Genomic DNA, 63,381 nt, shown 5'->3' on the forward strand with positions numbered 1-63,381 from the left:
TCCCACCCTCTCTCTCTTGCACTCTCCCATTCTCTGAATTTTGCATTGAGGTGTCCAGGAACTGCCCTGGCCCATCTCAACGGTCAGGGACAGAGAGTTTGACCAGCCAGGACAGAAGCTCCCTCGGGAAGCAGGAGGAGGAGAAGGACTAGCCAGCAACGCTCACCAGGCTGAGGAATTTCACTCTGGAAGAAACGAGAGGCCTCAGCACTGAAGGTGCCGACCTGGTACTGTCCCATCCCAGCCGCCAATTTAGAATGTGCTCAAGGAAATGGGGAAATGTAACCCAAAAGTCCACAGGTGAGGCACGATCAGACGATGTCATCAAAGCCCACGTTCCTGGCCCTAGCTGGTTTGCTCAGTAGATAGAGTGTTGGCCCAGCGTGCAAACATCCCGAGTTCAATCCCTGGTCAGGGCACACATGAGAAGTGACCATCTGCTTCTCTTCCTCTCTCTCTCCCCTTTCTCTCTCTCTTCCCCTCTCACAGCCAGTGGCTCGTTTGGTCCAAGCATCAACCCCAGACAGGGGTTGCTGGGTGGATCCCAGTTGGGGCGCATGTGGGAGTCTGTCCCTCTATCTACCCTCCTCTCACTTAAAAAAAACAAACCCACCTTTCTATCTCTCTGCTCTGTTCTCTTTCCAGACATTAGCTTCACCCACCCATCAACCCCTCTATGGTAGCAGGGTGGCCACCAGCAGCTTCTGGGGATTCCTGACTCCTTGGTCACAATCAGTGGTAAGCCAGCTCTGAGGGTGGGGAGACCCTGATTTGTAGCATTGCCAATTTATGTGGTATCAATACTCCCACTGTGGCCAATTCCAGCTTGAACACAGTTGGAAAGAGACTCACACGGTAGACTCTCACAAGTCAGGGCTAACCAGCTCCAGCACGCCACTGCGGGGAGAGAAGCATGCTTCTCTAGACCAAGGAAAATCCCCATGAACCAGAGGCTGGGTTATCACAGATTGGTAGACCAATCAGTGTCGAGCGCTAGAGCTGGGAGCAAAGTCAGCTCACCCAAATCGTTGATAGCTGTGCAGCAAAGGCAGGAGGAGGGAGGAGCAGACTTCGGGAGAGGCAGTCAGGAAGGACCCCTCTCACCTTCCCAGCATTCCCGGGTTCCCAACCTTCCTGTCCAGCCAGCATTCCCACGAGCAGGCCCTAGCTAGCGTGGGGGTGGCAGTGGCTAATTCCCGGTCTGGGGACAATGAACTCATGTGGCTGCCGGACAGAGGACCTCAGGGATAACCAAGAGCAGCAAAAGCTCACAGACCATAAAGGTCCCAGGAACCACCCCACGGCCTTCACCATTGCTGCGTGGCCAGCGGCCAGCCGCCTGCCGGCCAATAGCTGTAGCCGTGGCTGGGTACAACCGCAGCCTGGCAACATCAAAACAAAAGGAGGCAGCAGGGACCCCTCACCCCGAGTCTGCAGGCTCTGATGCTACCAAGGGTGGAAGAAAGCCGGCATCCCTGACCACCTCTGCCATGGTTCATGGTCATGTGGTCAGGTGGCTCACTTTTCCTACAAGCTACGGCCAGGGCTCTGAGAAGCCAGCCAGACAGCTTTGTCAGACGCTCACACCCTGGCCCTAACTCAGCCCCGAGGTGGGCGGTTCCGACACCGGCTCGGCTGAGACAGGGGACCTGCGAGCCCTCCTCTGCTCCTGCCCTCTGCCCGGTCCAGAGCCTGACCGGCTCCACGTGATGCTTCCCATGTCACCTGTGCACAAACCTGCTTCTCTTTGCTGCCAGCAGGTCCATTTGCTGCTGAGTTAATGGGCAATGTGTTGTAGGTGAAAAAGTGCAAGTTATAAAAGTGTATTTATAGTCTGACATTACCCATGAGTAAAGGAAGCATGTGTGTCTGAGTGGGGGGTGTCTGTGTGTGGTGTGTTGGAGGGGTGTCTCTCTGGACGAATGTAAATGACAGAGAGAACAAGAATAGAGCAAGGGCTCTCAGTGTGGGTGATCTTGCCCGCAGGGGACATTTGGCATTGTCTGGAGACATTTTTGGTTGCCATACTGTGGGGAGAGGAGCTACTGGTATGTGGCGAGTAGGGGCCAGGGGTGCTGCTAACATCCCTCAGTGTACAGGACAGCCCCCATGCAGAGGATTGTCTCTGTCAATAGTGCTGAGATGGAAGGGCCCTGATCTACAGCAGTGCCCTGGAGTGGGGTCCTCCCCCACCCGGGACCTCATTAGAAATGCACATTCGGCCCTAGCCGGTTGGCTCAGCGGTAGAGCGTCGGCCTAGCATGCAGGCGTCCCGGGTTTGATTCCCGACCAGGGCACACAGGAGAGGTGCCCATTTGCTTCTCCACCCCTCCCCCTCTCCTTCCTCTCTGTCTCTCTCTTCCCCTCCCGCAGCGAGGCTCCATTGGAGCAAAGATGGCCCAGGCGCTGGGGATGGCTCTGTGGCCTCCGCCTCAGGCGCTAGAATGGCTCTGGACGCAACAGAGCAACGCCCCAGAGGGGCAAAGCATCGCCCCCTGGTGGGCGTGCCGGGTGGATCCCGGTCGGGCGCATGCAGGAGTCTGTCTGACTGCCTCCCCGTTTCCAGCTTCGGAAAAATGAAAAAAAAAAAGAAAAGAAAAGAAATGCACGTTCTTGGCCCCACCTCGGACCTACAGAATCAAACCCTGTGGGAACGGGCCCAGGAAGTTCGTTCTTAACAAGCCTTCCAGGTGATGACACTGCACACTCCAGTGTGAGAACCTCCGTCTAAGAATACACCTGTTTTGTCCCTGGATGAGGGAATAGTGACTTTTTATGTTTTTCTTTTTCCCTGTATTTTCTAAAAACTTTCAGGGCCATGCTTCCCCCGGAAAGGAAAACCAGTGGGGTGGCAGCTTTCTGGGCACCAGAAGACATTTGTCTTCCATCTGTAATGGGGGAGAGGGAACCAACCAGTGTGGAAGCAGCAGAACCCACCAGGGAGCCCGCACGGGAGTCCCAGGGAAGACGGCCCTCGGCCGGCCCCGGACCCCACATGCACCGGGCCGGGCTGACCCTGCCGACTGTGAGCCGGGCCACGTAGGCAAGACCCGCCCCAAGCCACCCTGGAGCCCTGCCCTCCTGACCAGAGAGCTGGGACGGCCATCATTGGGGGGATGTCCTTCCCCCCGGACCACCAGGCCCTGGTTTGTTCAAGCAGCACCACGTATCTGTTCGTGTGTGTTCAGTCCGTTTTTCTGGTGATGTTGTGTTTGGGGCCGTTTTCTCCACGGATCCGTTGGACTGGAAGCTGTCAGATGCCATTCTAGAACAGAGGAAGTCTGTCCTGTACCGAGGAAGATGTCGGACCCGGGCCGGCCCCCCTGCCCCGCAGTGGCTGTGCTCAGCACTCACGTGGACATGGTTGCAGACTGGGTCCACACCAGCCGGAACTCAGCGCCCCCACCCCCAGCTGCCCCAAACCCACTGGCGTCTGTCCAGAGCCCCAGTCAGAACCCTGGGGTATGACACAAGTGGGCCCTTTATACATATTATGGGTCAACCAAAAAAAGTCAAATATACCAGTGAGAGGGGAATAATAAAATACAAGGCTATGCCCACCAGCAGACAGTCTCCCAGCAGAGGGGACCTTGGCAAGACAGACCGTCAGGGCCAATTCTACAGGTAGAGAGCAGGAGGCACTTTGGACGATCTCGGACAAGTGACCCAGCCTTGCTGGGCCTCCATTCCCACCTCTGGAAGGATGGGTGGGCGGAGACAGTGCCCGCCACTCATAGTAGCTCTGGAGAGCAGTTCAGAGATGATCTTTCGCGGCTCTAAGCCCTCTGTTGTTGTGTCTAGTGCTCGGTAGACGGTGGCTCTGGATGACCTCATGCAGATCTTGCACCTTGGCCACCTTAGATTGCTGTGTCCGCTCACTGGACACAGGGTCATTGCTCATTTTCCTTCTGGAAGATTCTGGGTTCAGGCCTCCCATCCCTCCACCCCAGGACCGGGGGAGGGTGCAGGGGCGTCAGACTTGAATCCCAACAGAGGAAGACCCAGGCGAGCTCTGAGCAAAGGCTCCCTAAACCACAGGGCTCTAGGGAAGACGCCTATGTATGTAGCCCTCACTCTAATATTCAACTCTCCTAGTTTCAGAGTCTCGAGGAGATTTGGGGTAAGGGGTGTGTCTCTGGGAAGAAGGGGTGCTAGTGAGAGGAAGTCAGTCAGGGCCCGGGGGACAGAGCAGCCCCCCCGCAGTCTCTCCAAGCCCACTGAGCCCTCCCCTCGGGACCCATTTGGGTGCCTGCTCAGGTGTCTGCCAGCTTAGAAGGTGACAGCATCTGGCTTTCATCAGGACAAAGAAACAATGAATGCAGAGGGCCTGCTGATTGCCTTGCGGTTTCCTTGGAAACTAAGTCCCCTGCTCACCTTGCTCAGGCTCCTTCACTCTCTCCTGCCTTGACCTGGGCCACAAACCCAAGAAGAGCCAAGTCACTGCAGCCAAAGGGAGACCGCCAGTGAAGAGGAAAGAACCCCAATGTCCCGGTCTTTAATGTAGAGCCCATACTGCAGGGTCACCAAAGAACCCCAGTTGCCAAGGGAAGGAATTCTGGAGAATAAATACGGGAGGAATAATAGAATTAGAAAAGCAGCGTTTTGTAACTTCTAATAAAATAATCGATTCAGGCCACGATCACCAATGGTTGATACATTTAGAGGAAAGGTTGGTGGGCATGCCAATTAATAACAAGCCGCCCCAACGCAGGGTAGCTAACAACAGCAGTATCATAATGATGTTTCATCGCCAGAGTTGACCAGGCTCAGCCGGCAGATCTCACTTGGGTCTCTCAGACTGCTGGGGTCAGATGGAGGCTGGGGCTAGAGTCATGTAATCGTCATCGCCCAGCCTCTTGTCTGATGTCTCAGCAAGATGACGGGAACAGTGGGGTCTGGTGGGGCATCTCTCTCTCTCTCTCTCTCTCTCTCTCTCTCTCTCTCTCTCTCTCATCACCTGTCCTGTCCACATGGCCAGCTTGGGCTTCCTCACAGCATGGAGGTCTCGGGGGAGTCAGACTTCTTGCATGGCGGCTGGCTTCCCCCAGTGAGAGCTCAAAGAGACCAAGGCAGGAGATATAAGGGCCCTCACGTCCTCGTCTCAGAAATCAGTGCCGCTCGCCTCACAAGCTAGCGTGGAGACAGCTCACAGGGCCACCAGGTTCCAGGGGCAGGGACCACATGAGGGTATGGATACTGGGAATCATGGTTTGTCAGGGGAACACCTGTGGTGACTAGCTACCAAATCAGGGAGCTCACCATGGAGGGGACAGGCTGTCACCGTGGGAACCCACAGATCATTTTTAGCATCACTACAAGAGGGACAAGCTGATTGTGTGTGCCTCCTGGGTGGGTGTGGTGCGCAGCCCCAGCGCCACCTGTGGAGTATTCTTATAAAAAGAGAAATTAAACCTACTTCTAATTGTGCCTTTAAGGCGAACATCCATTTGCGAGAAGTATAGGGAAAGAGGGAAGTAAGCAATACTATGAGGAAGCAGACGGCGGGCCCGGAACGTGGAACAGTCCTGGGATCTTGGGTGTCTACAATAGGTTGATGGCAGTAAAGTAAAAAGAGAAAGGAGGGACCAGCCCTACATTGGAAGGGCCTTAAGAGACCTAAAGACAAAAGCCGGCACACAGGCCTTTTCGGGGCCCAGATTCCAACAAACCCACCGTAGTATGGGAAGACACTTTTTGCCTGACCTGTGGGGGCACGATGGATAAAGCATGGACCTGGAACGCTGAGGTCGCCGGTTCAAAACCCCAGGCTTGTCCAGTCAGGACACATGTGAGAAGCAACTACTACAAGTTGATGCTTCTTGCTCCTCCCTCCACATCTTTCTCTCTCTCTCTCTCCTCTCACTAAAATCAATAAATAAATAAATAAATCTAAAAAAAAAAAAAAAGACATTTTTGAGGCAAACAGAGAAATCTGATTGTGGACTGGATATTAGATGATCTCAAGGTGTAATTATTTATTCTGTTAGGTGTAATCATGGCTTAGCGGCTGTCGGAAAAAATGAGAGAGAGAGAGAGAGAGAGAGAGAGAGAGAAGCAGATAGAGCAAGTGTGGCTAAGTCTTGCTAATTACCCGACCCCCATGTGGTCCCCACCCCTGGAATCTGGATGGCTTTCTGCATTGCATTCCACCCTAGAATGTGACGGGAGTGACACAGGTTTCTGAGGTGAGGACATACAAAGCCTTGTGGCTTCCGCCTTAGTCTCCTTGAACTCTCACTCTGGATGATGGGCACATGGGCTTATTGTTCTATTCGTCCACTTGGGTGTGTGTGTGTGTGTGTGTGTGTGTGTGTGTGTGTGTGTGTGTGTGTTGGCAATAGTTCATAATAAGAAATCATTTAAAGCAGTGGTTCTCCACCCCCGGGCCGTGGACCAGTACTGGTCCGTGGGCCATTTGGTACTGGTCCGCAGAGAAAGAATAAATAACTTATATTATTTCCATTTTATTTATATTTAAGTCTGAACAATGTTTTATTTTTTAAAAAATGACCAGATTCCCTCTGTTACATCCGTCTAAGACTCACTCTTGACACTTGTCTCGGTCACGTGATACATTTATCTGTCCCACCCTAAAGGCCAGTCTGTGAAAATATTTTCTGACATTAAACCGGTCCGTGGCCCAAAAAAGGTTGGAGACCACTGATTTAAAGGGGCACCATTGGGAAGCAGGCTTTTATCCCCCACCGCTCCTGACAACACGACCTCACACTGGAGTTATTTGTCACAGTAAACTCAGCTCCCAGACCTTGTCAAGAACAAACATGGCCTTTCAAAGTCACCTGTCGGGGGGCCAGAGGCCCAGTTTCTATGCCGCTGCCTTTACCCCCCTCCTATTGTTAAGTGGGCGCTCTGCTCAGTGAGACGGTAGGGTTAGCTCCTGAAGAACAGTGGTCCCCACCTCAGGATCACCTTCCTCAGTGTTCTGTCCCCTTAGGGGGGGGGGACATTGACATCAGATGGATTCTGTGGGCTACATGCTGCATCAGGGGAGGTCTGAAGCGGACAAAGGGAAGGTCAACTACATGGCACGTACAAGCCCACTTGTGTACCACATCCCCCCAAATGAGAAAGAGAAGAGAGAGGTGTGTGGTCCCCCCTCTGGTCCACCCACTCCCAAGAGCGGTCTCTTCCATAGGTTTGGAAATTCCCTGTGGATTTCAAGGTCACGGTCCTCAGGGCAGCATTGGAAAGCCCTGGGGCCTGAGTATATGTCCCACGGGGTCAGAAGGGCTGACTCAGACCTCCCGGGGCGGGGGGAGGAGCTCAGAGGGCAGATTGCTGGCCGGGGATGGGCCCCAAGTTCAGCCCCAGCTGAGCACCACAGGGAGGGGGACCACGTCTCTGGGCCTCAGCTGTAAGCCCAGGGCAGAGCTGAGACCCGTGCTGCTGATGGTCTGCAAACTGTAAACCGGCGGGGAGTGTAACTGAGCGCCTGGCCACCTGCTCACCCGGCCAGGGCTGATGATGGCTTCTTTGCCGCGCAGCTGTGCTCAGCAACTGTGAGTGAGTTTGATTTCTCACGGGCAAGTCTGAATCTGACATCCACTTCCTTCCCACAGAGAACCCAGGCCAGACCAGTGTCTCTCTCCCCTGGGAGATGTCATCTGAGCCCTGGGTCTCAGCTGAGCACAGGAGAGACGGAGCTTTACAAAGAAGGCACGTGGGTTCAAGGTGTGACGGCGCCGGAGGAAGGCCATATGCCCAACCCGGGAAGCCCCCGCCCGCAGGACAACTCTGCAGAACCACTATGTGATCCAAGAATTCAACCCAGACGAATATACCAAAATGAACCCGTTTTCTTCTTTCCCATAATTCATGAGGCTATAGAGTCTCCAGTGTTCCCATCCACCTTCCAGCTGGATGGTGGCATGGGAACACGTGGTGCACACACACTCAGGCACGCACAGAGTTTAATGGGAGGACATTAGGCCACCCAGAGTATCAGTTTTTGTAGGTCCCACCTGCAGACACTCCAGGTGCCCTGCCCCCCCTCACCTGATTCAGCCCGCCTTCTTATTTTTCTGAAGCTGGAAACGGGGAGAGACAGTCAGACAGACTCCCACAGGTGCCCGACCGGGATCCACCTGGCACGCCCACCAGGGGGTGATGCTCTGCCCACCAGGGGGCGATGCTCTGCCCCTCCGGGGCCTCGCTCTGTTGCAACCAGAGCCACTCTAGCGCCTGGGGCAGAGGCCAAGGAGCCATCCCCAGCGCCGGGGCCATCTTTGCTCCAATGGAGCCTCGCTGCAGGAGGGGAAGAGAGAGACAGAGAGGAAGGAAAGGGGGAGGGATGGAGAAGCAGATGGGCGCTTCTCCTGTGTGCCCTGGCCGGGAATCGAACCAGGACTTCTGCACGCCAGGCCGACGCTCTACCACTGAGCCAACCGGCCAGGGCTCAGCCCGCCTTCTAAGGATGTTTTGGTGGCTGTTTATTAGTCAGCACAACCCAGTCACTGCATCTGCCTCACAGGGGGCCCTTTGCTGAGCTCTCACCTCTAGCCTTGTCCCTCGGCGGTAGGAATGCGTCCTGGCTCATTGCTGTTCCTCAAAACACGGCCCCCGGGGCTCCGCACAACAGAGTCTGAGCAGCCCAGGGCACAGCGGCCTGTCCCTTCCCAGATCTGGGTGTCACATAATCCCTCCACAGCTTCCTGAGACTTGGGAATCTGTGCTCTCTGGCAACCTCGCTGTCTGGAACACAGAGACCTCCCACATAGCTAGAGAAGAATGTCTCTGGGGGCCAAGAAGACGTCATGAGTCCACACTCTGAGGCTTGGGAACCTGACCCCTTAGCACACCCTGCTAACCTCCTCAGAGCCTAGTTAAACTTCTTCACCTACCCTCTACTGAGCCTGGCCATTCGGTTGCCAAGTGCTCAGCAGATCCAAAGGCGCAGACCAGAGCCGTATCAACCTGCAAGGCGGAATCGAGGAAAGAAAGAATGAATGGCCAAATGCTAATCGGCGGCGGGCAGGCAGGACTCAACTCACAACCACTCTGCAGGACTGGTGTTAACACCGGCCCGTTTCACAGGACAAGAAACTGAGGCTCGTGTAGGTTAGTTAGTAATTTACCAAAAGTCACAAGCTTGTCAGAAAGGATCCCAATGGGCTTAGGGCATATAATAGGTACTCTATACAGTAGCTCCTGGTGCTGATTTTTTTTTTTTATTCGTTTTAGAAAGGAGAGAGAGAGAGAAGGGGGGAGGAGCAGGAAGCATCAACTCCCATACGTGCCCTGACCAGGCAAGCCCAGGGTTTCGAACCGGCGACCTCAGCATTTCCAGGTCGGTCGACGCTTTATCCACTGCGCCACCACAGGTCAGGCCAGTGGTGCTGATTTTGACCTTAGTGCTGTTGCGGGTAAAGCAAAAAATAATAATGATGATAAATAAAAAAGCAGCGGGAAGGAAGAGAAAAGAGGGTAGCAGGTAATTTTCAGGGGGATGAGGTCCCAGGTGGAGAGGGAATCATCTGAAGAACAGGGCAAAGGTGGGGGGAGGCAGCTGAGAGCCGCGGGAAGCCAGGAAAACCGTCTCGCCTCAGCGAGGACTGAGGACCATCTTTGAACAGACTGTCCCCACCCTGAGACCCACGCCCCTCCTGGCCCGCATGATGGACCACAGCAGCGCCTCACCAGAGCTCAGACAGGCCTGGGGCTCTCTCAGGACTGCTCACTGAGATAAACGGGCCTGGGCTGACTCGGCCATGTGGACAGAACCAGCACAGATACCCAGTGCTGGATTTAGAGCTGGGCAAGCCAGACCAGATCATCCTCATCCCCCTGAAGTGAGTTTGCCAGTCAAGGCCCAGGCGGAAGTCCTGGACAACTGCTGGCCCCCAGGGAGCGTCCCCAACCCAGCGTGTCCCTTGGATTTCTTTTTAAATAATAGGCATCCTGTGAATGTGAAGGGTTATCTCGTTGTGGTTTTTGATTTGAAGTTTTCTAATGATTAGCAATATTGAGCACCTTTTTGTGTGTGTGTGTGTGGGGGGGGTGTATTTTCTTCAGAAAAATGTCTGTTCAAGTCCTTTGCCTATTTTTTGATTGGGTTATTTGTCTTTTTGTTGTTGAGTTGCAGATTTTTTTAATTTTTTTTTTTTTTCCTGAAGTGAGACACGGGGAGGCAGAGAGACAGACTCCTGCATGTGCCTAACTGAGATCCATCCAACATGCCCACTAGGGGGCTATGCTCTGCCCATCTGGGGCGTTGTTCTGTTGCAGCCAGAGCCATTCTAACACCTGAGGCGAAGGCCATGGAGCCATCCTCAGTGCCCAGGCCAACTTTGTTCCAATGGAGCCTTGGCTGTGGGAGGGGAAGAGAGAGACAGAGAGAAAGTAGAGGAGGAAGGGTGGAAAAGCAAATGGGCGCTTCTCCTGTGTGCCCTGGCCAGGAATCAAACCCAGGACTTCCACATGCCAGGCCAACACTCTACCACCGAACCCCTTGCCAGCTATATGGTCTGCAAATATTTTCTCCTATCCTATGAGGTGGCTTTTTGCTCTATTGAGTGTTTTTTGATGCACAAATATTTTTAATTTTGATGCAGCCAATTCACCTATATTGTTTTTTCTTTTCTTTTTTTTTTGTTTTTGTTTTTGTTTTTGTTTTTTTTTTTTGTATTTTTCTGAAGCTGGAAACGGGGAGAGACAGTCAGACAGACTCCCACATGCGCCCGACCGGGATCCACCCAGCACGCCCACCAGGGGCGACGCTCTGCCCACCAGGGGGCGATGCTCTGCCCCTCCGGGGCATCGCTCTGTTGCGACCAGAGCCATTCCAGAGCCTGGGGCAGAGGCCAAGGAGCCATCTCCAGCGCCCGGGCCATCTTTGCTCCAATGGAGCCTTGCTGCGGGAGGGGAAGAGAGAGACAGAGAGGAAGGAGAGGGGGAGGGGTGGAGAAGCAGATGGGCGCTTCTCCTGTGTGCACTGGCCGGGAATCGAACCCGGGACTCTTGCATGACAGGCTGACGCTCTACCACTGAGCTAACCGGCCAGGGCCTCACCTATATTTTTTAAAGATTTTGTTCATTGATTTTACAGAAAAAGGAGGTGAGGGGAGTGAGAAGTACCAACTCATAGTTGCTTCACTTTGGTTGTTCATTGATTGCTTGTCGTATGTGCCTTGACCAGGCAAGCCCACAGTTTCAAACAGCTGACCTCAGCATTCCAGGTCAACACTCCATCCACTGCGCCACCACAGGCCAGACAATTCACCTATTTTTTTCCTTTGTTGTCTGTGTTTTTGGTGTCACAGCCAAAAAGTCCTTGCCAGATCCAGTGGCACCAAGCTCAGCCCTTATGTTGCCTTCTAAGGACTTTATAGTTTTAGCTCTTTGGTTTACGCCTCTGATCCATTTTGAGTTGATTTTTGTATGAGGTGCAAGATAAAGGTCCAACTCTATCTGTTTGCACGTGGCTTTCCAGTTCTCCCAGCACCATTTGTTGAACAAATTATTTTTCACGTGGACAAATATGAATGCTACATTGATAGTTCTTGCAGAACTATAAGCCAAAGTGAATATACAAATTAAACACAAAACAAATGACCAGTAAAATTCAAACTGTACTAAATTAAGGTAAAGAATGATGTCATTTTGCTCAACTCAATCGCCCGATGCTCAGCGGAGCAGTACAGCAGTTTCCATCGGCTGTCCCCCTGTGGTTCTCCGTTGGAACCGCCGCCTGACATCTGTCCCTTGTCAGCCTGCCTCTGTTCTGTTCCCATGAGCTGAGACATTCAGTACTCCCGTGGATGAGACCACGTGGCAGTGTGCCTTCACACGTGGTCACCCACATGGGCCAGAATCAGTGTTTAGTTATGGTTGACACAAAACCCCCACTTAAGAACTCTTGCAAAGAGCTTTTGAATCTTGAAAATACATTTGAGGACCCCAGGGAGTCCACGGATCCCAGGTTAGAGACTCTGGTTCAGGCAGATGTAGCCCAAAGTCCTTCTAGGATGGGAAAGTGTACAGCAGCTTTTCTAAGGAGGTAAAGGGTTTAGTTTACAGATGTAAACAATTGACTGTCCAGTGGCAGACTTCGTCTCTGAGGATTACATTGAGGACACACGTATCTTTTCTAAATCTGGACTCCTGGGGTAGCCTCAGGTGGCTGTGAGCGCTGCCCAGCAGGTGGGTCTCCCTCCCCTGGCAGGGCGCCCTCCACCCCGTCTCCACTGCCTCACACCCAGCCTGCCTCCTCCACCTGCCACCCAGCCTGCGTCCTTGCTTCCTGTACGCCGAGAACGTCCACAGCCCCCATCCGCACCCCTCCTGGGCCCTCTCTGCTGGTCCTCAGAGGAGCTGTCCTCACTGCCGCCCAAGCCGTCCCTCCCCTCGGCCACCAGAGCCCTTCTCCTCTCCCTTGGGCTCAGGGGCATCCTCCTGGTAAACTTCCCAACCCTGGTATCGTCCTGCTTTTCCCATCAGCTCTTCATGCTTCTACCTTCAAGTTTAAAAACTCACTCCCCCTTTAACTGCCATCTTAGTCCCCTCTTCCCTTTGTGGCGGAGACAGTATCAACCTGGAATGCTGAGGTCGTAGGTTCGAACCCCCTCTGAAGGGTGGTCCCAGCCCTCTGTCCACTTCTGCTCCTGTTCTTTCATAAACTCACTCCAGGCAACCTTGTAAGCAACACACGGCTCTTGTCAAGGTCACCCGGACACCGCATTAGCGAGTCCACTGTCAGCCCTGTGCACGTCGCCTCCAGCAACATCCAACACTGATGTCCACTCTCCTTCGCTGAGACGGTCCCTCCACCGGGCAGTCACCGCTCGTCTGCTTTTCCTCCTCCTTCCTTCCTCATGACCCAGCCTCTGCCGTCAGTGTGCCCGGCACTCCTGGCACCTCGTGGGTTTAAATGTCACCATATCCTGATGACATCTAAGTTTATACTTCAGCCAGGACCTCCCTCTGCACTCCTGACTCACAGCCAACCGCCAGCCCCACGTCTCCACTCACAGCCAACCGCCAGCCCCACGTCTCCACTCACAGCCAACCGCCAGTCCCACGTCTCCACTCACAGCCAACCGCCAGTCCCACGTCTCCACTCACAGCCAACCGCCAGCCCCACGTCTCCACTCACAGCCAACCGCCAGCCCCACGTCTCCACTCACAGCCAACCGCCAGCCCCACGTCTCCACTCACAGCCAACCGCCAGCCCCACATCTCCACTCACAGCCAACCGCCAGTTCCACGTCTCCACTCACAGCCAACCGCCAGTCCCACGTCTCCACTCACAGCCAACCGCCAGCCCCACGTCTCCACTCACAGCCAACCGCCAGTCCCACGTCTCCACTCACAGCCAACCGCCAGTCCCACGTCTCCACTCACAGCCAACCGCCAGCCCCACATCTCCACTCACAGCCAACCGCCAGTTCCACATCTCCACCAGGGGGTCAGGCAGACACATCACACTGAGCGTGTCAGACTGAGTCCCTCTCCCCCATCTTCCCCTCTCATTTATTGACAACTTCATCCTCCGGTTGCTCAGGCCAAACATCTCGGCTCCTCAAACGGCCTACAAGCGCATGCATAGATGCTTTCATATAATTATTCATTAGGGAAATGCAAATAAAAACCGCAATGAAATACCTCTTCATACCCACTAGGATGGCTATCATCAAAGTGTTGGTGAGACGATGGAGAAATTAGACACTGCTGGTGGGAATGGCATAGTCTCCTGCTGTAGAAAAACAGTTCGACAGCTCTTTAAACAATTAAACATGCCTGACCTGTGGTGGCGCAGTGGATAAAGTATCAACCTGGAATGCTGGGGCTGCCAGTTTGAAACCCCAGGCTTACCCGGTCAAGGCACATACGAGAAGCAACTACTATGACTTGATGCTTCCCACTCCTCTCCTCCCCCTTCCATCTCTCTTTTCTCTCTCTAAAATCAATAAATAAGCCTGACCAGGCGGTGGCGCAGTGGATAGAGCATCGGACTGGGATGCGGAGGACCCAGGTTCGAGACCCCGAGGTTGCCAGCTTGAGCACGGGCTCTTCTGGTTTGGGCAAAAAGCTCACCAGCTTGGACCCAAGGTCGCTGGTTCTAGCAACAGGTCACTCAGTCTGCTGTAGCCCCCCCACACCCCTAACCCCAGTCAAGGCACATATAAGAAAGCAATCAATGAACAACTAAGGTGTTGCAAGGAAAAACTGATGATTGATGCTTCTCATCTCTCCGTTCCGTCTGTCTGTCCCTATCTATCCCTCTCTCTGACTCTTTCTCTGTCCCTGTAAAAAAATAATAATAATAAAATCAATAAATAAAATCTTCAATAAATAAGTAAATAAAATACTTAAGCAGAGAATCATAGTATAACCCAGCCATTCCACTCATAGGTTTATCCTAAGAGAACTGAAAGCACACAGAACTTGTACAAGAGTGTTCACAATGGCATTATTTCAACCAGTGGGAACAACCAAAAATGTTCATCGACTAATGAATAGATAAACGAAATGTGGTGGGTCCATAAAACGGTATATTATTTATCCGTAAAGCAGAAGGGAGTACTGATATCTGCTACAACCTAGATAAACCTTGAAAACATCATGACAAGTGAAACCACTTCACTGTACACTTCAGAAGTGATTATATCTCATTAAAAAAAAAAACTGCCCTGGCCAGGTAGCTCAGTTGATTAGAGCATTATCCTGATACACCATGGTTATGAGTTCTATCCCCTCTCAGGCCACATACAAGAATCAACCAATAAATGCATAAGTAAGTGGAACAATAAAACAATGTTTCTCTCTCTCTCTTTCTCAAATCAATAAATAATAATAATAATATTTATGAAGAGAAAAGCTGAGCCACCACCATTAGCCTCAGGAAACTCCACAAAGCAACGGAGGCAGCTACAAAGCTTCTTTTTGGTCTTAAGGTAAGCACTCCAAATGAGACTTACCAGGAGGCCCTGTTCTCTGAGAATTATTTGAATAAAACTCTAATCCCCATCTGGTGCTTCCTATATGGTCTCCACTGGCCGGAAGCTGGAAGGGAGTAAGAAAGAATAAGAAATAAATGTGGGAGTGACAGCAGATGGGTCTGTCAAGGAAAAGAGGAAGATGGTGGAGTTGGCTCACTCGACCCTCCTTTTCTCCAACTTCCTCTACTAGAGAGCCTACAAAGCTAAATATCGCGCTTCCCAGACTCCCTTGCAGCTAGGGTGGCCATGTGGCCCAACGAGATCATGAATCATGGAGCCACAGGGGATTTCTCAGAAAACCTTTGCTTTCTTTGTCCAAGAGCCACCCAGGGGTAATATACAAAGTCCAGCTACTTACCAATCACTTGAGGGCAGAGTCCTTGAGGTCCAGCTGGGCCCAGCATTAACCCTACCTTTGCTGGACAGTAGGGAAATGGGTGGGTGGCCGCAGGGAGGACAGGAGGAAAAAAGGAGCATGGGGCAGTAGCTCTTTACCAACTGATCAGAGGGATGTTGATATCCTAATACGGGGGGGGGGGGGTCAGGGAGGGGGCATACAGGAGGTGTTTGCTGAATTTCAGCCCTGGCACTGCTTCTTCCAAAGTTCACCCTTCCCTCTTCTTCTTGCCCTAAACATGAACACAGGGCTAGAGCTGCGGCCACATCTTGGTGTGACCTTTAAAAGGTGGGAGGTGGGGATGATTCTTGCCTTTCTGCCTGAACAACTCAGAGCAGGTCAGTGCCATTCCTGAAATCAGGGATGGGGACCGGTGGAGGTGCCGATTCTGTTTTAGACGGGATGAGGTCATGATGCCTGTGGCACACCTGGGAGAGGTATCCAGTAGGAAGGTAGACACTCGGGTTCGTAGGGACGGGGCTGGAGCTGCAGACTGAGATGGCATCAGTGTCAAGGTGACATCGAATTCAGGAGGATGCATGGGGCTCCATCATCAGGCTGCAAGAGAATGCAGCTGGCCGGATTCCTCCTTGCTCGACAGGTGTCTCCTAGGACGCAGTTCTGCTGAGTCACTCTGGGAGCAGCGCGCTGACACTGGCCCTTTAAACAACCCCTTTTCCTCTCTGGGGCATCGCTCACCATAAAGGCTCATTAAGGAGGCAGAGACCTCCACCCTCGCTAGAAGCAGAGAACCGGCCTCCCACTTTCCCAGCTTCCTTTGCTGCACAAAAGCAGACACATGACCAAGCCTTGACCAGTGCACATACCCTCCCCAGACTGAACCAACAGTCAGGGACAATGGAGAGTTCATTCTGGTCACAGTGTCCAACTGCAGGGACGGTAGGGACTCTAGGGTCAGGGCAGCACCTGGGGCACAGAGGCTGCAGCAGGGCCAGATGTGGTGCCCGGTGCCCAGTGGTGGCAGCAGCAGCTGGGTTCTGTGCATGATTTTGAGTACTGGGGGCTGCACCCCCATTTCTGCTCATTTCTGAGCCTGCTTCTCCAGCCTCCCTGGTACTCACGCCCAGAAGAGTCCCTTTAGCCCATGGACAAGGCCAGGTGACAGTCTCTCGGGGCTCACTAGTGTCACCTCTTTCCCTGCCTTCTCAGCTGACATCTTTGTGGCCCCGGCAGAGTAGCAGCCCCTGAGGCAGGGGCCATGTCCGTCTGTTCCTTCTCTACCCAAGCCCCCAGCTCAAGCCTGAGATGTAGAAAGGCTTCTGTTGTTGAATGAACGTCTGATTTTAGAAACAGAAACCATCTGCGAGGAGTGGGGACCCAAAGGCCCCGCCCTGCAGGGAGACTCAAGAACTAAGGTGCAGAATTTGAGAACGCCCAGACCCAGTGGTGCCCAGCACTTGGAGGCTTGGCTCGGGAAACAGCCGCCAAAAGGAATTCAGGAACCAAGTCAGGATGGACTTTCCAGGACCATCCTGAGATTCAGGATATCTCCTCCCCATCGTTCCACAGCCGGCAAGAAGTACACGGAGCGAGAGTTCTGGGTCAACAGTCTCTCTCCTAAAAAGAAATCTAAGAAGCGGGATTGTGGCAACGGCTTTAAGGGGAAAAGCTGGTCTCCTGGGCTTGTGGACGGAGCCCAGGTTGGTGGTGCACACAGGCCCTGGGCTCCGACCGGCCTGGCTCAGCCCCGTCCCTGCCCACACTGCGAGAGACCCCGCCTCCCTCTCCTCCCTGCTCACACTGCGAGAGACCCCGCCTCCCTCTCCTCCCTGCTCACACTGCGAGACCCCGCCTCCCTCTCCTCCCTGCCCACACTGCGAGACCCCGCCTCCCTCTCCTCCCTGCCCACACTGCGAGAGACCCCGCCTCCCTCTCCTCCCTGCCCACACTGCGAGACCCCGCCTCCCTCTCCTCCCTGCCCACACTGCGAGAGACCCCGCCTCCCTCTCCTCCCTGCCCACACTGCGAGAGACCCCGCCTCCCTCTCCTCCCTGCCCACACTGCGAGAGACCCCGCCTCCCTCTCCTCCCTGCCCACACTGCGAGAGACCCCGCCTCCCTCTCCTCCCTGCTCACACTGCGAGAGACCCCGCCTCCCTCTCCTCCCTGCCCACACTGCGAGAGACCCCGCCTCCCTCTCCTCCCTGCCCACACTGCGAGAGACCCCGCCTCCCTCTCCTCCCTGCCCACACTGCGAGAGACCCCGCCTCCCTCTCCTCCCTGCTCACACTGCGAGACCCCGCCTCCCTCTCCTCCCTGCCCACACTGCGAGAGACCCCGCCTCCCTCTCCTCCGTCTTCTCCTCTGTTAACGGGGCTCCTGAGAATTCTACCACAGCTAGCAGGAGAGGACACCGTTAGGGGCTCCACACAGTCGGTGTGCTTGCTGCTCTTCGCCAGCTGGGTCACCATGAGGTTCCTGGATGGTGCCGCACGCAGAAAGATAAGTAGGCAGAGTAGGAAGAGACTCGGCTATGAAGAGTCTGTTTAGCCACGACCTAGCTGGGGAGAGAGTGATTTTATCAAGAATACCAACCCTCTTTGTCCTCCTCAGACTCCCCCGTCAACTTCTGAGCCTCCACCTCCAGTTCCCCGCCCGCAGAACTGGCTTCCCTGCAAACGAATGCATTGGCCCTCTGAATCGTAAATCACCTCCCGTGACAAGCCCAGCCAGTTTCCACGAGCAGGTCCAGCGGCGGAGTGGGTCACGTCCAGTGCTGTTTCCCGGACGCAGCCCAGGGAGCCCTGGTTCCCGTGGCTCCTCCCGGCCGGTGACGGGACACCCAGGCAGTTGGGCATTGTGAGGCAGCACTTCTGAGCCTCTACTGGACGAACGGGCTTCACGACTTTCCAAAAGGTGACAAAGTGGACAGCTGGTTACAAAATCTGTTTACAGAGCATCTATAACATCTCACAAACACCTCGGGTGCCAAGGAACACAGTGCTCACTCCGGGAGGCTCCCTGCTGCTTTCCGGCTGAGGCTTCTGAGGCTCCACCACGGGAGGGGTGGGGGGCAGCTGGTTCGCCCCACGCTGGGGTTCTCCACACGTGGAATTTCTAAGGCCTCTGAGCCAAAATGCAGAACTAGGGTGTGAAGTGACGCTCTGCCCCCTCCTCCCTGGGTGTCCCTCCCCTTGGCACACGCAGCTCCAGGTAGGCGAGTCACAGAGCCCCAGGCTCCATGGCCAAACATGGAAGGTCCCCTCTTCCCTGCCAAGTCCACGCCCCACCATCGCCCCGAGCCCTGCGAGACACAGGAAGACCCTCAGCAGTAGCACTGAGCCTGGTGAATGGAGAAGGATGTCAGCCTCTCAGAAGCCTCAGCGCCTTCCCCAGACCACCTCATGGCACCTCGAGGAAGGGCACAGCCTCGCCCCAGCCCATCAGCTATCTGCGCGTCCCCTCCGCCAGAGCTCCAGCCCATCTGCCATCTGCCCACCAGTGCCTACATCCATCCCACAGCGGGGCGGCAAGCCCTGCGGTCAGGGAGCCCACGCCCTCTGCCAGCGACATGCATCTGCTCGGCCCAGAGAAGACTTTGTGTTCATTGACATAAGGTTGTCCTGAGCTGATAGACAGATGACTTGGGGGGGGAGGTGCTTCCTTGTCTATAACTGGTAGAAACAAGGGAGTGTGCATTCCCACACGTTCCAGTGACTGGCCAAAGTATGACCTAAATGTGCTTGGGTCGGGGAGGGACGCTGTGGGCACCTGCAAGAAAATCAGGAGTTTTGAAGAAGGTGTAAGTAAGTGGGAGGGACGGATGGTGACTGAACAGAATCACGTCCTGAAGGCACTCGGCACTGGTCCAGGCTCGGAGCTGTCGGTCATGTACTTTAGCTAGCACTTTATCCCACTCAAACAAATATTTTGGCTAATAATGAGCCCCTCTTCCGTTGGTGCTCGCAGTTTGAACGCAGTGGAACAACCTCTTTGATAAGCCCTGGATGCTCCACTGACCACAGCAATACAAGGCAGACCCTTTCTCCGGTTCCCTGTCTGGGAAATAAGGGTGAAACCTGCCTCCTCCTAACTCAGAGGAGACCGGGCTGTGCAAACAGCAGAGGTGTTGGCTGCCGCCCTCCTGCTCCTGGCTGCGTGTTTTGCATCTTTATCAGGAGTATCAGCGGCAAAGGGATGTGTCTGGGAACGAAGTCCTTTGGCAAATGGACTGAGCTGCTTAGACTGAGATAGAAGATTTTGCTTTAAAAAATAATAATAAAAATTGCATATGCCTTTAAATCCATTTAGCTGACTTGCTGACTCAATAAGCGAATATTAAACAGACTGAGAATATTTGGTGTGAGCTCCAAGACAGCAGCCCGGGCTATGAACTTTCAGGATGTTTGTGGAGCGGTTGCTGAAACCAGCTTTGCCAGGGAGGAAGTCTCTCCGTGTAATAAGAAAGCTACAGCGTAGGCAGCTGAGCACAGTTTATGATGTTAATTAAGTTCATCAGCTTCCCACTCCCTGTATCACCTGCTCAGCTACCTGCGGCTGCAGGAGAGGTGTTGTCCACAGCCACGTCTAAACTGTCCAGCTTCCTGGCACCCCGCTGCACACCACAAGCCATGGCCCACCTCGGCGCACTCTGGGGGGTTTCACGCTTGCTCAGACAAGCTCAAATCTGTCTTCTTCTCTGGCCTCATCCTATCTGCGTTCCCCGCTTCTATTGACCTGCACTCTAAGAAAGCAGGCCCCCTACACGCCCCCCATCATCCCTCACCCTCATCGGCCATCCGGTCTGCCCCTGGTGTCCCCAGGCCATCAGTCCTAGAGAGTCAGGGTCAGGCTAGGGTTGGGGCAGAAATTCAAGCTCTGTGCCCACCCCATAGCTATGCTGTCCTCTGCCACCCAGGTCTGGAAGGGACATTGCCTGAGCCCAGAGGCTGAGCACTCCTCCCAGAAACAGCTTATCCCCAAACCCTCTCTCTCCCCTCCCCCGTGCCTGCCTCCCCTTCCTCTCCCTGGGCACTTCTGCACCAAACACTGTTATTCTTCTCTTCCAGTCCTCAGAGATGAACCCACATGTTTGTCCATTCCTGTAACCAGGCCAACACAAAGCCCCAGGCCTACATGAGGCTCTGATTTGCAGTAGGGCCACCTCAGGGACACCCTGCTAAATCAAACTCTTCTTTATCCATTAATAGAGGCGGGAAACATTGTGCTCAAAACCTTTGACATCGGGCCCTGGCCGGTTGGCTCAGCGGTAGAGCGTCGGCCTGGTGTGCGGGGGACCCGGGTTCGATTCCCGGCCAGGGCACACAGGAGAAGCGCCCATTTGCTTCTCCACCCCCCCCCCCTTCCTCTCTGTCTCTCTCTTCCCCTCCCGCAGCCAAGGCTCCATTGGAGCAAAGATGGCCCGGGCGCTGGGGATGGCTCCTTGGCCTCTGCCCCAGGCGCTAGAGTGGCTCTGGTCTCAGCAGAGCGACGCCCCGAAGGGGCAGAGCATCGCCCCCTGGTGGGCAGAGCGTTGCCCCTGGTGGGCGTGCCGGGTGGATCCCGGTCGGGCGCATGCGGGAGTCTGTCTGACTGTCTCTCCCCGTTTCCAGCTTCAGAAAAATACAAAAAAAAAAAAAAAAAAACTTTGACATCACCTGACCAGGAGGTGGCGCAGTGGATAGAGCGTCGGACTGGGATGCGGAGGACCCAGGTTCGAGACCCCAAGGTCGCCAGCTTGAGCGCAAGCTCATCTGGTTTGAGCAAAGCTCATCAGCTTGGACCCAAGGTCGCTGGCTTGAGCAAGGGGTCACTTGGTCTGCTGTGGCCCCCCCCCCCCCCCATCAAGGCACATATGAGAAATCAATCAATGAACAACTAAGAAACCGCAACAAAGAATTGATGTTTCTCATCTCTCTCCCTTCCTGGCTGTCCCTATCTGTCCCTCTCTGTCTCTCCCACAAGAAAAGAAAAAAAAACAAAAAACCTTTGACATCAATAAAGAATTGCACCTGGCTACAAGTAACAGAGAACCAAAATAACAGTGGCTAGAATGAGATAGAGGTTAAATTTTTGTCTCATATTAAAAGAAGTCTAGAGGCTGCCAGTCCAAAGTTTAATAGAGCAGCTCCATACCATAGTCATAGTGACCCAGGTTCTCCTCGCCTGCCTTCTACTATCATTAACAGGAAGGTCCCATGCTTGAAGTCACCTCATGATTCCAAAATAGTTACTGAAGCTCCAGACATCACATCCACATTCCAGGCAGTAGAAAGTAGAATGGGGCAAGAGCAAAAGGACATGTCTCCCAGCTGAGTCAGTCTCCTTCCAAGAGCTTTCCCAGAAACCCCAACCAATAAATTTTGTTTACATTTTATTGGCCCCTTTTTGAAAAGCTAAGAAATGTGGTATTTTAAGAAGCCCATTGACACACCCAACAGACAGGATATTGGTTAAGCAAATAGCAGTCTCAGACATACTTCTTAAGAGCTAGACAGAATTGGGAAATAGAGCTTCGGATTAATTTCTCACCTGGTTTCTCGTGAAGGGTCACAAGATGAGAATGATACAAGTCCAGAAATAGTGATTCTGGCATCATAAAAAACAATCTACTATCATATTCCACTGCTAAGTAATGATTTAAAATAGTAGTTGCCTAACTAAAGCTCAGCTGGTGGTCTACTGAGACCTCACGGTCTTTTTCTCCTGAGTTTTCACGGAGTTTGGTCCTCATCCATCTTTTGTTTGTGTTTTTGCTTTTCTCCTTGAAACACTTTAAATCCCATTTCTAGCATTTCTGGACCACAGTCCTCGCATTGTGGTCCCAAGTTGTTGATCAGAATGGAAAGCCAAGCTCAGAGGAAGAATACCGCAATGGCACTTAAAGATTGGCATGATTTATTTCAAGAAAGACTACTGACATGTCTTCCCTTTTGAGCTGGCACATCTGTCTCCAATAAAGAAAGCTCAGAGCCTGACCTGTGGTGGCGCAGTGGATACTGTGTCGACCTAGAACACTGAGGTCGCCGGTTCAAATCCCCGGGCTTGCCTGGTCAAGGCACATACAGGGAGCAACTACTACAAGTTGACGCTTCCTGTTTCTCCCCCCCCCCCCGCTCTTTCCTTCTCTCTATCTCTCTCCCCCTTCTCTCTAAAAATTAATAAATAAAGAAAAATTTAAAAGTCCAGAGCTGGCATGCATGCTGCTTCAGGCTCTACCAGTTGAGGTGAGAACCAGGTCCTAGATGCAACAAAAGCTGAAACTTAGAGCAGAGGAAAGCAAATAGCCACCCATCTGGCAGGCAGAAATGGCTTAAAAGAAATGGCTTAAAGGTAAGAGGTAACTCTGAGAGGCAGAATAACATTGTAATTAAGAGCTTAGGGCCCTGGCCAGTTTGCTCAGTGGTAGAGCGTCGGCCTGGCGTGCGGAAGTCCCGGGTTCGATTCCCGGCCAGGGCACACAGGAGAGGCGCCTATCTGCTTCTCCACCCCTCCCCCTCTCCTTCCTCTCTGTCTCTCTCTTCCCCTCCCGCAGCCGAGGCTCCATTGGAGAAAAAGATGGCCCGGGCGCTGGGGATGGCTCCATGGCCTCTGCCCCAGGCGCTAGAGTGGCTCTGGTCACAACAGAGCAATGCCCCGGATGGGCAGAGCATTGCCCCCTGGTGGGCATGCCGGGTGGATCCCAGTCGAGCGCATGCAGGAGTCTGTCTGACTGCCTCCCCGTTTCCAGCTTCAGAAAAGTACAAAAAAAAAAAAAAAAAAGAGCTTAGGGTCTGCAGTAGAGAGACCTGGGCTCTAGCGCTGACGTTCCTGGGTGCTGTGTGTGGCCTTGGACAACTGACCTCTCTGAACTCATTTTCCTCATCCATAAAATGGAACAACGACCCATAATAATAATGTGGAACCTATTCATGAAATGAAATCGTCTGTGGACAACACTTGGCCCCGTGCCTGGCTCCTGGCACAGGGCAAGTACCCAATAACATTAGCAATTACTATTAGTTGTCTAAGAACAATAGTCATAATAATGGTATTGACTTGTAGCTGGATGGCACAGAGGAGTTTAGCACACAAGGGCCTGGCACATAACAAAGACTTGATAAATGGGTTCAACATCATTATTTTCCTTGTTGCTGGTGAAGAAAATATCCTGAAAGTGTTTCCTTTTTCCACAGGCAACTAAAGACACTTCCTCTGAGTGCGGGTCCCTGGCCTTCTGCTGTGAGCCTCCAAGCCTCTGGCAGGGAGGAAGCAGAGGAGAAGCCCCCCCCCACACACACACACACAGGCAGCTTGAAGAGCACTGAGCGCAGGGCCTGCACCGGTCTGTGACCCCTTCGGAGCAGAAATGCCCCCTCCCCCGCTGACCCGCCAGTGCGGAGGGCTCAGAGGCAGCTTCTCCCAGCTCCCTCTGTGCCCAGTGTCCTCCCAGAAGCCCACCCTGTGACAGGTCTGTGGGTTATCTGTCAGTGAGCGGGCCCTGCCAGGCACCTGTCGGCCCCCACAGGACAGGAAAATCGCACACGTGGGGGGAAGGGCATGGCAGACACCCCTAACTCCACAGCACACCCTCCTTCCAACCGCATGGCCAGAGCCTGAATTTCTGGCAGGGGTACTGTTTTCTGAGAGTTCCTACCATAAAATTGGATCTGTGGCCTGACCAGGCGGTGGCACAGAGGATAAAGCGTCAAACTGGGATGCCAAGGACCCAGGTTCGAGACCCCGAGGTTGCCAGCTTGAGCGCGGGCTCATCTGGTTTGAGCAAAAGCTCACCAGCTTGGACCCAAGGTCACTGGCTTGAGCAAGGGGTTACTCGGTCTGCTGAAGGCCCGCAGTCAAAGCACATAGAGAAAGCAATCAATGAACAACTAAGGAGTCGCAATGCACAACGAAAAACTAATGATTGATGCTTCTCATCGTTCCTGTCTGTCTGTTCCTGTCTATCCCTCTCTCTGACTCTCTCTCTCTCTGTCTGTAAAAAAAAAAAAAAAAAAAAAATTGGATCTGTGACCCTGTGGAAAATTCCACACGGCAGAAAGCATGGCCTGGGGGGCAGGAGAGCATGCAGGGGGCATCAGGAGGCCTGGCTCTGCGTCCTGCAGCACTGGACAGTGGGTGAGCCCCTCCCCTCTGTGAGTCTTGATATCCCCATCAGGAAAGTTCAGGGGCTTGGTGAGTTGGACAGCTCTAAACCATACATTAGGGAAGCTTGTTACAAAGGCGGATTGCCAACCCCACCCCCAGAAGTCGGATTCAGCTGGACACAAAGGGCCCTGGAACCCACCGCGCCCCTTCCCATGGGCACACCCCCCTGGCTGTCACTGAGCCGGCGGTTTCAGGTGTCCCAGTCTTTACCAACTCCCTGGTCCCAGGGAATCAAAGAGGATTGGGAGGACCACGAGGGAAGTAGTGGGAGACGGGGCCCCCGAGGCTCTGGCCTGGGGGCCGCTGTGTGCACTCCACCCACGGCAACCCACCACCCCAACAGCCCAGCTGGGTGCTGCCCACCCACCTCCTGTGGCCACGGCAGGGCAGCTGCCCAACGTGGGGGCTGCTGAGAGATGCCCCTTTAAGAACTGGTCTCCTTGCTTTTCCCGCTGAGAAGCCCTTACCTTGTTTCCAGAAATCCCAAAGGAATGACAGTCGCAGCTGAGAACTGGGGGGGCCGGTTTTTGCATCGGGCGGGGCTCCAGAGGCTGAGCTCTGATGCCTGTTTCCACTCACCTGTGCAGCCTTGGGGCGGTGCGATTGGTCCAGTCAGGTCCGGTCTGGTCCGTTCTGAGTCCCACATCCATGCGGGCAGTAAAGCCCAGCTGGAATCTGGTCCTGGAGGGCTGGGATAAACCAAAGAACAGGGTGTTTGCTGCAAAGCTTCTACCTGACTCTGTGCCTCTGTGCCTGGAGTGCTGGTGAGGGCACGCTCACACACTCACGCACACTCCTGTGCACACTCGTGTACACACACATATACTTAAACACACACACAGCACACACACTTTGCTCATATGCACACTCATCCACACACACTCTCACACCCACACAGGCTCACACTTACACACCCATGTGCTCACATACACAAGGGTGCGCTCCCACCACCACCCACTTCCAGGCGGCTTGTTTATTCCCAAGCTGCTGACACCACGTCAGGCCAGGAAGCTGAAAGACAGACTCACTGAATGGTGAGCGCAGCAGGGCAGGGGCGCCCATCTGGTCCTCACACCCCAGGGGCCTGGACGCAGGTGGAGGCGGAAGGAGGGACCTGCGGGCTGCGGGGGTGGGGGAGGCCCCCTCTCTCTGGGACAGACACTGGTCGCTGTCAACAGCAGACCTGCACCAATCCTGATGTCCCCAGTTCTCTTAGTATTTTCAAAAATTGAAGCTGTGGTTTGTGGAGGGTTTCCAGTGTGCAGGACGCCTTGCCAGGGGCCTGCTGCCCACTCGAGCTCTCCGAGGCAGGCACTGTTCTATCCCCACTTCACTCGAGGCAGAGGAGACCCAGGCCCCAGTGGCTCTGTCCCTACTACCCATCTGGAAGGGGCAGTGCCAAGATTTGGACCCACTAGGCTCAGGTGTTCCTGACCACGCCCCACCTCCCCTCACTGTGCCCCTCTCCCTCGGAAAGAGAACTCCATGGCTTCACCCTCTGCCTCCTCCACACAGATGCCCCACCCTGCCCTGCAGAGAGGGGACAGAGAGAGGGTCTTCCCTGCCACCCCTCTGATGGGCCTAGCCAGACTGCAGGCTGGGGGGAGGAGGCGGGAGGCCCTCTGGAGACCACCGGGAGCTCTGGCAAGAAACGGGCGGGCAGGCAGGGAAGCAAGGACACGCTCAGCGGGAGAGCCGCGTCATTTTATCTTCAAGGAAACAGCATGTCGTGGATCTTGCCCGTGCTGCTGCGAGTCATATAAAAAGATAGGATCAGTCTGAGGGGCAGTCTGATCATATCTATCAAAGCCTTTAAAATGTGCCCTCATGGGCATATCCTGTAGCCCAGTGGTAGTCAACCTGGTCCCTACTGCCCACTAGTGGGCACTCCATTCATGGTGGGCGGTAGCAGAGCAACCAAAGTATAAATAAAAAGATAGACTTAACTACATATAGTAAGTTGTTTTATAAAAATTTATTCTGCCAAACTGAGCGAAAGTCCGACATAAAGTACTTGGTAAGTAATTATTATTATATGCTTTAACTTTCTATAACTCTGTTTTATAAATTTTATAAAGTAAAGTTACTTCCCTACTTTATAAATCACCATTACTGTGGAAGCGGTGGGCGGTTAGAAAATGTTACTACTAACAGAGATAGATACAAAAGTGGGCGGTAGGTATAAAAAGGTTGACTACCCCTGCTGTAGCCCATTCATTCCACTTCTAGCAAATGTATCCTAAGGAAATATTTGGACAGGTGAGCAAAGATGTAGGCACCAGATGTTCATGGCCGTGATGTTTAAAATAGCAAGAAATTAAAAACAGCCCAAGCAGCCAAAAACAATCTAAATATATCCCTAATATGTCCACACAATAAAATATTATGCCACCACAAAAGAAAATGTAATATCATCATTGACATACATATCCATTTCTGAGTTTGAGACAAGCCGCAAGCTGATGCCATTGCCATTAGACATCTCCATCAGTGAACACAAATCTAGAAGTGAAGACATCAAAATGGGACCTAACACGGCTTATCTACAGAGAGTAAAGCCACGGATGACTTCTCTTTTTTCGTTGTTGTTTTTTGTTTTTTGACTTTTTTTCTAAAGTTAACATTCACTGAAGGTGGATTCTTTGACTATATTTTTTATTATCTTGGTTTGACTGCACATAAAATATGCCTGAAAGACCACACGAGAACAGGGGATATCGGTGCCTCTGGTAACAGAAAGGGGGGTGGAGAAGGGCCGGGCTTCAGAGATTTTTCACTATGTATTCTTTTGTATCCCTTGAATTTTAAATCATATAAGTTTATATCTTTTCACAAATCTAAATGGAATTTGCCTGACCAGGTGGTGGCGCAGTGGATAGAGCGTCGGACTGGGATGCGGAAGACCCAGGTTCGAGACCCCGAGGTCGCCAGCTTGAGCGCAGGCTCACCAGCTTGAACCCAAGGTCGCTGGCTCCAGCAATGGGTTACTCGGTCTGCTGAAGGCCCGTGGTCAAGGCACATATGAGAAAGCAATCAATGAACAACTAAGGTGTTGCAATGCGCAATGAAAAACTAGTGATTGATGCGTCTCATCTCTCTCCGTTCCTGTCTGTCTGTCCCTGTCTATCCCTCTCTCTGACTCACTCTCTGTCTCTGTAAAAAATAAATAAATAAACTTAAAAAAATTTAAAAAAAAAATCTAAACGGAGTTTAAAATTTTTAACTAAAAAAGAAGACTTAAGGAGCATCTTTGATATATTTTATAAACTGCACTTTTGCGCAGCAGTAAACGTGGAAGGAAACTGTTGACATCAGAATTGCAAACTCAAATCCTAGAGGGGCCAGGGAGGTAAATGCAACAAAGCCGGTGTGAGCGGCGGGGCGGGGCAGGGCGGCTAGAAAGCAGAGGTCCGTCTCTGTGGCTGCAGGACTCTGCTCCAGCTGATTAGGCCTTGCAGGAAGCCTGCCCCAGGGCTGCCAGCCCTTGCAGTGTATCAATAAAAGTCAAACATCCAGACTTTCATATGCTCTTCTCATGTGTTGTCACCTGACCTGTGGTGGCACGGAGGATAAAGTGTTGACCTGGAACGCTGAGGTCGCTAGAAACCCTGGGCTTGCCCAGTCAAGGCACATACAAGAAGCAGCTACTACAAGTTGATGCTTCCCGCTCCTACCCCACCTTTCTCTCTCTCTCTCTCTCTAAAATCAAATCTTTCTTAAAAATGTGTTGTCAGTCCCCTTCCCCCCAAAAAAAAGTCTCTGTAGGCCAGGCATGGGCAGCTAGTTTGCCATCCCTTTTGCATTACTGTGGAATATTTCAGGGAGAGTCCCAGGGAACAATGTGCTCCATGTCAAATGGTGGTTGCGCTGAGGACAGGTTGAAAACTGGCACCCTGCCTTCAGCTCCACCAGAAGTCAGTTACCTGGGAAGCAAATGTTTCCAGAGTTGTCAAGCCCTCTCAGGGGCATCAGCATTTTTTTTTATTATTATTATTCATTTTAGAGAGAGGAGAGAAAGAGAGAGAAGGGGGGGGAGCAGGAAGCATCAACTCCCATATGTGCCTTGACCAGGCAAGCCCAGGGCTTTGAACCGGCGACCTCAGCATTCCAGGTGGACGTTTTATCCACTGCGCCACCGCAGGTCTGCATCAGCATTTTAACAGAGCCAGGAGCCCGAGCCTGCTCTCCAAGGTAGCCTGCTCTCTGAGAGTAGAATTAGAAGGGAAAAGAAAGAGAGAGTAGAATTGGAGATCCTACGCAGCTACCCTGAAACAGCCTCCGTGTAAAGCTGGGCAGGGAGACACAGAAGCAGGCTGCCAGTGCCCACCACTCCCTCCAGCACCCCCCCACCCCACCCCCCGCCCTGCCTCTGGCCTCCCAGCACCCCCCCCCCCCGCCCCCGCCCTGCCTCTGGCCTCCCAGCACCCCCCCCCCCGGCCCCGCCCTGCCTCTGGCCTCCCAGCACCCTTTGCTGGTTCACACCTTGTGTAGCCTTCAGCCCAGGTCACAGTTGTCTCCCTGCAGGCTCCCTGACCACACAGAGCAGAGGTGAGGGTTCACCCAGAGCTGGCTCATCCTTCCGAGCCCAGGCACTACAACCCAACAGACTCCCTATCCCTGAGCCCCCAGTCAAATGAGGCCAAGAACACCTTTCTTCGGGTGGCTGTGATTTACATAGAATGAAGGATAAGGAAATTGAAGACAAGAGGCCATTTCTTATCCATCGAATTAACAAAGGTTTTAAAATGATAATACTCAGTGCTTGTGACCATATGATGAAATGGGACATGGCCATATCCTGCTTCTGAGACTGTACGTCAGCACAGTATTTGCTAAGGATAATTTGAAAGTATATTTCAAAGTGTATATCGAAGCCTGTAGGCAAATCTATAGAGACAGGACTTAGATGAGAGGCTGCCCAGGACAGGGGTGTTGAGGGGAAAATGGGGAGTGACTGTCGGTGACTAGTTTCTTTTGGGGGTGAAAAATTGTTCTACAATTAGATTGCAGTGATAGTCGCACAACTCTGAATATCCTAAAAATCAATGAATTGTACTCTTAAATGGGTGAATATGGTATATGAATTATATCTGAATAAAGTTATATTTTAGCCTGGCCTGTGGATGAAGTGTCAACCTGGAATGCTGGGGCTGTTGGTTTGAAACCCTGGGCTTTTCCAGTCAAGGTACATACAAGACAACAACTAAAATGAACCAACTATGAGCTGATACTTCTCACTCTCCCCTCCTCTCTCTGTAAAATAAATAAATAAAATCTTTTTTCTGTTATATTTTAATGCACAGATCAATGTGTAAACTGGTTTCTTAGCATCATTAATGATAGAATCAAAGTTTTAAACAATCCATCCCACTAGCTCTGGAGCAAAAAAAGAGAGTCTTCCAGATTGCAACACCATCAAGAAAACAGAATAAAAAGCTGACTGGGGAACTAAGTCCTGATCATGTTTGCACCTGGATCAGACCTTGCCTGAAGCCAACCCTGGACTGTTTAATTACAAGACCCTGAAATTCCTGCTCTGCTGAAGCAAGTTTAGGTTGAGTTTTTTCTATTCCCCATAACCAAGAGAACTGTAAATGATACATGGCAGAGCTATCTAGATAAAGACCCAACGTGATTGACGCCCTACTGCTCACATCAAGAGTCAAGGACTGCCTTGGCTGGGTAACTCGGTTGGTTAGAGCATTCTTCTGATACACCAGGTTGTAGGTTTGATCCCCAGTCAGGGCACATACAAAAAAAAAATCAACTAATATTGGGTCAGCAGTAGAGCATTTGCCTGGCTTGTGGAAGTCCTAGGTTCGATTCCCAGCCAGGGCACACAGGAGAAGCGATCATCTGCTTTTCCCCCCCTTCCCTACCTCTTCCCCTTCTGCAGCCATGCGTCAAATGGTTTGAGCAAAGTTGGCCCGGGGCACTGAGGATGGCTCCATAGTCTCTCCTCAGGCATTAAAATAGCTTGGTTGCTGAGCAATGGAGCAGCAGCCCAGCCAGGCAGAGCATCTCCTGGTTGGAGCACATGGGGCACATGCAGGAGTCTGTCTCTGCCTCCCTACCTCTCACTTAATGATTTTTTTAAAATCAGCCAATGAATGCATAAATAAGTGGAACAAATCAGTGTTTTTCTCTCTCCCCCGCCCCTTCTTCTCTCTGTAAATCAGTCAGTTAAAAAAAAAAAAAAGCCAAGGACAAAAAGGGTACCCTCTTGGTCCTGGCCAGTTAGCTCAGTCAGTTAAGAGAGTTGTCCAAAATGACAAGGTTGCAGGTTCCATCCGCAGTCAGGGCACATACAAGAAGCAACCATTAAGAATGCACAACTGAGCAGAACAAATGAATGCTTCCCTCCCCTCTCCCCTCTTTCTCCCTTCCTCTTTGTCTCTCTAGAAATCAATAGAAATTAAGCCCTGGCCAGATAGTTCAGTTGGTTGGAGTGTAATGCCAGCACACAAAGATTGCTGGTTCAATTCCTCAGACAGGGCACATACAGGAGCAGCTCAATGTTCCTGTCTCTCTCTCTCAAAAAAAAGAGGGTACCCTCTTACCATGAAGAGTCTGTCCCAAGTCCCACTGGCTGTCAGTTTGCCTGCCCCAAGACCTCTGCCTCCCAGCCCCACATATATACACAGACAGCACTGGCTGGATTTTTATTTTAATGTCAAAGGCACAGCCTGCCAGATGAGCTGAGGCAGTGACTATGAATGCGCAGCCCAGACCCTCAAGGCTCCCACCCCTGCCAAGGCAGCTGTGCCAAAGGGGAGGGGTAGGTAAGAAGGGGGCTTCCCCTTTTAGAGGGTCACCTTCCTCTTTCCTTAGCCCCAATAGGGGAGAAGCAGGTAACATAAAGTGAGATAACAATGCTTCAAGGATCCCCCAGGGCCTCTCTCTGTACCCCCCAACACGGGTCTTTGGTGGACGTAATTGCACAGACAATCCTTAAAGTGACAGCTTGAGGGGTGCCCCCTCCCAAGAGGGAGGACAGGAGGAGAGGTCCAGGTTTCTCTCCGTGGCAACTCAGTGCTTAGAAACAGGGAGGAGCCCTTCCCTGCTGGAGTAGCCACCTGGGGAGAAGCTCCTTCAGCCTGCAGTCTCAGCAAAGGGCCCCCCACACCCACTCCCCAGCAGGCCCCTCCCTCCCTGCATCTCTAACTCTATCTGGTAAGACATAAAAAATTCTCTGCTTATAAAAATACTTCTGCTCTGTCTGGAAGTTGGGGAAGGGGAGGAGAGGGCACTCCCTCGGGATGGGGCAGAGCACACAACGCTGGAGGCCCAGTCAGCCCCTGTGGGGGCAGGGGTCACAGTGGCAGGGGCTAGGAGGAGGGCAGGGGCCCGTTGGCTCTGCGCGGGGCCCCCTTGGTGGCTGGGGCCCGGCCAGGGGCAGCCGGTGCAGGGGACACGCGGCGGGAGGTGGCGGCGCTCCGCAGTTTCTGTTTCCGCCGCTTGGCCAGGGGTGCATTCTCCACGCTCTTCAAGAAGAAGCCCTCGCGCTTGCCCCGGTTGAACGCCTGAGAAGCTAAAGCATGAGTCCTCCACACACACCAGCTGGCCTCCACTCCTAGATCCTGGCTTTGGCTCCCATCCTGGGCCCTCCCTCCCATGCCACTAGGGCCAGGCTAACACAGCCTCCAAAATCCTGCAAGGTCGGTTCCCCAACCGGCCATAGACCAGGACTGATCGCCTCCCCTTCCAGGGCTTTGAGGACTTCGCCCCCAGAGACCCTCTCCAGGCTCTGCTCACACCACACACCCATCCACAGCCCGTCACTCACCATGAAGGTGGCGTTGACCCCAGAGCGCACAGCCGGCCCAGAGGACTCCAGCACATCCGGTGTCCGGAGCGGGGGCGAGGAGCGTGCGCTGCCGTCCTGCAGCCAGGAGCTGTCCCGCAGGCCCTGGAGCTTGAGCCGCTTGGCGGGGTCCACGGTCAGGAGCCCTGGAGGGGGGTGGGGAAGCATCGGGGCAGACCATGTGTGCAGGCTGCCCAAGAGAGACCCTAACAAGCCCTCTCTCCTCCCAGACCGGTCCCCCGGAACCCAGGACACTGGACCCGGACCCAATGAGGATCCAACATGACCTGTGGCCTCCCCGCACCCCCACCCCCAAGCAGGACCTGTGACTCTGGCTCCGCACCTCGGACCAGCTCCTTGGCTTCCTCAGACACGCTCTGCCAGGCTTCCCCGTCAAGGGAGAAACGCCCCTCGCGGATCTTGCGCATGATCTCGGCCGCCTGGCTGTGCCCGCCCTGGCCTGAGGCCCCCTGGAAGGGGACCTGCCCCGACAGCATCATGTACTGGGGGTGGGGGGGAAACGTGAGACTGGCCCAGTCTGGGGTCCCAGGGAGGCCAGGAGACTGACTTCTCAGCCCACTCCCAGGACCTGTCACCCTCTGCGCCACGGTGAGTCCTGAGGCCCACTGGCATGACCCTGACCTCCAACTGGGATACTCCCGGGCCCCAAGCCAGCACCGGGGCGATCCTGCCTCTGTAGTAGGACGACCTCTGACTCCAGCCTCATACCAAACGCTGCCCCCCTCACCGAGATGACCCCTGCTCCTGGCACCCCCGTTGTCCCTCAGGCGACCCTGAAACCTCCTTGGGGACCCCGTCCCATACCAGAATGACTCCGAGGCTCCAGAGGTCGCAGGACTCGTCGTAGCCCTGCTGAGCCAGCAGCTCGGGGGCTGCATACTGCAACGTGAAGCAGGGCGTCTGCATGGGCCCCGCGGGGCTCTGTGGGCGCAGCCGCGCGAACCCGAAGTCGATGATCTTCACCGGGGCTCCGGGAGTGTCGTCGGCATACAGGATGTTCTGTGAGGACGTCAGGCGGCTGTCAGAGACCGGCCCTCCGCGCTGCAGCACGGCCCCGCCGCCACCACCGAGGGCCCGAGGCCCTGCGCCCACCTCGGGCTTGAGGTCCCGGTGCACCACGCCGGCCTCCTCGTGCATGAAGCTCACGGCCGACACAAGGCTCCGCAGGATCTGGCTGGCCTCGGACTCGCTGAAGTGCCGCTTCTTGCGGATGTGCTCCAGCAACTCCCCGCCCCGCAAAAGCTCCAGGACCAGGTAGGTGTGCAGCTGCGGGCAGCAGGCAGCAGGGTCACCCGGGGTGACCCCACCGCAAGCCAGGCCCCGCCTCCACAAGCAACAAGCACCGCCCCAGCCTCAGGTCTCAGACAAGTTGGAGCCCCGCCTTCTAGGCAACCCACAAGAATCACCCCTACAGTACTTACTCCAAAGAAAAGAAGAACCACCCCTACAGTCTTTCAGGCCCAAGCCCCTTTGGGCCCTTAAATCCTACGCCCCTCCCCGCCCTCCTCGGCCATCCTGTTCGCCTTCCAATCCTCCAGCACTCCTCCCTTCAAATCCCGCCCGCGGCCCCTCCCACACTCCCTCCGACCCCGCCTCCTGTCCTCCCCGCCCTCCTCGGCCATCCTGTTCGCCTTCCAATCCTCCAGCACTCCTCCCTTCAAATCCCGCCCGCGGCCCCTCCCACACTCCCTCCGACCCCGCCTCCTGTCCTCCCCGCCCTCCTCGGCCATCCTGTTCGCCTTCCAATCCTCCAGCACTCCTCCCTTCAAATCCCGCCCGCGGCCCCTCCCACAGCTCCCTCAGACCCCGCCTCCTGTCCTCCCCGCCCTCCACCTGCAGTTATCGCAAACCAGTGGTCCACCCCAGCCCAGGAAGGCATCACCTGGTCTTGATGAACCTCATGCAGCTTCACCACGTTGGGGTGCAACTGGCACAGCCGCAGGGCGGCCACTTCGCGCTGAGTGTTCGCCTCCAGCCTGGGGGTGAGGCAGACAAGGTCAGGATGGACGACCTCCCGCCCCACCCTCCCGGATTCCACTCCTCCGGCCCACCCACCCCAGGCCGACCTACCTGCGGCTGAGGATCTTGACCGCGAACTCCTGCCCACCCTGGCGCTGGCGGCAAAGGCGACACACAGAGAAGCTGCCCTGGCCCAGCGCAGGCTCCCGCAAATCCAGCTCGTACTGCTGGAAGAAGGGTGACTCCTGGGGGTAAGGGGGACGTGTCAGAGATCCCACCTGGGAGTCTTAGGGCCACAGCACACCCCATCTCCCAGGGGTTCCGATTTCACCGAAGTCACACGGAGGGCACCTGGTAGAGCCAGGTCTGGAATGCCAGGGCCCAGCACTCCCAAGACACGACCCTGGCACGACCCACCTGCATCATGGCGCTCCTGGCCACCGCTGCCCGGCCTGGCCGGTCTCCAGCACCAGGTGCTTCTAGCACATCAGTCATCACAGCGTTATTGTGGTCAAACAGGATGGACGGCGCCACAAAGGAGTATCCCTGGTTAGGGAGAGAGGTGGGTCAAGGGCCGGTGGGCATCCAGGCTGGAGGTGCAGGCTGAGTCCCTGGAAGGGCCAGACCTGGTGAGGAGGAGGGCAGGCAGAGGAAGACCCCAGACCAGGGGTCCCTGGGAGATGTTGCTTTTGCATCCCGGTACACACAGATGTGGACATTTTATTCCAATTTGTTCTATGATCACTGGGGGTCGTGTCTGTCCACTACCAGTCTATGACTGCACCTTTCTCATCCCAATAACCCCACCCCAGTGCCAAGGGCATTGCCTGGCAAAATATAGTGGCGCAAAAAGTGACAGGCAAATGCTTGAAAGGACTGTGACCTGCACTCACAGCCACTTAGCTTATGAGGATTCAACTGTGACCCCTGAGGACAAAAACATCTTAATTCCTTTCAAATCAAACATTGGCCTCCTCTGCAAGGGGGGCTACTGAGGAAATGTAAAGAAAAAATAAAGTTAACATTCTGTCTTTCCTAAGGATCCATGTCACGGCAATTCAAGGGATTCTCTTTTATTAATTTTTTTTTTTTTTTAGAGAGGAGAGAGAATGAGAGAGAGAGAGAGAGAAGGGGGAGGGAGGAGCAGGAAGCATCAACTCCCATATGTGCCTTGACCAGGCAAGCCCAGGGTTTCGAACCGGCGACCTCAGCATTCCAGGTCGATGCTTTTCCCACTGCGCCACCACAGGTCAGGCTCAAGGGATTCTCAAGGGTAATTTTAACAATGTGTTTTCTCCTAAAAAGGCAACTCCCCCACTCCCGTGCTCTAGCTTGAAAGCTCCACGCAGGCGGGACTTTTGTCTGTTAAGTTCATCAATGCCCCCAGTGCCCAGATCTGTGCCTGGCCCATGGTAGGTACTCAACACATATTTCTGAGTCATGAAACGAATGAAGGAATGACAGTAACCATTCATTCACATGAACCCTCTTAGAAATGTGAGACGACTGATCAAAAGACGTGTTTGAACATTCAGTACAGAGCAGCCACTGGTGAAAGCTTCACAGATGGGACTGATCCATCCAAATTTGATACTGACCTATTTTTTTTTAAGATTTTATTTATTGATTTTAGAGAGAGTGAAAGGCTAGGGGAGGAGCAGGAAGCATCAACTCAGTAGTAGTAGAAGTTGCTTCTCATATGTACCACAGGCAAGCCTGTGGTTTTGAACTGGCGACCTCAGCATTTAAGGTCAACACTTTATCCACTGCGCCACCACAGGTCAGGCTATATTGACCTCTTTTTATAGACCATGTCCTATAAGCCAGGCCACCAGACACCAAAATTAAAACACACATTTCCTGCCCCCTGGGAGCTTCAGATCAGCTTCACTTGGGCTGTCTGGACACCTGACAAACTGCTCAGAAGAAAGTGCTGTCTGCAGAGGGCAGGTGTGCAGGGAAGGGCAGCTCAGGGCACAGGAGTGGAGAAGACTTCAGAGGGGCAGCCCCAGACAACAAGGCTAGAAAGATAAGATCCGTGGGAGGTCGCTAGATGACCAAGAGTGGGGAGGACTTGCCACATAGAGGGAACTGCATGGGCAAAGGTACAGTGGTGTGATGTGGAATCTCTGAGCTAAAGCACCAGTGGGACAATGGGCAGCGCTGAGGTTAGGACTCAGAACAATGACCACACCACGTGGGCCTTATATGCCGACCAAAGGAGGTTAGCCTTGTCTAGCAGGCCGGAGCTCCTCAAAGTGGGTGGATGTGATATGGTGGGCCTATGGGCATGCAAAGCCACAGGATGAACATGGCACCTCTTCCTGGGTGTCTACTTAAGCAAATGAATAATTTAAAACAATATTTTCACATAATAATAATGAGAAGGAAAATTAATGTAAATTTTTTTTTTTTTTTACAGAGACAGAGTCAGAGAGAGGGATAGATAGCGACAGACAGGAACAGAGAGAGATGAGAAGCATCAATCATCAGTTTTTCGTTGTGGCACTTTAGTTGTTCATTGATTGCTTTCTCATATGTGCCTTAACCAGGGGGCTACAGCAAACCGAGTAACCCCTTGCTCAAGCCAGTGACCTTGGGTCCAAGCTGGTGAGCTTTGCTCAAACCAGATGAGCCCGCACTCAAGCTGGTGACCTCGGGGTCTCGAACCTGGGTCCTCTGTATCCCAGTCCGACGCTCTATCCACTGCACCACCGCCTGGTCAGGCAAAATTAATGTGAAATTTGAAGATAAATCATAAAGTTCAAAGATGTGTCCTGCCTGACCAAGGTCGCTGGCTTGAGCAAGGGGTTACTCAGTTTGCTGTAGCTCCCCGGTCAAGGCACATATGAGAAAGCAATCAATGAACAACTAAGGTGTTGCAACACGCAAGGAAAAACTAATGATTGATGCTTCTCATCTCTCCATTCCTGTCTGTCTGTCCCTGTCTATCCCTCTCTGACTCTCTCTCTTGTCTCTGTAAATAAATAAATAAATAAATAAGAAAGAAAGAAAACAATCTTTAAAAAAAAAAAAAAAAGATGTGTCCTGCCATAGTGGTCTCTATGACTGACAACTCTGGTACCCCACAAGTGGAGAGGTCTGGGGGGGAGATACGGAGTCCCGATCAGGACACAGGGCCTACAGAGTCCGCATGAGTCCGCCAGGGCCGAGGCTGGCTCCCCGATAGCTGGGGTTCCCTGAGCTCTCACTCACCTGGAAGATGCGAGAGTCCCCAGATGGGGGGCTGCCTGCGGGTGAGTAGACAGGCTCCAGCCGAGTAAACTCTTCTGCAAAGTTGCTCACGTCCAGCTCTGAGCGGATCTGGGGTCGGAAGGGAGCTGGAATCTTCCTGGCAGCCAAAGCAGCCCAGTCGAGACCCTGGAAAAAAGCAATGAGAGCCTGACCTGTGGTGGCGCAGTGGATAAAGCGTTGACCTGGAAATGCTGAGGTCGCCGGTTCGAAACCCTGGGCTTGCCTGGTCAAGGCACATATGGGAGTTGATGCTTCCAGCTCCTCCCCCCTTCTCTCTCTCCTCTCTTTCCCTTTCTGTCTCTCTCTCTCTCTCTCTCCTCTCTAAAAATGAATAAATAAAATAAAAAATAAAAAAAATAAAAAAATTAAAAAAAAAAAAAAGCAATGAGAGACTCGGGGTCCAAGGGCAGGAAGTAGAAACCCCTCTCCACTGAGGCCACTCTCGCCAGGCAGCTCCTCAGTGAGATAAGGTAATTCACATTTGGGGGGGAAGGTGTTCTTCTTGCCTCCCCAGCTTCTCTTTCCCTCCCTCTGATAACCCAGTCACTATTTCCCTTGGAGAAGCACCCTCCGCCACACTCGGTCAATTCTGGGACTTATAATAGACTTGGCTTGCAAAACAAACAAAATATTTTCCCCCTATGATACGTAAATCTTAAAGGATGTGGGCCTGGAATTGCTGGGCACAACTTCACAGTCTAACGATGAGGTCCCCGGACAGAAAAGCGGAACCGGGATACAGAGAGATTCCTAGTGATGTAGGTTCCGCACGTGGATTCAGCCTCGCCCGAACTCAGCCCGCTTTTCCTTCGACTAAGCTAAAATATGCCTGTTTCTGTTTGAGCTGGTGTGGCAAAGTCTGTTCCTTGCCTGCCCAACATTCATTTTCCCCCTCTTCCTTAGTCCCACAGCCTCCATTTCACTCCAGGAAGCAATGTGCAAACTAAGACAATATTTTATAAACTTCCTCGTAGTTATGGGTGACCAATAACTTTCAAGCAAATATTGTGAGGTGGGAATCAAGAGAAAGATCCTCGGGAGGAAGGTGACAGTTCGCAAGTGCCCTTTTTCCCCTCCTTCTTCCCCCTGCCTCCTGTGGGGACATTGGTCTAGATAGCAGGTGCTCCAGCAGTCATCCTGGACCATGAGGCAACCCTGCAGGTGGAGTCTTCGTGGTAAAAATGGAGGAGCATTTAAAAAAAAAAAAAAAAGAGCTTGGATTCATGAAGACAACACAGCAGCCCTGGCCTGCAAATCTCTAGATTTCTTTTATGTAAGAAAACAAACAAATAAATAAATAATAACCCTCTATCCTGTTTAGACCACTGTTCTGTTAGCAGCCAAATTCTATTCGATGGATATCACTATTTTGAGTTAGACTTTTTGTCACTTGAAGCCAAGAAGCCTGACCTAGACCTGAAGGCCCAGTTCTGCTCTCAGGGACCTCAGCATTGCTATCACCAAAGAGGCTGTCCTGAGAGAAGGGGGAATGAGGGAACATCCCTTCTGAGCATCAAGCCCTGAAGACCCTGGGCCTCTCTGCTGCGACTCCTGGTCAGCCCACTCCCAGAGCCCAGGGCCCTGCATGCGCTCAGGGCAGGCTGAGCAATTCACCTAAGGAAACACACTGCTCACCCACTTCCCCCACAAAGCAACATCGTCACCGGGAGATTTAGATTCCCGTCTGAGAAAGCATCGCCAAAGGCCCTTCTAGGCAGGTACCTGCAGGGAAGACTCAGAGAGATGACACTCGTAACAGGGTAACTGAGTGCCTGGCCCACAGTAAAGGCCCATAAGTGAGTGCTTTTGTTACAATGTCAGATGAGTGGCAAATCTGATGCCCAAGTGTAAACAGAACATAGCAATGAAGTGCATGGGCCTTCATCACCCAGACAGACGTTTGAATCTATGCTGTACTACTTCCAGGCTGAGTGCTCTTGAGCAAATTACTTAACCTCTCTGAACCAGTTTCCTCATCTGTAAAGATGGAGATAAGGAGGATAGTTATGAGAGTTACGTGAAATAATGCAGGCAAAGGGCCAACACATAGTAGGTGTTCAGTTACAGGATCCTGCTAGGTAATGACACTGGCCATGCACAGCAGAGGTTTCACAAGGAAACAGAATTCACTCTGCACTGCATTCTAACCTGTGTACCTTCTTAGCAAGTAAACAAAACCCACGTGGCTAACTGACCATCCACCTGAATTCCAGGCACACAGACTGTACAGGACAAGGAACAAACTGCCTGGGTGGATGCTGAGAACGTAAGTGTGGCTCTTAGTCCTGATTCGGGCTCACAGGAGACCTGGGATCTGTGTCCAGCTCTACACATTTACTGTACGGTCTTGGGCGGGTCACCTCCCTTCTCTAAATCTGTCCAATGAAAGGACTGGTGAATCCCTTCTCAAGCCCCTGGCACTCCTGACAGTCAATGACCCTAGAACTCCTTCCCCCAGGAACACATCTTCCGAGTTTCCCTAGCAATGGATGAGAAAATAAGCCTGCTTTCCTGACCCAGGGATTCTTCTGAATCAAGTGAAGTCGGCCGTCTCAGACCGTCCATCCAGTGACCCCCAGCCCAGAGCAGCAGCCCAGCGCATGGACACATGCGCAAAGAGGAGCGGAGGCGGCTCAGGAGCCTCACCTGGAAGAAGGGGTGGTTCTTCACTTCCTGTGCCCCCTGGGGCCCCGCACCCAGCCGCTTCTTGGGGTCCTTGCAAAGTAGCCGCTGCAGCAGGTCCTGCGCCACAGGCCCAATCCGAGGGGGGAAGGGAGGGGAGCACTTCAGGATCCGTCTGAGAGGATTTGGGGGGCGTCAGGGGTAGCGAGCCCCCTCCCATAGCCCTGACCAGCCACCTCAGCTGCCCTCCACATCCAGCCCTACTCACCGGGACACCTCTGCCTGAGTGTTTCGTGAGCCCTCTAGCGTGAAGGGCGAGGCCCCCGTCAGCAGCTCAAAGATCAGGATGCCCAGGCTCCACCAGTCCACAGCCTGCGGGGGCCGAGCCAAGTGAGGGCCCGCCGCCGGCCAGCCTCACCCCGCCCCCGCCCCCACCCCCTGCCAACCCACCTTGCCATGCCCCGACTTGCTGCGGATGATTTCAGGGGCCATGTACTCAATAGTGCCACAGAAGGAGAAGGTCCGCTCTTTCTAGAAGGACAAGAGGACCCATGTTGGACACCCAGCCGCTGCCAAAGCTCAGAGGAGGATTCCCTGGACTTGTGAGGGTTGGAGCAGTGGGAACTTCCTGAACACAGGGCCTGGGGCTATTTATCTCTGCACACACACACACCCCCCCAAACGAAGGACCAGGCGTGGAGCAGGAGGAGACAGGAAGAAGGTGGCTCGTGGGGGAGGGGGCCCAGTATGTGGAGCTTGCCTCCACTCACCTCCTCTGTCAGGAACTCCTTGCTAAGCCCGAAGTCCGTGAGGACAATGTGGCCCTCGCAGTCGAGCAGCACGTTCTCCAGCTTCAGGTCGCGATAGATGATGCCCAGCTGGCGGGAGCAAGAGGGGCACTGAGGACCCTTCCGCAACCCCCCAGCTCGCCAGGTCGCTGCTCGGGAGAAGGGGGTCTCCAGGGCAGGACTAAGCCGTGGGATAGGAAAGCCCACTTAAGAGGCAAAAGCAAGGAAGCAGGCTTCCTTCCTTCCACTGGGGGCTGTTGGGGGAGCAGACCCCAAGGTCCCAGCGAGAGGAAACCTACAATCAAGAGCACCGTTTCAAAAAGGCCTCGGAAGCCGAGGCGCAAGGTCTCCTTTTGAGGAAGTTCTATGAACATGCCCCAGGAGGCAGCCCCAAGGACCCCAAGAGGAAAGCCCCTTGGAGGAGGCACCCGGGGAGGGCCCTCCGCCAGGCCCTGCTGAGGCTCTCCTTCCTAGAGGCTTGGGGAAGCAGCCACCATCTCCACTACCTCCCAGGAAGCCCAGGGAGCGAGAGCCCCAAGGCCGTCGCATTTGGAGGCCCTTTAGAAGGCCCGGACCCAGTGCCCATGGCAACAGGCACATGGCCAGGTAGGTCCTCACCCACCTTGTGCAGGTGTTCCAGAGCCAGCACGATCTCGCCTCCATATACGCGCACCTCCACCTCCTTGAAATGCTGGCGCTGGTAGAGGTGGGTGAACATCTCGCCGCCATTCACGTAATCTGGGGGGTAGAGTGGAGGTTGGGAAGCAGCCTCCATGGATGCGCCCAACTGCCCCCATGACTCCCGAGTCTGGCAGGAGCCCGCCCTTACCCAGGATGAGGTGCAGCTTGGCATCCGTCTGGAAGGCATAGTGCAGCGTGACCAGGAAGGGCGCCTGGCGCACCAGCTCCAGCACCGAGCGCTCCGTGCGCGTGTGCTCCCGCGTCTTGGCGCGCTGCACCAGGGCTGCCTTGCGCAGCACCTTCATGGCATACAGCTTCCCCGAGTCATGCCCGCCCACCTTCCGCACCAGGAACACCTTCCCGTAGGCTGTGGGAGCAGGGAGTGGGCAGAGGGTGGACCATGAGCGGGAGGGTGGTGCTGGCTGGTGGGTGTGGGAGTGACGCCAACCCAGGGGAGTGTGCAAATCGGAGGAAGGAGCTGAGGTGAGAAGAGGGTGTGCAAAAAGCTGGCGGAGCCTTCTAAGGGAAAGGTGTGCACAGCACCTGGAGAGGGCTCAGAAAAACCGGGGAGGGAATATGCAGAGCAGGCTGAGGGGCGTGCAACTCCCGGAGGCCTGCTGTGCCGGGTGGGGGCAGGGCACGTGCAAACCTGCGGATGATCAGACCGACCTGAAGGGATGCAAACCGAGGAAGGGAGGCAGCGGTGCACGGGGACAGAGGAGGATGTGCAAACTTGAGCTGGGCGTTTGCAAAGCGAGGGAGAGGGCTCTCACACCAGAGCAAGGCGAGGAGCTGTGCAAATCACTCAGGAGGGTTGCAAGCTCCCGATGGTGCTGACAAACCCAGGAGGCCCTTGCCGGAGGAGCAGCGCTGCGAGCGGCCATGCAAACCCTGGCAGGGCAGGGCAGGGCAGGCAAGGCGGGCTTTGCCAGGAAAGGGTGGGGGGCATTGCGGGTTGCCTGGCCCAGGCCCAGGCAGGTATGCTGGAGGGAGGCCCAGGGCACCCTGCCTGGTACATGTGCCCGGTGGGTGGGGGTCCTCACCTCCCGTGCCCAGCACCTTGAGCAGTTCGAAGTTCTCCACGCTCACCTTCTCTTCATGCCCGGTCAAGTTGGCTGTCGGCACAGGGGACGAATGAGCCCAGCCAGCGCATGACCCCTCCCTGTGGCCCAAGCAGCCATCACCCTTCCCTGCTGTCCCTGGACGCCCCTGCCCCACCTTCTGTGATCCGCAGCTCCACTGCGCAGCCTTCCTCCTCGTCCTCGTCCCCCATGGTTGGCGGGTCGCTGGGGGCCCGCGCTGCTGGGCTCCGGGCGGCGCCGGTTACATGGCGGCTCCGGCCGGGGCGGGCGCTTCCTGGTGCCGCCTCCCGGCCAAGTCGGGCGCCGGCGCCGCCTCTCGGCTCCCCGCCCCACACGGCCTGAGTCAGGCGCCGGAACGTGACAGCGCCCGGCTGCGGGTGGGTGGGCAGGCAGGGCGGCCTGTCTCGGCAGCGCAAGCGGCGGGGATCAGGGCTATGCAGGCCCTGACTGCACACGATTCTTCCTAGGACCTTGGAATACCCCTTGGGAGCCACGCCTGGGGTCCCTGAATGACCTGGAGCCCCAGTTGGGCAGATACTCCCAAGCCAAGTGTCTGCCCAGAGGATGCCTGTTGACAGCAGCGGTACCCAGACACCAGAGGCTGGCACCGAGGGGCCCACACAGGTGCTTCAGAGCATTCTCCTCCAGGATGCCATCCCAAGGGCAGCCCAACACTCTAAATCTTAGCCACCAGAAAGTAGTGAGGACTTCATAAAATTCACAACTCACCACCTTGTTTGTTTTGTTGTTTTTCTACCACCTCGCAATTTTTTTTTAATTTTTTTAATTTAATTATTATTACTTTTTTACAGAGACAGAGAGTCAGAATGAGGGATAGACAGGGACAGACAGACAGGAATGGAGAGATGAGAAGCATCAATCATTAGTTTTTCGTTTCGCGCTGCGACACCTTAGTTGTTCATTGATTGCTTTCTCATATGTGCCTTGACCGTGGGCCTTCAGCAGACCAAGTAACCCCTTGCTTGAGCCAGCGACTTTGGGTCCAAGCTGGTGAGCTTTTTGCTCAAACCAGATGAGCCCGCGCTCAAGCTGGCGACCTCGGGGTCTCGAACCTGGGTTCTCAGCATCCCAGTCTGACGCTCTATCCACTGCACCACCATCTGGTCAGGCTCTACCACCTCGCTTTTGGTCACTCTTTGAAGCTGGCAAATAGGGAAGGGGTCAGGGGTCTGTTGGTTCCCTGGACAGGTGAGTAGTCTGAGGCCACGCGGCTGCCCTATCTGGCTACTGCCAGCATAGTGCCAGCCCAGCACCCCTCAGTGTGACCCACAGGTCTTGGTGCTGGGCAGCCCAGCTGGGACCCTATCCCCTGGGGACTTGCCATTGCTGCAGGGAGGGTAGGAGGAGGGGGCATAGGACCAGACCTGATCTCTGGGCTCCCCCTACCCAGGGAGCACCCAACGGGGGCGCTGAGCGGGTGTGGGAGCCAAGCCCTACTCCGTGGTAGGACACGGTGACTGACGAATCTCTTTAAAGCTGAACTGTGAAAGCACCTCAGGCCCCAGTCACCCCTCACAGTCCACCCAGTGCCACGCGTCCCTCATGGGGTTCTGCCCCATCGTCTGCAAGCACAGTGCCCATACAGAGCCCAGAGTAGGCCTCAGAAAGGGGTGCCAGAGCCACACAGGGTGGCCTCCTATGAGCCCTGGTTGGCCAGTCCTCCAGAGTGTCATCGCTGACAACTGACAGGGGGCCACCCACAAACCATCAAATCCCCACCTGGGAGGCCTATGGGAGGGGGGGAGGGGGCTTCCAGCTGGAAGCCAGGAGGTCCACTCCCAGCCTGGCAGCCTCTGAAACTGGAGCTAAGAGGAGACAGGCGGAGTGGCAGGCTATGCCCAAGGGGGCTGTGGGAGCCCATGAGTCAGGCTGCTGCAGGTCACCCCGAGGGGCTGGTCTGGCTGCCCCTCCCAGCTCTGCCTGCCCCCAGATGCAGGCTGCCTCACCTCAGTCTGGGCAGCCCCACCCTGCCCTGGGCAGCCCCAGGTGCCTTGACTCATGTCCTGCCACCCAGTCTAATTGCCCCCTTCCTGTCATTCTAGAGGCCCAGTGTCCCTACCACCTCCTGTATCCCTCTGTGACAGCTCTCAGCGGAAGGTAACGCTCACCAGGCTGTGAGCTCCCTGGGGAGAGGCTCAACCCCAGACGGATGGGGAAGAAATGATGAGGAGACAAAAAAGTGAAAGAAGAGGTGCAGGGAGGGGCGGACAGGGCCTCGGGTCCACTGCCCCCACCGGAGCCCAGACACCATCTTAAAGGCTGAGCCCAGACCCAAGCCCCACCCACTGCTGCCCCCCCCCCCCGCCCCCTGGACATCCGGGTAAGCCCAACTGCCCACCCCTGAAGAAGGCCCTTCGACACCCCGTGCCAAGAGAGAAGCCAGTGGCCACAAACCCCTCCAGCAGAGGGCCCCAGGCGCCTGGAGGCTCTGGACACAGCCAGCAAACAAGCACAGATCCAGGGGACTGCATCCCCAGCTTTATTCTCATGTCCCTCAGGTCCCAGCTAAGGCTCAGATGTATGTCCATGTCACAGTCCCCGGGCAACGGTCTTTGGCTCCCCACCTGGACCAGGTAGGGGACTCTCTTGTCCACTCCCGTCTGCCTCCTTCATCTGGGGGTTCCTCCAGATACCGCCTCCTCAGCGAGGGCCGCATGGCAGAGCCAGAGCCCTGGCGAGGAGCCACTAGTGGGTACCCTGTATCCCTCCTGCTCACAGGCTTGTCCCGGCCCCAGCTCCGGGCCCCAGTGCTGGCCACAGAGGGCCCATGGGCCCAGGCCTCCTCGCCCAAGGGCTCGCCCCGAAAGCCCTGGCTCCCCAAGTTCTTGGGCTGCCTGGGGCCGCCAGTGGGACTCCAGCGGCGAGAGGACCGCACTCCCAAGCTCCCAGTCCACGCGGCGGCGTCACTGGCTGAGGGAAGGGGTGAGAGGATGTTTCTCCGGTTCCTGCACCTGGGGGCCTGAAGGAAAAGACTCAGCTCAGGTCCGCGCCCTCGGGGGACTCCCAACCTCGGACCTGGCCCTCGGGGCCTACATCTTCAGCCCACCCTCTGTCCCTCTAAACTTCTCTCAGCTCTGCCCCTCTCATCCCAGCTGCGCCGCCACCTGGCCAGGCCTCTAAAATGCCAGGCCTTTGCTTACGCTGTTCCCTTTGCCTGGAATGCTATTCCAGCATAGGTCAACACAACCAACTCTCACCTCCCAGTTTCTGCTCCACCTTCTCCTCCCCTCTGCAGTCTACCCTGAACACCCTAATGAAAGCTACAAACCACCCACCCAGGGCTTCTGACCTCCCTCACCCTGCTCTCCTTTTCCCCAGAGCATGGCCACCTCCTAATATTCTAGGGCTCGGCTGCTCAGTTCTGAGTGAGCGTGAGACATGGCTGGTCTGAATCAAGATGTGCTAGACTTGACTTAGTATGAAAAGAAATCATGTAAAATATCTCGTTAATGAATTTTTACACTGACTACATGTCGAAATGGAAATATTTCAGGCCTATTGAGTTAAATAAAATGTTATTAAAACTGCTTGACCAGAGGTGGCGCAGTGAATAGAGTGTCGACCTGGGATGCTGAGGTTCCAGGTTTGAAATCCTGAGGTCGCCATCTTGATCACAGGCTCATTCAGTTTGAGCACAGCTCACCAGCTTGAGTGCAGGGTCACTAGCTTGAACATGGGGTCACAGACATAACCCCATGGTTGCTGGCTTGAGCCCAAAGGTTGCTGGTTTGAGCCCAAAGATCACTGGCTTGAAGCCCAAGGTCACTGGCTTGAGCAAGGGAGTCACTGGCTCAACTGGAGCCACTTGGTCAAGGCACATATGAGAAGCAATCAATGAACAATTAAAGTGATGCAACTACAAGCTGATGCTTCTCATCTCTCTCCTTTCCTGTCTGTCTGTCTGTCTGTCTCTCTCACTAAAAAAAGTTATTAAAATTAATTTTACTGGTCTCTTTTTATTTCTTCTGATGAGGCTACTAGAAAAATCTAAATTATACGTGTAGCTCACATCTTATTTCTATTGGGCTGTTGTAGATAATCATTATTTTTATGCATGTTGTTTGCTGTCTGCCTCCTACACCAGAACAGTCCCCACCGTGTCCCTGCTGGCCTCGCGCCTGGCACTCAGAGCAGCCGCACTGTCACGTGAGCCAACAGGTGAGTGAGCGCTGCCAGGCCAGACCAGGGCCAGCGCCCCACTCACCCTCTCGGCTGCCATCTGCTTCTTGTTCCGCCAGGGTCTCGACGGAGCCATCCCATCCCACGCCAGATCCTGAGGGGACACAAGGCAGTTACTGGGCCACAAGGGACCAGGATAGAGGTGGGCAGGGCTTGCGGGGAGACACAGGGCACAGGATGGACGCCCCCTCCCCCAAGGCCAGTGTGACCACAGGGAGCTGCGGGATAATGAAGGCCAAGACTGTGGACCCTCACCTTTGCCATAGGAGTGGGGTGTCCCCAGCGGCCCTGGCCGGCGCTGCCGGAACCGCTGCCGGGGGGTGTCCCCGGGGCTGAATGACTCAGAGCTTCGCCCCACCAGGAATCTGGAGCTGAGTTTCCGCCGCTGCCCGCTGGCCAGAGTCTCGTCCCGCAGGCAGAGGGAGCTCTGGGCCCGGCGCATGGGTGCCGGTGCAGGGGACCCTGTAAGAGGCACCAGCAGCGGGGACATCAGAGCAGTGCCGGGAGGGGCTGGGCAGCGTGGAGGGTGGCGGGGGCGCTGCACAGGGGCAGGGAGACGAGGCTGCAGGCGGGAGAGGGTCTGGGTGAATGAGGGCGGGGCGGGCGGGCGGGGCAGGAGGCTGGAGGCTGCGCTGGCTCTGACGCTAACTCACTCTGTGACCTTGGACAAGGGGCTTCCCCTGCCTGGGCCTTGGTTTCCTCGTCTGCTGACTGGAATAAATGACCTCTCACTACAGTCCCCTGCTGCTCCAAGGTCCTAGGCACCTCTGTGGATGGGCAGGACTGGGCGGATGGCCGCACGGCCAGGCGAAAGGTGCCGGACAAGAGGGGCGTAGCAGGGATGCAGAGGAAAGCACCACTGGAAGCATCTGGGGGTGGGAAGCCAGCAGGAAAGGCCATCGGGGGGCACATGTATAAGCCACACAGGAAGGAAGAGAGCAGGTGCCAGGGTGGGGATAAAGGACACGGGGTAGGGACCACACTGGCCACCTAGCCCCCAGACCCACCTGTCCCATCCGCCTCCCTGCCCTCAGAGAGCTCCATCTCCGGGGGGGCCCCCAGGCTCTCGGTGCTGCCGGCCCCGTCGGCCCACGGGCGCGGCCCCCCAGGGAGGAACCCCTCCCGCCGGGGCCGCATCAGCCTCTTCACCTTGTCTGCCAGCCAGTTGCCCTTCCTGGGGGCAAGAGGGCACAAGAGGGAGTAAGGCCACAGAAGAAGGGGACAAGAGGGCTGTGTCAGGATTCAAAAAGGCCAGGCAAACCTTCACTGCATCTGGGCCTGAGCTGGGCCAGGGTCAGAGGGCAGGCAGGGGCACAGTTGGGGAGACCCCAGCGTAGGGGGCTAAGAGGCCACTCACTTGGCCCGGGGCAGGGGCCCAGGCTCCAGCACGCGGTACTGGTCCATGATCTTCTCCACCAGCTTCTGCTTCTCACGGCGCAAGGCATTGAGCTGGTCCCTGGGGGGAGGCGGGAGGAGGCAGCGTGAGGTCCGGCAGCAGCAAGGCTCAGGTTCTAGTAGGAACAGTCCCACCAGTTGCTAGCACACTGACACTCGGCCGTGTGGGACGATAAACTGCCTCTGCCCCAAACTGCCCGGGTCAACGCCAGCCTCTGCCCGCACCTCCCCGGGTGTCTCTCAACAACCACAAAGGTCCCCGGGCGGCTCCAGCTCCCGCAGCCCGCCACCCGCAGCTGCTCACAGGTACTCGCGCTGCTCTCGGTGCAGGTGGTCCCGGCTCTCCAGGCTGCGCTCCAGGAGCTGCCGGTTCTCCCGGCTCAGGGCCTGCACCTCTGCCAGCAGCTGCCGGTTCTCCTCCTCCTGGGCGCTCCGCAGCTCAGTCAGCAGCTGTGGGAGCAGAACAGGGGCGTGCAGCCTGGCTCAGGGTGGCTGCCTTTCACGCCCTCCACGCCCACGGCCCCCCTGCCCCCTCCCCGGGCCACCGCCCACCCTCACCTCACCTCACACTGCGTGGTCAGCCGGCAGGCGCTCAGGTCCAGCTGCTGGTTGGACTCCCGCAGCCGCTGGCTCTGCACCTCCAGCTGCGTCCGCTCCAGCTCCAGCCGTGCCAGCCGGCCCCGCAGCTCCCCGCGCTCCCCCTGCAGCTCGCCTCGTTCCCGGGACACCTCTGCCAGCAGCGCCTGCGCCCTGCGGAGGCACGGGGCGCTGCTCTCCAACGGGACTTGCCCCCCAGGCTCCTCTGGAGGGCCGGAGACGCTGTGCTAGGGAGAGGCAGGGCAGGGCCTCACAGCGACATAGGCTGACTCGCTACCAACCCACTTTGCGGAGGAAACACCCAAGAAGGGGCCCAGCGGGGCCAGGCTGCGCCAGGGCCGGTACCTGTCGTGTTCGCTCTGCAGCCGCTGCAGCTCCTCCTCCAGGCCCCGCTGCCGCTGCCCATCCTGCATCAGGCGTTCGCGCTCTGCCAGCAGAGCCAACTCCTGTGCCTCCACGTTGGCCCTCTGGGCCTGCAGCTGCTCATGCCTGGGACGGAAAAGGGCCGAGAAGGCTGCAGGGGCCGGGGCCGGGGCTGGGGCTGGGGCCGGGGCAGGCAGACCGCAGGGCTGTCTGAACCTGGAGGTCTGCTGTCAGGTTCATGAGCACCGGCCCTGGCATAGCCACGGGGCAAACACTGAGCTGGGCACTCACCACGCCCAGCGAGGGCACCGCAGGGGGCTCCAGGCACTGGTGCTCCGCACAGGGAGAGAGAAGCTCGGTGTCTGGGAGAGGGAGACTCACCGGCCCTGCAGCTCCCGGTGGGCAAGCTCCAGTGCCCGCATGTTGGCCTTGAGCTCTCGGTGTCGGGTCAGCAGCCCCTCAAGCTCGGCCTCCTGCCGCCGCTGCAGCTGGGCCAGGGCCTCGTGGTCCCGCAGCAAGGCCTGCTGCTGCCCGCGGGTCTCCTCGTGGGACCGCCGCGCTGCCCGCACCTCCTCCTCCAGCACCCCCAGCTTCCTGTGCAGCTCCTGGCCCTGCGTCTCCAGCACAGACTTCTCAGCCTAGCGCAGAGGGGCAGGGGTCATGCGGGGGAACCCCAGGCCAGAAAAGGAGTAGGAGACTGGGGCAGGGCAGGGCACGAGGATGGAAAGCTGTGGAGGAAGCGGAGGGCTGGGTTTGGGGCAGCGGGGAGCTGAAGGCCGAGTTTAATGGGCAAGGAGAGGAAAGAGGTGTCATGGCTGACGCCAGGACACGGTGGGGAGAGCAAGAGACACAGGGCAGGGACTGGCCAGCCAGGGCCGGGTGGGGCCAGGAAAGCAGCAGAAACCAATGGCTGGCCGCGGAGAGGAGGGCTGGAGACCGAGCACCAGGGGCACAGACGCGGAGGCTGGAGGCAGGTAGAAGGGGGTAGCGGGCATGGGCAGGGGTGAGAAGGAAGGATGCAGAACAAGGTAGCTGGGATCAGGGGGCACAGGCACATGGGACTAGGGAACAGGGAGACAGCTGGTTGGGAGCTGGGGCAGGGCAAAGGGGCAGGAAACCATACAAAGGGGGAGGGGGCACTTGTAAGTGGGCAGGAACAGGGCGGGGAACAAGGCACCCGGATGCCACCCACCTGGAGGCGAGTGCTGTGCTCCTGTGCCCGTTGGCTCTGCTGCAGCAGTTCCTGGGCACGGCCTTGCAGGCTCCCCAGCTGTCCCTCCAGGAGGCTCAGCTGCCCCTGCAGAGCGGCCTTCTCGGCCGCCAGTGTTGCATTCTGCTCGGTGGGGCGGGGCGAGGGAGGTTTAGCAGTGGCCAGGCTCTGGCCCCACCCCACCCACCCAGACCCCTCTGCCCACCACGGTCCGCCAACTCACGCTGCGCTCCACCTCAATAAGCCGCCCACTCTGGGCCTCCACGGTTCTCGGCTCCATGGGTTCCTTGGGCTCCTGCCCCACAGAACCCTGGCGCAGCTGCAAGGAGAGGCCCCGGGAGGTCACACAGGAGAGTGGCGGTGCTGGGGGACGGCACAGGGACCGAACAGTGGGCCCTCACCCAGCCCTGCCCCCTGGCTCCCGCCTCCATCACTCCTCACGGTCCCTGTCCCCTTCCCTTGGTTCGGCAGCAGGCCCCTGGCCCCTGCCGCGTCTCCGGCCCGTCCTCTTTCTCTGGGCCCCAGTTTCTTTTTTTTTTTTTTGTATTTTTCTGAAGTTGGAAACGAGGAGGCAGTCAGACAGACTCCCGCATGCGCCCAACTGGGATCCACCCGGCATGCCCACCAGGGGGCGATGCTCTGCCCATCTGGGGCGTTGCTCTGTTGCAATCAGAGCCATTCTAGCGCCGGAGGCAGAGGCCATGGAGTCATCCTCAGCACCCCGGCCATCTTTGCTCCAATGGAGCCTCGCTGCAGGAGGGGAAGAAAGAGACAGAGAGGAAGGAGAGGGGGAGGGGTGGAGAAGCAGATGGGCGCTTCTCCTGTGTGCCCTGGCCGGGAATCGAACCCGGGACTCCTGCACGCCAGGCCAACGCTCTACCACTGAGCCAACCGGCCAGGGCCTCTTTTTTTTTTTTTTTTAAGATTTTATTTATTGATTTTAGAGAGAAGGGAAAGGGGGGTTGGTGAGGAGCAGCAGTGGTTGCTTCCTGTATATGTCTGGACCAGGCAAGCCCAGCGTTTCGAACCAGCAACCTCAGCATTCCAGGTCGACGCTCTATCCACTGTGCTACTGCGTGTCAGGCTTAGCCTCTGTTTCAACATCACTCTCTCCAGAAATCCTCCCCCGACCCACACCGCACATGCCAGTGAGGTGGTCCTGGATTCCCACTGGCCCCTGGCACCAGGTGGTGGTCGCCTGTTTCTCTGCCTCAGTCCCAGGCGGACTGTGAGCTCCTTGAGGGCGGCGCTGGTATTGGGCTCCACCGCACCCCAGCACCAAGCACCGAGCCCACATGCTGCAGGGGCATCAGAAGTAGCAACTGACTTTCAACAACAATTGAGCTCATTAGGAAGTGGATGTGGGGAGGCAAGCAAGAAAGACACAAAGCCACCAGGCTCTGTCCGTTTGAGAAGTGGAGAGTCAAGGCCCACAGAAGACCACGGGCCTTGGCAGAGTCAGCCTGACTCTCAGCACAGTGCTCCTTCCCACAGGCCCCAAAAGGCGGCACAAAGCAAGCAACTGGACAAGAACAAGGGGCAAAACCAGAAGGGACCCTGGAGGAGTGGGAGCCACGCAGCCTGCCAGGGCTGCAGGCAGGGATGTTCGCAGGGTGGGGGAGGGGGGGACAAGGCTCCCAGCTCCCAGGGCCCGAAGCCTCACCCGGAACAGCTCCTCTTCCAGCCGCAGGGCCCTCGCCTTGAGCTCCATCATTGCCTCTTCCTTGCCTGTGGTCACTGCCTGCAGCTCAGTTTTCAGCTGCTGCTCCAGGCCCTGGTACCTGCCAGGAGAAGCCTTGCCATCTACCTGTGCTCAAGCCTCCGCTTGGCCCTCTCTGCCCCTCAGGCAGCGCCCCCACCTCTGGTGCTGGAACTCTCGTTCCCGCAGAAACTCCTGGCGCTCCAGAGTCGCCTGCTCCAGCTCCCTCTGCAGACGCTCCAGCCGGGCCCCCAGCTCCTGGCCCCGCACCATGGCCTTCTCCAGCTCCTGAGGGGAGACAGAGCAGGCTCAGGGCGAAGGACAGACCACCACCGTCACCAGATACAGATGCCTAGGAGTCAGAGGACCAGGCTCTGTCCTTGCTCTGCCACCCTAGACAAACACCTTCAACCCAATCTGTAAAACAGGAGCAGAGTCTGGTCGCCCTGCAGAGTGGGCGCAAAAGAACTGGGGACTATGAGCCTGGCAAGGGCACGAGGGCGGCTCCGGGCCAGGTGCCAGGGACACTCGCTGGGCATCGGCACCTCTCTGAGCCCATGGCTCCTGACGTGCCCGGTGACAGCGGGACGTGCCCTACGTGCTGAGGCCGCACCAGCCATGAAGGAGTGGGGCTCTGCAGAAGCAGGTCTGGACAGCACCCTCAACCACAGGCGACGGCCACAGACGACAGGAACTCAGCGAACACCAGGCCCAACCGCAGTGGGAGGACAGATGCTGCGGCCAGATGGCCTCTGGCAGTTGGGCCACACCACTGCAGAATGGGGCAGGAGGCCCAACTAGAGCTGTGGGCAACAGAGGGAGTCAGACCAAACTACTCGGGTGTGGGGGCCCTGGCAGGGTAAAACCACAGGGAAGGGCCAACTCTGGACAAGCAGCCTACCAAATCCTGCCTCTGGAAACCAAGTCTACAGCCTTCGCTCTGACCATCTTAACTTAGGAACCTCCCCGCCCTTTCAGGACTCCCCCCTCCAGAATCAATGTCATTCCAGACACCCTTGCCCAATGCTGCTGAAAAACTACAAGTCCCATGATGCCCTACTGCTGCCAGCCAAAGGCTGAGGGCAGAAACAGTGGTGCAATGAAGGAGACCTGAACTTCCACCCAGACTCCTGCCCTGCCCTCCTCCAGCCCAGGAGGCCCATGTGGACAACCCCCTCAGCCTCTGGTTCCCTGACCTCCCCAACTGGTCACCTCTGACTGTGCCATAGCCAGTTATCACCAGGAAGTGCTCTGACCAGGAAATCTCACAAAATTCCCTTCTTTGTCTTCAGCCTCTTCCGCCCTCTCAGTCCTCACAGCTGGCTCTTCCAGTCAGCCAGCCCCACCCTCATCTTCACTGCCTACCTGCTGGCATTCCCTCTCCATGGCTGCCCCAAGCTCTCGACATGCATTATCTTACAGCATCCTGTGAGGCAGGTAGTTTTTATTCCGGTTTTACAGGTGAGTAAACCGAAACTCAGAGAGGTTAAGTAAAATGCTCTGAGCCACACAGCTGATAAGGAGGAGATTTGGGCTATAACCCAGGTCTACCTGACAGCATCTCAGTCACATCCTACAGAGCGGAGCCCAGAGACAGGTTCTCAGCTTTACCTTCTTCCCCACACCCACAGTTCTCCACTCCCCAGGCCTGCCCTACATAATGCCCAACACTGGATCAACCCAAGAGTGTGATCCCCACTCCTCTCCTTTGGAAGGAGTCTCAGAGCCAATTAGTCTTCCTTTCTGAACCTCAGTATCCTTATCAGTACAACAGGGATGAAACTGGAAACTTCTGGCCCTGGCTGGTGGCTCAGTGGATAGAACATCAGTGTGGTGTATGGACGTCCCAGGTTCAATTCCCAGTCAGGATACACAGAAGTGACCATCTGCTTCTCCCCTCCTTCCTCTCCCCCTGCTCTTCCTCTTCCCCTCCCGCAGCCAGTAGCTCAATTGGTTTGAGTGTGGCCCCAGGCGCTGAGGTTGATCTGAGTTCATCACCCTCAGGCTCTAAAAATAGCTCAGTACTTGAGCATTAGCCCCAGATGGGGTTGTTGGGTCAATCCCAGCCAGGGCACATGTGAGAGTCTATCACACTATCTCCCCTCCTCTCATTTAAAAATAAAAAGAGCCTGACCTGTGGTGGCGCAGTGGATAAAGCGTTGACCTGGAATGCTGAGGTCACCGATTCAAAACCCTGGGCTTGCCTGGTCAAGGCATATATGGGAGTTGATGCTTCCTGCTCCTCCCCCCTTTCTTTCTTTCTCTCTCTCTCTCTCTCTCTAACTCTCTCTCCTCTCTAAAATGAATAAATAAATAAATAAAATTTAAAAATAAATAAATAAAAATAGAAAGAGAAAAGAAACCAAAAATTTCAGGTAGAAGGTTCAGCTCCTGTCTGCTGCACACCCTCCCCATAACACTGGCCCCCACTGACCCAAACACCCTTCCCATTGCCTCACTGTCGCCTCCAATTTCCCTGGGGGGCCTTTCAACACACGGCCCTTACCACTCTGCTCCAGTGGCTCCCATTGCCCTCATGAAAGTGCCACAACTCCTTCTCCACTTGGAAGGAAGTTGAAGCTCTGCCCAACAGGAACGCTGCTAAGTGAATTCTCACCTCCCTCCAGTCCCCACCTCAGGCTCCATCCCTACAACTCCATGCCCACGCTTCCTCCTTACTGCCACTCTCTCCGCTCCTCCAGAGCACCAACCCTGCCGCGTCCCAGCCTCAGTCCAGTGTGCTTCCTAGACCCCCCTGGCTCCCTACACAGTCCTGCCTCCTCCCCAGACCAGGAGCACTTCTCTGAGGACCGGCATGCCGACTGCCTGATACAGGACCTGGTGCCAAGGAGACGCCCGCAACCATGCTCGAATGAACAAATAAAGGTGTTTCCAGGCCTTCTCTCTCTTTCATCTCCTGTCCCAGGCCAGCCACCTTCACCTGCCAGCTGGACAACAGGCACTGCCTCCTAATGGCCCCAGGCCCTGCACAGCAAGGTGTCCCTCCTCAAACCCAGACTCACACAGGTCTGCCACACCCCTGGCTGGCTCTTCCGGCCTGGGGAGAGAGTACCAACACCTAAAAAGCTGGCCCAACTCACCTTCCTGGCCCCCATCCTCCAGCTCTTCTGCATCCCTGAAGACCTTTAATGCCTTCAAGTCCTTGCACAGGCTGTTCCCTTGGGGTCAAATATCCTTCCCCATCTAGTGGAATCTTGACCATTCCGCAGAAGCCTCCCCAAAGCCTGCCCACCCGGTATCAGCTCCCTCCCGTGGGAGAGAACAGCACCTGCTCTTCTTAACCCATGTGCCTCGACCAGCAGGAAGTAGGCTCTGATGCCAGTATCTCCTCTGGTCTTCCAGAAGACCCACCAGCCAGCTATGAAGAGTACCCCCGGTTTACAGAAGGAGGCCCTGGGGTACAGGTGAGTGGGGCTGCTGTGGTCAGAGAGCCAGTATTGGCACCCAGGCCCTCTGGTTCCCTGGCCACACTCCTATCCCCCCACAAAGCCACCCATCACAGGTAGGGGACATCTGCCCCTTTTCCAGGCCAGATGTGTCTTATCTCCAGTCCCAGCTCGATGCAGGGCACTCGGTGGCTGCTGATGGAATGAATAACCCACGAACTGCAGCCACTGGCCTGGAACCCCACTTGTTGACCGTGACCTGGAGCACCACATACCCACCTCGCGGAGGACCTGTCTCTCCCGGCGCTCCCGCTCGGCCTCCTCCAGATGCTGGCGGCTCTTGCTCTCCAGCTCCTGCAGCTGCTCCTCGGCGGCCTCGGCCCGGGCCCGCAGCCTGGGTCCCTCGCGCTCCCACTGCCTCCGCTCCCGGCCTGCGGCTGCCAGGGCCTCTGCCAGGGCCTCCCGCTCCCGCGATGCAGCCTCTAGCTCCCGTCCGGCTGCCTCCACTGCCTCCCGCAGCCGGGCCTGCTCCTGGATCTGGGCCTCTGCCTCCCGGTGGGCCTCGCCCTCTGCCCTCCGGGCCTGCGCCAGCTCCTCGGAGAGGCGAGCAACCTCCGTGCCTCGGGCCTCCAGCTTCCGAGCCTGGACCTCCAGCTCAGCTCGAAGGGCCTCAGCCTCTCTCCTCAGCCGAGCCACCTCCTCTCTGAGGGCCTCCTGCTCTGGGTCCCCACTCGTCAGGATCTCTCCGGAGGTTGGCCCCTCCAAGGCCTGGGCCTCAGGAGCCACTTCCCACTTCTGCTGTGGTTTCTGCTGGGCCGGACCCTGGGTCCTCCTCTCCAGCTGCTGGTCCTGCTCTCTGGCCTCCATCTGCTCCTTGGGTGCGTCCAGCTGCTGACACGGGGACCCCTGCTCCCCCAAATGCACGTGGAGGCTGGGCTCTGTAGGTCCGGGCTCGCTCTCAGGCGCCTCCTGTCTTTGCCCCTGGGCCTTGGGCGCTGACTCCCCAGTCTCTCTTCCCAATGACAGCTGGGCCTGAATTTTGATCTCTGGACCCTGAGGTGGAGTCACAGAGACAGAGGACTGGGGAGAGGCTCTGTGGCCAACCTTCTCCAGGGACTCCTGTGTCTCTATAGTGGGGCCTGACTCCTGGGGCATCACGTCTGAGGGGTGGGAGGCCATGGCAGGTGTCTGGAGGGGCCTCTCCCTTGCTTGAGGGTCTGGATCAAACATCTGGGGACACTCAGCTAACCCCCTGAGAGCTGAGTCTGCTGCTGGGGAAGCCAGGTCCAAGGCCTGGGAATCTTCATCCCCGGCTTGGCCAACCAAGTCCTGGGAGCCATGGTCAGAGGCCCGGCAAGTCTGGGGAGCCCCAGGCAGCTCTGGAGCCGTGGAGTCCTCACTCTGCTCCTCCAGCAGGGGGTGCTGCGGGCACATGAGAGGGATGGTTAAACCCCAAAAGGGCCCCAGGAAGGACTTACTTGGATGGTTGGGGAAGGAGACTCACCTGACCACCTGGCTGCCTTTGTAACACCTGCAGCAGGGTTCGGAGCTCCCGGTTCTCCTGCTCCAGGGTCCGCAGCCGCCCAGCCTCCACCTCCCTCACTTCATCTTGTATCGAGGGGGGCGCTCCCGGCAGGGGTGCTGGGGGTGTGCAAGGCAAGGTCAGGACTCCTCCCCGCCCTTAGTCCTGCCACACCTCCTGGCCCCTCACCCACACCCCTACACTCCCAGAGACCTGGGGCAGGGATGAGATCAGAAGCCATCCCTACCACAGCTGCGAAAAGCCACAAGCAGCCCCCAGCACCAGCCTCCTCCCCACTCACCCTCCCCAGGAGAGCCCGGGGGTGGCTCCAGGCTCCGCTGAAGCTCCAGCTCCAGCTCCACATTCTCCTCTGCCAGCTGGTCCACCTGATGTCGCAAAGAGCCCAGTTCCTGGGTGGGGGGGTTGGGGGGACAGGGGGTGGGGGTGGGGGGAGGCAAGGTCAGACAAGCCCTGCCCACGATGACCAGGCCAAGTGTGTGGGCTAGAGGATCACTAGAGAAAACTAGGCGTAGGGGTCCCGGGAACCACTAGGGAACCTTGGGGGACCACTGGGGTCACTCTGGCAAGCTCACCGCATGAGCCTCGCCCAGCCGGGTCCGCAGAAGCAGGTTCTCGCGCTGGGTCTCGTGCAGCCGAGCACAGCGCTCTTGAGCGGCCTCCAGCCGCTCCTCCAGCAATGCCTTCGAGGCCTCCAGCGTTCTGGAGAGCTCCCGCTCCTCCTGAGGGGAGGGGCGGACAGAGAGCCAGCATTCCAGGGCCACAGATCCTGCCTCCCCTCTCCCACCTAGCCCCACACCCCTGGGGCTCTCTAGACCCCACCTCTCCCCTCCATCTACCCCTTCTCCCTAAAAATTGCTTTCCAACTTCGCACCCTTCTAGGCCCTATTTATTGCTCCCACTTATAAGGACCCTCCAGACATCTCCCCCTACATTTGGCCCCGCCCTCTCCTCCAGGACTTACCTTTACCTACAACCCTCCCTTCCCCCTCCATCTGCCCCATCTTCCAGGGAGCCTTTCCCCAGACAACACCTCACCCATTTCTCCCAGCCTTGACTGTTCCCTGGGTAAAGCCTGACTCTCTCCTCCAAGCCCGAGTTTGCTCCTCCTCGTGGCCCACCCCCCTGCAGGCCCCGCCCCAGACCCCGCCCCCACAAGCCCCACCCTCCTGACTCTCACCTCCAGCTGGCCCCGGCAGGACTCCGCTGCTTGCAACCGCTCCCGACAGCGTCGCAGATCCTCCTGCAGGCGGGGCAGGCGGCCTGCCCGCTCCCGCAGCGCCTCCGCCTCTTCGCGGTACAGCTCGGCCCGCTTGGCCTGTCCCGACAGTGTCTGGGCCTGGGCCAGATGGTGCAGAGCTGGGAACGGCCAGCCTTGGCCACAGGGATTGGGTACGGGAAGGAGCAAGGGTGCAGGGAGGAAATGGGACGCCGGAGGGGTGGGGAGAAGGTTAGGAGATGCGGCAACGGCTGCGGGGTATCTGAACGCACCTCCTGGCGGAGCCTTCGAATTTCAGCCTCCAAGCCCTGCACCTCCTCCTGGGAGTCGAGCAGCAACTCGGCCTTCTCCTCCCTGGAGGAAAGAGGCACTGGAGGGGTCTGGGGCCCAGCAACTCCCAGGCCTTTCTAGGCCCGATCCCACTCATACCCATGGGGCTGGGCACCCCATCCAGGCCTAACCGACCTCGCTCTCCCAGGTCCCCTTCCGCACTCACAGCTCCTGGCGCAGGCGCCGTAGCTGGGCCTTCGTGTTGGCCAGCTGCAGGGCCAAGTGGTTGGAGGGGCCCTCCAGAGGAGTCCTAGCAGGAGCCTCGGGCAACAAGGGGGCTTGTTCTCGCTCCAACAGCAGTTCAGCCAGCCGCTGTGGGAGGTCAAGGACCAGGGGTCAGAAGTAATCGATCCTGTGCCCCCCACATCTCCCTGCGACCACCCCAGGCTGAATCTGGCTCTTGCAGGCCTGCTGGCCCAAGACCCCCAACACCACACCTGGGCCTCTGGGTCCCCGTGATCCTCCCATTCCTCCACCTGGCCCTCAATGCCCCTGCTGCCCCCTACCTGGGCCCCCACATCACGCTCCCGCGCCAGTCTCAATAGTGTTCCCATCAGGCTCCGGGACAGTGTCTCCAACTCTGAAGGTGCCAGCTCCCCAGGCTCGGGCCCAGCCAGTGCCAGCACCATGCCTGCCCCGGGCTGAGTCACCTGGGTGGGCAGGGAGAGCAGTTCAGCCTCAGAAGTTGGGGGCAGGGCATTGCCAGCTGGTCCCAGTCCGAAGCCGTACCTCCTGGATGGCAGCAGCCAGCTCACTCTGGACCTCCAGGCTGAGGCCCTGGATGTGCCGGATGAAGAGTTCCCGGTGCTCACACTGCAGGGGACAAGGTGGGGAGGCTGGCACCAGATCTCCCACCTCTGCAGCCAGAGCTGGACCTGCCCTTCCCTCTCTCGCTCACCTGCACCGATGCTCCCAGCAACAGGCGAAGAACCCCTTCCAGCTCCTCCACCGCCTCCTCTGCAGGGCACAAGCCACAAGGGGTCAACAGGTGGGCGGAAGGGGAGGTGCAGGAAGGGGGGGCGGGAGGGAGTACCTGAGAAAGGGTCAAACCCCAGTGTCTGAAGGTCTGGGGGTGGTGACAGGATCAGCAACTGCAGCTCCTCCTGGGGGCGTAGGGGGTGGGAGACAATGAGATGGGCCTCCCTGCAGGGGGCTCCCGGCTGGCCTCCCCTCCCAACCTCACCTGGTAAAAGTCCCTCAGTCGGCTCCACAGGAAGTTCAGGTTACGCACCCTCCAGGCTGCAGGACCATCACGGCCTCTGATGGTCTGAGGGCCCCCTCGGGAAGTAGGGACACTGTGGGCACAGGCGGCCATTGGCGGGAGGGATAGTCAAGGACTTACCTGCCCTCAGCAGGCTCCACCCTCGGCCCTCAGGCTCTGCCCACCCGCCCGTCCCAGCCAGCTCCCCTGGGGCCCCTGGGCTGGCCCCTAGTGCCCCTTACATGATGCCAAGCACCCGGAGGAGCAGGGCCCCATCACTGAGCTGCAAAAGCCTCTTCTCCGGATAAAGGGGCCCCTCTCCTTCCTCCTCCTCTTCCCTCTCGGGTTCCTCAGCCTCTCCCACCAGCCCAGCCAGTCCCAGCGCCTGTGGGAAGCAGAGACACGTCAGCTGGCCCATGTGGGAGCCCCCCATCAGTAGAATGAATCCCAAGCCCCTTTGACCAGGCCCCTGAGCCCACACAGCCCCCTCCTACAAAATCCCTAAATGTCTGCACCCCCCCCCCCCAAGGTCTGGAACCCTTTTCCTGCCTTATAGCCACCTGGACTTCAGCACCACATTGGAGCCCACCCCACTCAGACCCAGACCCTGTCCCACCCTTCCCCCCAACACCATCCCCTCCCTGCTGCTCACTTCCCCTCCGCAGCCCCTTCCACCTGCCGCCTCACCCAGGTGGCCAGACTCCCACTCAGGAAGGCTCTGAGTCTGGGCCCTGTGCCCCCATCCATGACAGGTCAGGGTGTTGGTCCCACTGCGGCAGCTATACCTGCCCTGAGAGGAAGAGGAAGTCCCCTGGTGGGGGATCCCGGGCCCAGCTGCAGAACCCTGTACAGCTTCCTCCTTCCGGTGCAGGCTGGCCTTGCACCCCCAGAGTCCTGCCTCTGCCCCTGCCTCTCCAAGCTGCATCCTCCCCAGGGCTCCTCTCAGCAGGGACTGAGACTAACGGGAAGGCGGCGCCCCAAGGAGCGAGGTGCACAGCTCTCCTGGCTCGGTGGACAATGGCAGGTGAGTTCTTCATCTCTCTTGGCCTCTGTTTCCCAACTTGAAACCAGAGAGGGTGACCACAACCGTGCATCGGCCAGGGCCTCTGGGAGGGCCTCGGCCTTAGAGGGTGAGTCTGAGGATCCACACCTGCCTCTTCTCATTTGCTGGCTTCCCTTCCCCTTCACATTTCTCCAACTTACCCAAACATACCCGACCTGTCCAGCCTGGCTCAGAAGCCGCTTCCCCCAGCAAGCCCCCTCTGAACCCCACCCCCATATTCTACGCACTCTAGTCTAGACAGTTTCCCGTCTGTAAAAGGAGTGGGACTTCGTCCTCTGAGGGGAGCAGTTCGATACAGAGACCAGCAGCATCTGTCTCTTAGACAAACAGGCCAGAACTTCCCCATTTCCCCGCGGCTTACTGCGGGGCCTCATGGTTTCCTTCACCAGCTCCACGCAGACACAGTGCTGGGGACTGGGATGTAACGATAAGCCACATGGTCCCTGCCCCAATGGGACAAACAGTGTATTGGGGAGACAGCTACCCCAAATCACACAGAGTGTAGCGTTGCGGTGATACCAGGTGCATGGGTGGGGGAGGGATTCGACTTCAGGAAAGGCATCCAGAGGGGGCTCCACAATGGAGCTGAAAACAATAAAAATAAATAAAAATTTAAAAACCTATAAATAAATAAATAAATAAATAAAACAATGGAGCTCAGGTCAGGGATGACTAGGTAAGCTAGGCAGCGTGGGCACAAAGGAAGGGCATTCCAGGCAGCAGGAACAGAGTGTGCAAGGGCTCTGTGGCAGCTGGAAGCATGGCCAGTGTAAAATTCAGAAATGATTTGTGGTTTGTAGATTCCAAGACTCTATTTCTCTCTTAAATCTCTGTAGTCAGGTTACACGGTTGAGCTGCTATCTGGCTGGCGGCAGTTCTGACACAGCAGCTGTTGCCTGCACGTGTCCACACTTCAGAAGCATTAAGCCCTGCAGAAAGGGTGTCTGCACCTGGTGTGTGTGTGTGGGGGGGGGGGGGGACAGAGGCAAGAGCAGAACACTCCTTTAACCCCAAAACCCAAAGAGTAGGAGCCCTCCGGGAGGAGAGCCAGACTTGTCAGGTCAGTAACACTTCCACAGCAGAAGTCAACTGCAAAGCTAATTTGAGAGCCCACCCAGATGGCTGCTGGTGGTCTTACCGTTGTCTCATGGGTAGTTGGAAGGGGTGCTGGTCTCCACTCTTGACAACTCACCAGAAGAGATCTCAGTGAAATAAATACACAGACTCGGTTGGACTCGAAAGGTGAAGGAGTTTTCCAAATGCCATAAACAATTTGTTTCGCTTCTGTTTTCCTTTTCATGTGTGCATCAGAATTATATTTGATGACAACCTACATCTAAGTCTAAAAGAGCTCCTTGGGAAGTATAAAATAAGGGTTCTAGTGATGAAAGAGACTTGGGACATGGTTAACAGGCAGCATTATTTTTTCTCTTAGCGGCATCTGTTAACAAACGATGACATCTTCGATTTGATAAAATATGGAGTCGTAAGAACAATCGTGGCTTACCAAGAGCTAGTCAAGGTTACAAGTACTTTATGCTTATTAACTGATTCGCTCTGGACAAGGAGAAATTAGGACTATGAATCGTCTCCAGTTTACAGAGGAGGAGACTGAGACTCAGAGGGGTTAACAACTTGCTCAAAGTCACACAGCCTTTAAGTAGTCGAACCAACTGAAAGAAGGCAGTGGGACCAGAGGGCAAAGTTGCTCAAGATCAAGGTGAGCTAGGTCTAACCAGGCAATGGGAGGCCGTGCAGGGTTGTTAGCAGAAGGGTTGTTTAACCCTCCCGAGGTGCATCAAAAATGAGTCATCCTCTCAGAGAGTTGTTATAAGAATTCAATGAGCTGGTGCCTGGTTCATTAAATGGTCCCTGGTGTGGTATTATCTTTGTTTTTGATAATATCAAGGATCTGTCCCAATTTGAACCCCCTGTGAATTTACTTGTTTGCATCCCCTTACGATTCCAGCCCAAGAAGTCTTCTGGAGCCCCTACTGGGTGACCTCATCAAAGCCTTTCTGGGCTATAGCCTCCGAGGCAGGGGGCCGTGTCGCCAGTTGCTCTCACATCCGTCACTGCAGACATGCCTGGCTGAATGGCAGTCTTCTTCTCTGACTTGGTTTAGCTGAGTCAGGCAGAGGGAGGCTGGGGTGGAAGGTGGAGTGAAGGCTGTGGAAGGGCTCCATCATACCCTGACACAGAGACCCTGGGATTTTGAGGCTCAATTAGCTGTTGAAGGATCAACAGAGGCCAGCAGAGGTCCCTTTCCTTTGAATAAATTTTTCCTTTGAAGAAGTTTTCAGATACATGATCAAAAATGTCAAGAGTGTACCTGACCGCCTGACCAGGCGGTGGCGCAGTGGATAGAGCGTTGGACTGGGATGCGGAAGTACCCAGGTTCGAGACCCCGAGGTCACCAGCTTGAGTGCGGGCTCATCTGGCTTGAGCAAAAAGCTCACTAGCTTGGACCCAAGGTCGCTGGCTCCA

General features: G+C 56.0%; 2 protein-coding genes across 3 annotated transcripts; both read right to left on the reverse strand.

The window, feature by feature from the left end:
- Positions 1-31,114: 31,114 nt before the first annotated feature.
- On the reverse strand, positions 31,115-42,959 carry RPS6KA4 (ribosomal protein S6 kinase A4). 2 transcript variants are annotated; one of them, XM_066359465.1, is made up of 17 exons: positions 42,807-42,959; positions 42,632-42,703; positions 41,737-41,955; positions 41,530-41,645; positions 40,890-40,997; positions 40,570-40,650; positions 40,388-40,491; positions 40,144-40,294; positions 37,459-37,623; positions 34,660-34,788; positions 34,354-34,487; positions 34,166-34,259; positions 33,376-33,549; positions 33,088-33,282; positions 32,606-32,765; positions 32,245-32,408; positions 31,115-31,981 (listed from the first exon to the last, which is right to left on the reverse strand). In XM_066359465.1, exons 1-17 carry the CDS (start codon positions 42,859-42,861, stop codon positions 31,787-31,789), a joined length of 2,316 nt encoding a protein of 771 aa, XP_066215562.1. In that variant the 5' UTR covers positions 42,862-42,959; the 3' UTR covers positions 31,115-31,786. The 2 variants fall into 2 exon arrangements, with proteins under 2 accessions (XP_066215562.1, XP_066215572.1); XM_066359475.1 differs by having other exon boundaries at positions 42,678-42,703; positions 42,807-42,935.
- Positions 42,960-45,449: 2,490 nt separating this feature from the next.
- Positions 45,450-60,621, reverse strand: CCDC88B (coiled-coil domain containing 88B). Its single transcript, XM_066359489.1, has 27 exons — positions 60,519-60,621; positions 60,074-60,216; positions 59,814-59,925; positions 59,664-59,733; positions 59,529-59,587; positions 59,360-59,443; positions 59,137-59,280; positions 58,797-58,942; positions 58,573-58,654; positions 58,262-58,420; positions 57,657-57,803; positions 57,365-57,473; positions 57,046-57,182; positions 55,821-56,963; positions 52,295-52,422; positions 52,099-52,216; positions 50,659-50,754; positions 50,418-50,558; positions 49,607-49,863; positions 49,208-49,351; positions 48,829-49,015; positions 48,570-48,715; positions 48,228-48,326; positions 47,878-48,044; positions 47,126-47,332; positions 46,896-46,964; positions 45,450-45,650 (listed from the first exon to the last, which is right to left on the reverse strand). The coding sequence occupies exons 1-27, from the start codon at positions 60,576-60,578 to the stop codon at positions 45,595-45,597; spliced, it is 4,410 nt and encodes a 1,469-aa protein (XP_066215586.1). The 5' UTR covers positions 60,579-60,621; the 3' UTR covers positions 45,450-45,594.
- Positions 60,622-63,381: the final 2,760 nt, after the last annotated feature.

Source organism: Saccopteryx leptura, chromosome 1, assembly GCF_036850995.1.
Source record: "Saccopteryx leptura isolate mSacLep1 chromosome 1, mSacLep1_pri_phased_curated, whole genome shotgun sequence".
NCBI lineage: Eukaryota > Metazoa > Chordata > Mammalia > Chiroptera > Emballonuridae > Saccopteryx > Saccopteryx leptura.

Excerpts from the sequence above, each read along its gene's own strand:
- RPS6KA4 (XM_066359465.1), bottom strand. The coding sequence starts at position 42,861 with ATGGGGGACGAGGACGAGGAGGAAGGCTGCGCAGTGGAGCTGCGGATC. Across the intron at positions 34,789-37,458 it reads GGGACTCTCGCATCTTCCAG|GGATACTCCTTTGTGGCGCC; the intron begins GTGAGTGAGAGC and ends CTCCCTAACCAG. Across the intron at positions 33,550-34,165 it reads ATGAGGTTCATCAAGACCAG|CTGCACACCTACCTGGTCCT; the intron begins GTGATGCCTTCC and ends TGCTGCCCGCAG.
- CCDC88B (XM_066359489.1), bottom strand. The coding sequence starts at position 60,578 with ATGGATGGGGGCACAGGGCCCAGACTCAGAGCCTTCCTGAGTGGGAGT. Across the intron at positions 50,559-50,658 it reads TTATTGAGGTGGAGCGCAGC|AATGCAACACTGGCGGCCGA; the intron begins GTGAGTTGGCGG and ends CCCACCGAGCAG. Across the intron at positions 48,327-48,569 it reads CGAGAGCAGCGCGAGTACCT|GGACCAGCTCAATGCCTTGC; the intron begins GTGAGCAGCTGC and ends GCCTCCCCCCAG.